The sequence below is a fragment of the Lolium rigidum genome, chromosome 4 (genome assembly GCF_022539505.1).
Source record: "Lolium rigidum isolate FL_2022 chromosome 4, APGP_CSIRO_Lrig_0.1, whole genome shotgun sequence".
Taxonomy (NCBI): Eukaryota; Viridiplantae; Streptophyta; class Magnoliopsida; order Poales; family Poaceae; genus Lolium; species Lolium rigidum.
In genome coordinates, this window is record NC_061511.1 from 99,996,419 (window position 1) to 100,063,503 (window position 67,085).

The following is a 67,085-nucleotide window of genomic DNA, read 5'->3' on the forward strand; positions in this document are numbered from 1 at the left end:
TCATTTGTTAGACACTTTTGACAATGAAGACTGGTCTTGCATTTTCTTTCGTCAACACAAACATGTGAAATGAGACTGATAAAAGAGTTTGACCACGGCATGGACATACCAGGAGCCTAGCAAAGGAGTCAATTGGTTTTATGTGTTAGGTCTTTAAGCGTATTGAAACGGATATGTACCTAACTAATTTGTCATCCTCTAATAAGTTTCCAACATTGTGATAAAACAACATTGATTTTGGACTCATGGAAATACATGGGTAAGATGTGGGAGGCTGCAGCCTCCGTGCAGGTGGAGGAAGCAGCGGCAACAGCGGCTGCCACTGTGGCGGTTCCCTGGCCCCGTTCAGCTTGTGCAGGAGGTGGCTGCAGTGACGCGGGAGGGGCTAGCCCAGACCCCTGGTCGGGCTACGGCGCTACCTTCGGCGGAGGCTACTGCAGACACGCCACGAGCTCCGGCGGGAGCAGTCGGTGCTTCCGTGATGGTAGGGGCTTCTACATCGACTACACCATCACCCCTGTCATCTATGGGGGCCCAACAGCTAGCGTTTTCAGACCGTGGTCGAGGGGGGTCTACATCGCCTATCCCCTCTTCGCCTCGGTCGTCGACGCTTTCGGTTCCTTCGGTGGAGTTGCCTCCCCAGGTCCTCAGCCTACGCATCCTCCTCCTACTTATCAGCCTGAGCTAAGGAGGAGTGGGCAATATGCGACGCCTGAGGATGGGGCTGGGGCTGGGGCTATGGACGAGGATATGATGCAGAGGGCGATGCGCCGTAAGGCGGCGAAGAACCTGGATGCGTCAGGTACGAAAAGTTCCTCCATGTCTTTTACTAGTTTTTCAGATTCTAAAATTTTTTCTACATTAGGTAGTGTAGGTGTTTCTTTGGGTCGCACTTCGGAGGATATTTCGGTTTTGGCCAACGTCTTGAGGCATTTGGAATATGACCGTATCACGGTAATTCCGAAGGCTTCAGCGGGGGCTAAACTATCTTCTCTAGAGGAGGAGGAAGTTGATGTCATCTTAGATGGTCGTCTTCTTTCTACTCTATTAGGTGGTATTTCGGAGGTGGACTTGAGCAGTCGGGGTTAGAGTCATTTTATGACCTAAAAGCCTCTCGGCGGTCTTCTAAGTCTTCTGCGGAAAAGAAGAAGAGGCATAAGTCAGGTTTAGCCACAAAATCTAAGTTAGTTTCTAAATGAATGGCATGTTTAGGAATAGCAGAGGTCGTCGTGACTTGGCTAAGCATTCTCATATTGCCGATTGTTGTAAGGACTATAATTTAGATTTTGTTGCTATTTCTGAGATGGGTAAGCGTGATTACTCTCAAAGTTTTTTAAACCGGTTATCCGGTGGAATAGACTTTGATTGGTTTTCTCGCCCACCTAGAGGAAGGTCTGGTGGCTTGATCATTGGACTCCGGACGATTCTATGTAAGTTTTGGCTAATTCTGATGGTGAGTATCATATCAAACTCACGATTTAGAATAGAGCCGATAATTTCATTTGGAGTCTGGTCTCCATTTATGGTGCGGCCCAGGACAACTTTAAGGCTGACTTTTTACGTGAGCTTGTGAATCTTGCAAAGGATGATCATACCCTATTCTTATAGGGGGTGATTTCAACTTGCCGAGTGACATGGGTATACCCTTCGGGTACCCATTATTGGTATACCTGGATCGGCTCGGCCCAATATGGAGAAGGCCCAACAAGGCAACCCGAAGAAGTAGTCAACTAGGACTCTTGTAAAACCCTAGGCTGGTTGCATATATAAAGCTAGCCAGGGCACCCGAAATAAGGGGGACAATAGATAGACAGAATATAGACAACACATCTCCGCCTACGGCGGCTCCCCTGTAAACATACATATGATCATATAGTGGATTGCTAGCAGCACGTAGGGATCCTCCACCGAGGGGACCCGAAGCTGGGTACGTCGTGTGCCTAATCTCGTCCCCGGAATCTCCATCGTCGCTCTCTCCCGAAACCCAAGTCTATAATACGTAGGCATTGCCGAGGTGATCCCTTGTCAATTGGCGCCGTCTGTGGGAAATTGCGACGACTGGATTTTATCATCCGGACGGGATCCTTCGTCGATATCTGCAACAAGATCTTCATCGGCTTCTTCACCCGCACCAACGTGTTCAACACTACCGTCACGGTGGATTTCCATTTGATCGATGTCCACGGCCAGATCGCATCTAATCGGCTACGTCAGCACCGGCAAGGGCGGCCGTTTTCTGGATGCTCCAGCCAAAACCGTCCGTATCAGTCAAATTTCTACATCAGCTTCGTCCGACAATCAAATCGCGTCAGGGCGCTGAGATCCATCTACATAGAGAGCACTACGCGCTGTTTCCATCCAGTACACGGAACGAGCAGGAGGCAACGAGGGAATTTGCAAAAAAGGAAAAAAAAATTGGAAGCATCGGGGTGCAGCGAGCTGGCACCTGATCCGTCGGGTTGCTAGCATGTGTGCTAGGACTCGTTTCAAGTGCCCAGGAGAAAACCTTGACAGGAGTGCACGATCCATGGCATGCAATCATGGCAGATAAGTTTCCTAATCAATTTTAAATTTCTTTCCCGTAGATAAATATATTACTGCATGGTTATTTGCAACATGCATGTTTGGTTGAAACCATGGGATTGTGCTAATCGATTAAACAAGAACAAACTAGATAAATCAAACGTCACGTGACATTGTCCCAATTGGAATCTTTTACTATTTAATATCTTTCTTTTAATCTATTGGTTGATCTACAACATTTGCTTGGTTCTAATTCCACATACACGTATACTTTTTTTTTATACGCATATGTTTAATCTGGAGCAACCGGATATAATACTTCGTGGAATACAGTTCAATCAGGTCGTATGGGCAGTAAGTTGCGCCCATCCGGCAATCGATCGTACATCCGAAGTATCATGACCCCGCCGCGTACCTGCCACAGGGAGACACTAATTTATCGCACGGCTCCGCTACATCGGTTATGTCCACTTCGTTGACTCCATCTGCCGGACGGCCTACTTCCACACCGACTCCATCGCATCCAATGATAAAGCTAAGTGTTTCTCTTTCAACAATCAATTATTATTTATTTTCGTCGCACTCGACAATCGGGGATGCGCCATTACATCGTTACTGTAAATACACTCGATTACTAGGTTACTGTGAATGGATTTTATTTTCTATGGTTATCTAGCACTGACCCGACGAAACTTTCGGGCCAAGGGATTCATTTATATGTGGATTCAGTTTCTAATGGTTGTCAGTGGATTCATTTCCTTCGGTTTAGTGGATTTCCCTTCTTCGGCTCTAGATATATTTTCTCCGGCTCAGTGGAATTATTTTCTTCGGCTTAAGTGAATTTATTTTCTTCGACGAGGTGGATTTCCGGGTCAGTGGATTTATGATCGATGATTATTACTGGATTTATTTTTTCGGGTCAGTGATTTTATTCGGATTCATCTATATGGATATTACTGGTTTGCTCTTATACAATACTACCCGATGAGTTTTCGGGTCAATGGATTCATCCTCTACGGTTATTACTGGATTTATTTTCTTCGGATCAATGGATTCATCCTCTATGATACTAGCAGATTCATCTTTTATGGTTATTACTGGAACTATTTTCTTCGGGTCAATGGATTCATCTTATATGGTCATCTTGGATTCATCTTCTACGGTTATGACTGGATTTACTTTCTTTGGGTCAATGGATTCATCCTTTATGATATCAGCGGATTCATCTTCAATATATGCTTCATGGTTAATGGCGTAATCTTCAACGCGGATTCATCTCAAGTACTTCATCTCGGACTTCATCTTCAGTATTTCATCCTTAATGGCCTTCTTTCGGTGACACAGATAATACATGGGGGCTCGACAACAACTTCGCCCCGAGTAACAACTGTGACACGGCGTCTAAGCAACAATCATGACATCACCCCAGCAGTGCTCGGGGACTCGGCTATCTCTTCATCAACAATTTGGTGGTATCCACTTTCGTTAATTCGGTGGTTTCTACTTCGGCTCGACTTTTTCTCCGCACTCGAAGACTTCATCGCGCCGACTCCGTCGTGCCCAATAAGCTAAGTGTGTTGGAGATATGCCCAAGAGGCAATAATAAATTAGTTATTGTTATATCTTAGTGTTCATGATAAATGTTTACATCCCATGCTATAATTGTATCAACCGAAACATTGGTACATGTGTGTTATGTAAACAACAAGGAGTCCCTAGTAAGCCTCTTGTATAACTAGCTTGTTGATTAATGGATGATCATGGTTTCGTGATCATGAACATTGGATGTTATTAATAACAAGGTTATGTCATTAGGTGAATGATATAATGGACACACACCCAAATGAGCGTAGCATAAGATCAAGTCATTAAGTTTCATTTGCTATAAGCTTTCGATACATAGTTGCCTAAGTCCTTCGACCATGAGATCATGTAAATCACTTACACCGGAAGGGTACTTTGATTACATCAAACGCCATTGCGTAAATGGGTGGTTATAAAGATGGGATTAAGTATTTGGAAAGTGTGAGTTGAGGCATATGGATCAATAGTGGGATTTGTCCATCCCGATGACGGATAGATATACTCGGGACCTCTCGGTGGAATGTCGTCCGATTAGCTTGCAAGCATATGATTGGATCATAAGAGATGACATACCACGGTACGAGTAAAGAGTACTTGTCGGTAACGAGGTTGAATAAGGTATGGAGATACCGATGATCGAACCTCGGACAAGTAAAATATCGCGAGACAAAGGGAATCGGCATCGTATGTAAATGGTTCAATCGATCACTAAGTCATCGTTGAATATGTGGGAGCCATTATGGATCTCCAGATCCCGCTATTGGTTATTGCTCGGAGAGGAGTCTCGACCATGTATGCATAGTTCGCGAACCGTAGGGTGACGCGCTTAAGGTTCGATGTCGCATAAGTAGATTCGGAATGTGAGATGGAGTACGAAGTTTGTTCGGAGTCTCGGATGAGATCCAGGACATCACGAGGAGGTCCGGAATGGTCCGGAGAATAAGATTCATATATGGGAAGTTATTTTCCGGGGTTCGGAAAAGTTTCGGTGTTTGACCGAAGCTTCTAGAAGGTTCTAGAGGGCCACCGGTGGGCCCACCACCCCGGGAGGGACCACATGGGCCAAGGGAGTGCAGCCTGGCCTAATGGGCCAGGGGCACCTAGCCCTCAAGGCCCAGCCGGCCAGCCCCCTAGGGATAAGATCAAATCCCGGAGGATAAGATCAAATCCCTAAAATCGAGGGAGCAATTTTGGAAGGGGAAGCAAACTTGGAAGGGGATGATTTCTGATCCCCCTTTCCTTCTGTGCGCTGGTGGGGCCCAAGGGGCTGCCTTGGCCGCCCCTCCCTCTATAAATAGAGGAGAGGGGTAGCTGGCCACTTGTCCCTACACACCAAAGTCTGCCGCCCCCCTCTCTCCTCCACCGCAAGTCTGCTCCGGCTTGGCGAAGCCCTGCAGCTTTTCTCCTCCACCACCACCACCACGCCGTCGTGCTGCTGGGATTCCGAGGGATCTACCACACCTCCGCTGCCCGCTGGAACGGGGAGAGGACGGGCTTCATCGACACCGTACGCACGACCGAGTACGGAAGTGCCGCCGGATTGCAAGCACGGAACGATCGTCTACACCAACAACGAGATTAATCTCGTAGGCTTTGGAATCTTCGAGGGTTAGTCTCATCTCCATCTCGTTGCTTCGATCTTGTAGATTAGATCTTGGGTGTTCCATAGATTAGATCTATTGGTTTTATTCGTCTTGCGGTAGGAAATTTTTTGTTTTCTATGCTACGAACCCCATCGATGGTATCGTAGCCATGTCTATGCATAGATCTCGTTGCACGAGTAGAACACAATGGTTTTGTGGGCGTTGATGCTTTTGTTGCTTTAGTTTGTGTACTTTGCATCTTGCGGGATGGTGGGATGAAGCGGCCCGGGCTAACTTTACATGACCGCGTCTCATGAGACTTGCTCCACGCTTGACATGCAACTTGTATTGCATAAGTGGCTTTGCGGGTGTCCTGTCTCTCCCACCATAGTGAAGATCCAATTTACTCTTTCTATTGACAACACTAGTATCACCGTTGTGGTTCATGTTCGTAGGTAGATTGGATCTTACTCGAAAACCCTAAACCACGTAAAATATGCAAACCAAATTAGAGGCGTCTAACTTGTTTTTGCAGGGTTTGGTGATGTGATAAGGCCATGATGTGATGATGATTATATTTGATGTATGAGATGTTCATTATTGTATTATGGCAACCGGCAGGAGCCTAATGGTTGTCTTTAAATTTGTTAAGACCTGCGTGTCTATTCATCATGTAATAGCTTTATTTCAAGTAGTTGTTATAGTAGCTACAAGTGATGGACAACCATGAAGCGGTGCCATGGACCTTGGTGCAATGCTGGTGATGATGGAGATCATGCTCGTGTGCTTTGGAGATGGAGATCAAAAGCACAAGAAGAAAGGCCATATCATATCACATATTATGAATTGCATGTGATGTTAATCCTTTATGCATCTTATCTTGCTTAGATCGCGACGGTAGCATTATAAGATGATCCCTCGCATTAATATCAAGATAATAAAGTGTTCTCCCCTCGTATGCACCGTTGCTGCAGTTCATCGTTTTGAAGCATCTCGTGATGATCGGATGTGATAGATTCTACGTTCACATACAACGGGTGTAAGCCATGTTTGCACACGCGGAATACTGGGTTTGCTTGACGAGCCTAGCATGTACAGACATGGCCTCGGGACACAGGAAACCGAAAGGTTGAACACGAGTCATATGGATGATATGATCAACATGTTGATGTTCACCATTGAAGCTACATCATCTCACGTGATGATCGGTTTTGGTGTAGTGGATTTGGATCGTGTACCACTTAACAACCATGAGGGATGTTGTATTAAGTGGGAGTTCATTAGTAATTAGATTAAAACATGAACTAATTATCATGAACATAGTCTGAATAGTATTTTGAATTAAAGTTTGTAGAATTGGCATCCGTTTTCTACCATGCGCTAGTCTTGTAATTGAGATAGAAATACTGTTAAGTCTGACAAGTAACTTTACGGACTGGTACCGTATTGTTAAAGAATCAAGATATGATTAAGTCCTAACGCAAACTTTTAGTAAACCTCACATTGATGATTCAAAGATCAATGGTTTCAATTAGTACAAAATCATCTTGTCTCCGTGAAACTTGAAGTTCAAATCCGTTTGAAAAGTAAGGAGCTGAAAATTTTGTTTTCGAAATAAGCGAGGTATGAGATATATGTGATATCTAAGACCTTATTGCAAGATGATAGAATATAATCTAGTGAGACTACATAAACTCATAAGTTTTATGGGAATGTACGAAGGTTGAAGACGCCAGAGCGCCCCAATCCTCCAACTAAGTTGGGCACTAACGATATTCGCATATCCATGAAGTGATCGTCCTCGCATGCACCGTTGCTAAGACTCGTCGTTTCGAAGCATCACGTGATGATCGGGTGTGATAGATTCTACGTATGCATACAACGGGTGCAAGCCAGATTTGCACATGCTAATACTGAGGTTAAACTTTACGAGCCTAGCATGTACATACATGGTCTCAGAAAGTCGTCATGATATGATGGATAAAATGATGAGTGAAATTGTTCATCATATTACAAAGTTGCTAATAGTGAAGTCTGGAACACTTGTCATATGATGATCAACTTCAAGGTAAGAACCTCAAGGTTATTGGTATTTGACCAATGGACCTAAAAGTTATTGAAGTTGAAGTGTTTTCTCGAGAATAGGGAAAGCTAAAAGAGAAACCACAAAGATATTTTTGCAGTAAAGAAAGAAAAAGACTAGAAAGTCTAGCTCGTGTGTATATAGATGATATACATGTTATGGATGTATTCCTTGTTTGGTCACATAATAAAATTCTTGGGTATTTGTACCGCATTGGTTGGTATGAGATGTCATACAATATAACGCAATACAAGAATACGATGGCCTAAGTGATCGATAAGGAATATGGTAATAATGCACGTCTGGAACATAATAAAGTGTTATTATGTCTGTCGTTGGCATTCTACCTAGCCCTTAGAGTTTATAATAAAGAACTTAATAAATTGTTATTTTGCTCGGTCAAATGAAAACAATGAGTTGTTCAAATTATGACATTGCTCCATGTACGATGGATAAGTTATTATAAATCTTAATGGTGAAACACACATACATAACACTGACGCTAAAATGACATAAGGCAAATGATTTGAATTCCACTCATTAGTGGAACCGCCATTTAGGTCATGTTAGAAAGGAACGCATGAAGGAACTCCATTTGAATGGAATTTTGGAGTCATATGATTTTTGAATCATTTGGCGCTTGCAAATCTCTTCTAAAAGGAAATGACTTAAATACCGTTCATAGGCCAAGAGTTGAACGAGCAACTAACTTAGTGGAAACATACATGATGATATATGTGGTTCACTGGGCATAGTTGTATGCGGAAGATTCTTCTACTTCATGAAAACTTCCAACAATGAATTGAGTATATATATGTGGATATATTCGATAAGGAAGAGGTTTGAAACATTTGAATGGATTCAAATAAATTTCAGCATGAAGTGGAAATCATCGTAATAGAAAAGTCAAATATCTATGATTGGATCATAGTGGAAATATTTGAATTACGAGTTTTAGCGAACATATAAGAGAGTTATGAAGTTGTTCTACAACTCACGTTTCTTGGAGTATCATAGTGATGATGAAGTATCCGAGATACGTATCCAAACCTTGTTGGATCAAAGATGAGATAAAATATTGATGCCATTATATTTTTATGGATTATGCTTTAGAGACTACCGCTTTTACACTAAATAGAGCATCATCATAATCCGTTGAAATGACACCATACGAGTTATGGCATGGGTATAAACCCTAATAGTCCTTTCTTAAATTTTGGTATGCATAGCATAAGTAAATAAGTTTACAACCAAAATCGGATGAATGTCTTTGTTGGTTTCAGAATTGATTGGGAATTCTTTCCACTATGGAGACAAAGATAAAAGTGTTTGTCGATGTTTCTTACTTATTTCCATGAAATTGTTTCTAGCGAAGTATTTGAGTGGGAGGACAATGGAACTTGATAAGGTTCATGAACCCGAGCATGATGATCGGAGTAGCACAAAGATCGGAAATGGTTTCGGAAGTAGCTACGAAGATCATGGCTCCCATGTCTACAAAGTGTTATAGTCATGGAGATCAAAGTACTTATTGAACCTTGTAGGTATGGTTTACTTTATGATCAAATAAATGATTTGTGGACAAAGGATTGATTTTGAACAATAATAAACCAACTACATACAAAGAAGTTATGATGGGCCCTGACTCCATTAAAATGGCTATGCGCCATGAAATCCAAGATAGGTGAATACTTTTGAAAGTAAATGGATCTATACCATAGATGGACTTGGATGGAATATCCTTAAAGAAGCTTGACTTATCGAAAAATTGTTTACGACAAAGTTCAAAGAGTTGACTACGATAAGATTAGATCTTCCGTGGCAATGCTTATAGTCTATGTGGATTATTCTAGTAATCGCTACATATTTCTTTTATGAGATATGATAGTAGGATGGCAGAAATACATTCCTTACCGTAAGTATGTATGAAGGATGTATACCAGATACAACCAAGAGTTTTGCTAGTCCGTGGAATACTAGATAGGTATACAAACTTCAATTGGATGAAGTGAGTATCACGGAGTTGGAATCTTCACCGGATGAAATAGTCAAAGAGTTTTTTATTTCATCAGAAACGATGAAGATGCTTGCATTTGCAAGAAATTAAGTGGGAGCGTTAAGACATATTTATAATACTTTATGTAGATGACATATCGTTGATTATAAATAATGTAATTATATAATTGATTAAAAAGGTTTCATTGAGAATTAACTTCAATGAAAGGATATGGAGTGAAATATATTTAGTGTCAAGATCTATGAAGATAGATTGAAACACATAATAAGTTTAAGTCAAACTACATAGAATGGATATTGAAGTAGTTCAATATAGAAATATTAAGAAAAATGTTCTTGTCATGTGAAGGTTTAACAACACTTGAGTGTATCTGACACTCAATGAGTAAAAACACATGAGTGACTTTAGATCACGTATAATATGTACAAAGTCGATGTCCTGTGCTCTAAAAGGGAGCATATACCAGAATGATTCATGTGATGATCATTGGACAACAGTAATAATATCCCTGAGTACTTTAGAAGAACCAAGGATATATATATATATAGTTTTTGTATGGGGTAATGACAAACAAATTGCTGTAAGGTGTTGCACCGATATTAGTTTGGTCACATATAAAAATATTTTTCAATCTCAATTAGGATAAGTGTTGATTAAAAGGTAGCGCAATGAGCTAGAAGAAGTCTTTGCTAGATTTAGAAGAGTTCTAAATAGTGTGACGGATTCTACAAACGAAGCAGAATATGTCATTGTTTTGACAATGACTAAGAGTGTTAAGTCGAGGAGTTCTTTGAGAACTTGGTGTAGTTCCGATAGTGTCAGAACTTTGAAGCTATATTGTGTGTGACAATATTAGTGACTTATTTCAGACCGCGGAATTAAGGTTCCACCAGAAGACTGAACATATACGATTAATGCCGACTCATTTGGAAAATGAGTGATGCGTTGAGACGCAAATGAATTGCAAAATACATACGGTTCTGAGCATGTCAGATTCGTTGACTAAAACCTCTCCCGTAAGCAAAACATGATAAGCACCGAAGGCCAAGGTGTTATATCTTTTCAAATGTAAACTAGATTATTGACTCTAGTGCAAGTGGGAGACTCGTTGGAGATATGCCCAAGAGGCAATAATAAATTAGTTATTGTTATATCTTAGTGTTCATGATAAATGTTTACATCCCATGCTATAATTGTATCAACCGAAACATTGGTACATGTGTGTTATGTAAACAACAAGGAGTCCCTAGTAAGCCTCTTGTATAACTAGCTTGTTGATTAATGGATGATCATGGTTTCGTGATCATGAACATTGGATGTTATTAATAACAAGGTTATGTCATTAGGTGAATGATATAATGGACACACACCCAAATGAGCGTAGCATAAGATCAAGTCATTAAGTTTCATTTGCTATAAGCTTTCGATACATAGTTGCCTAAGTCCTTCGACCATGAGATCATGTAAATCACTTACACCGGAAGGGTACTTTGATTACATCAAACGCCATTGCGTAAATGGGTGGTTATAAAGATGGGATTAAGTATTTGGAAAGTGTGAGTTGAGGCATATGGATCAATAGTGGGATTTGTCCATCCCGATGACGGATAGATATACTCTGGGCCCTCTCGGTGGAATGTCGTCTGATTAGCTTGCAAGCATATGATTGGATCATAAGAGATGACATACCACGGTACGAGTAAAGAGTACTTGTCGGTAACGAGGTTGAATAAGGTATGGAGATACCGATGATCGAACCTCGGACAAGTAAAATATCGCGAGACAAAGGGAATCGGCATCGTATGTAAATGGTTCAATCGATCACTAAGTCATCGTTGAATATGTGGGAGCCATTATGGATCTCCGTATCCCGCTATTGGTTATTGCTCGGAGAGGAGTCTCGACCATGTCTGCATAGTTCGCGAACCGTAGGGTGACGCGTTTAAGGTTCGATGTCGCATAAGTAGATTCGGAATGTGAGATGGAGTACGAAGTTTGTTCGGAGTCTCGGATGAGATCCAGGACATCACGAGGAGGTCCGGAATGGTCCGGAGAATAAGATTCATATATGGGAAGTTATTTTCCGGGGTTCGGAAAAGTTTCGGTGTTTGACCGAAGCTTCTAGAAGGTTCTAGAGGGCCACCGGTGGGCCCACCACCCCGGGAGGGACCACATGGGCCAAGGGAGTGCAGCCTGGCCTAATGGGCCAGGGGCACCTAGCCCTCAAGGCCCAGCCGGCCAGCCCCCTAGGGATAAGATCAAATCCCGGAGGATAAGATCAAATCCCTAAAATCGAGGGAGCAATTTTGGAAGGGGAAGCAAACTTGGAAGGGGATGATTTCTGATCCCCCCTTTCCTTCTGTGCGCTGGTGGGGCCCAAGGGGCTGCCTTGGCCGCCCCTCCCTCTATAAATAGAGGAGAGGGGTAGCTGGCCACTTGTCCCTACACACCAAAGTCTGCCGCCCCCCTCTCTCCTCCACCGCAAGTCTGCTCCGGCTTGGCGAAGCCCTGCAGCTTTTCTCCTCCACCACCACCACCACGCCGTCGTGCTGCTGGGATTCCGAGGGATCTACCACACCTCCGCTGCCCGCTGGAACGGGGAGAGGACGGGCTTCATCGACACCGTACGCACGACCGAGTACGGAAGTGCTGCCGGATTGCAAAGCACGGAACGATCGTCTACACCAACAACGAGATTAATCTCGTAGGCTTTGGAATCTTCGAGGGTTAGTCTCATCTCCATCTCGTTGCTTCGATCTTGTAGATTAGATCTTGGGTGTTCCATAGATTAGATCTATTGGTTTTATTCGTCTTGCGGTAGGAAATTTTTTGTTTTCTATGCTACGAACCCCATCAAAGTGTTCCTTTGATTTGCATAAAGTTGATTATCATTTACTTTCGCCGCACCCGACACTCGGGGGCTGCGCCATACTTCTTCACTATACATCTCAGGTTGACCAAAGAAGAACCGTGTCTACAAAAAAATCTTAAAGGACGAACCCGACGAAACTGTCTTCGAAGAGAACTCGACGAAATTTTCTTCAGAAGGAACTCGACAAAATCTTCTTCAGCGAGGAACCCGAAGAATTATCCTCAAGGAGAACCCGAAGAATTGTCCTCAGGGAGGACCCGAAGAATTGTCCTCAAGGAGGATCCGAAGAAATTTTCTTCAAGGAGGAACTCGACGAAATTTTCATCAAGGAGGAACCAAAAAAAAAAGGGGGGGGGGGAAAAGAAAAACAGAAGGGTGGACAAATCTTCGGGTCCATTGACTCGTCATATTGTTCGGAGCAAGAGCATCGGTGATGTACCCGATAATATAGAAGAACCCAATATATTCGGCTGTCTCATCATGCCCGAGAAAAATATAGAAGAACCCGCAAAATGGGTCATTGCATTAGCCGAACAAGGCAATTGACAAAATATTCTCAGAGCGCCAAAGTCGCGAATAATCTCTGAATGCCGCAAAACTCTACGAAGGTAAGACCCCGGGTCCGTCCTGTGTGGCGTGGCATCGCCAAAGACTGCGCTCTGCTACTTTTTTCCACATCAACAGATGTGAAGAAAAATCCTAACGGACGCGTTAGGTACCCGATAAAACATGACTGGGACTCGACAGAATGGTAAGATCTTAAGCGGCACCTGTCGAATTAACACCAGTATCCCGGGATCATGTCCAGGGACGTGATCTTGAAGTAGGTTTTTGCGGGTTGCCACTAGAGCAGTTAACTAGTACCTGATCCGTCAGATGAACTAGCCCCAATTACCATTATCCCTGTACAATATAGATATGGATGTCAAATAAAAATAGCAACGGCCCGGAGTCGATAAAAAGAGGGGCTGCGCCCAAAAATATAGTCAAGTTCTTTATCGAGTAGTACAACTTGAGCCTATGCCTAGGTGCAAGCACCTGCCTATAGGCTCGGGGGCTACTCTTATCGAGAGTATTGTTCACCCTCCCGATAAGATACAAGAAAGAGGAAAAATTGTGGTGTCGATTAAAAGCAAGTTGAGCCTACACCCAAGTGCAAACACTTGGCTGTAGCCTCGGGGGCTACTCCCATCGGGAGCGCTGGCCGCGCACCCGATAGAAAGATAACTTCGACAGCATCTACGGCAATTAAGGTTTATAGACTCAACTCGATTCTACGACTCGAGTGGAGCCTACTCCCATCGGGAGCACATGGATTTCATCAAGTCTTCCAGAAATATAGTTAAGTTCTTCATCGAGTAGTACAACTTGAGTCTATGCCTAAGTGCAAGCACTTCCCATAGACTCGGGGGCTACTCCCATCGGGAGCGCTGCCGCGCACCCGATAATTTCAAGAATCGTCGACATCATCTACGCTACACATGATCTACGACATGGACCTCGCCTTGTATTTCTTCGCCTTTGGAGATGATTATGCTTGGAGTCTCTACGCAAGTCTTCGACTTCCCTAGACACTCGGGGGCTACTGACATGGGTATACCCTTCGGGTACCCATTATTGGTATACCTGGATCGGCTCGGCCCAATATGGAGAAGGCCCAACAAGGCAACCCGAAGAAGTAGTCGACTAGGACTCTTGTAAAACCCTAGGCTGGTTGCATATATAAAGCTAGCCAGGGCACCCGAAATAAGGGGGACAATAGATAGACAGAATATAAACAACACATCTCCGCCTACGGCGGCACCCTGTAAACATACATATGATCATATAGTGGATTGCTAGCAGCACGTAGGGATCCTCCACCGAGGGGACCCGAAGCTGGGTACGTCGTGTGCCTAATCTCGTCCCCGGAATCTCCATCGTCGCTCTCTCCCGAAACCCAAGTCTACAATACGTAGGCATTGCCGAGGTGATCCCTCGTCACCGAGGTTCCGCCATGAGAAAAATAAAGGCCCTTTTAATGACCACTGGCCTTTCTTGTTTAACGCTGTCATTGATAGCTTAGACTTGAGAGAAGTTGAGATGGCTGACAAACATTTCACTTGGGCTAACAGTTTACCTGACCCAACATACGAAAAATTAGACCGTATTTTGATGGACACCAGGTGGGAGGATAAATATCAGATGGTGTCAATCCGCGCTCTTGAACGTATTGAAAAGCTGTCTGACCATGCTCACATACTTTTAACTACCGGGTTAACAAGACCGTTGTCTAAGAAACCATTTAAGTTTGAACTTGGATGGTTACAGCGGGAAGGTTTTCACGAGATGGTTAAAAGTGTGTGGAAAAGACCAGTGTATGCCAACAATCCGGTTATAAGGTGGAATAAAAAGATGCGACCTGTTCGCAAACACCTTTCTGGATGGGCGAGTCATACAGCTGAAATTCTTAAAAAGGAGAAGCTTCGCCATTCATTTATCATAGATTAGATAGAAGCTCTTGCCGAAGTGAGACCGCTAACGAGCATCGAATTGGATTTGAAAAATCAATGTAATACTCAATTAGCGGGTCTCCTTCGGGAAGAAGAGTTGAAATGGTACCAACGATTAAAAGCCCAATTCATTCTGGAAGGAGATTCAAATACGAGATATTTTCATGCGATTGCCAATGGCCGCCACAGGAAAGTGGCCACCATTAGACTGAATACAGTGGCTGATCATGTATTAAGGCCATCGCAAACTGCTTTTATGCAAGGACGTAATATCCTTGATGGGGTTGTGGTTCTACATGAGGCGGTTCATGAATTGCATACCAAAAATATGAATGGGGTAATCTTAAAACTTGATTTTGAGAAAGCTTATGACAAAGTCAACAGGTCTTTTCTCCATCAGACACTCAGGATGAAAGGTTTTTCACCAGAGTGGAGAGCGTTGATTGATAATTTTGTGTATGGAGGAAGTGTTTCTATTCGTGTCAATGATGATACGGTACGCTTCTTCTAGACACGAAAAGGTTTACACCAAGGTGACCATCTATCACCACTTTTATTCAACATTGTGGCAGATATGCTCGCCATATTGATCGAACGAGCTAAATCTGATGGTCAAATTGAAGGAGTGATCCCTCATCTGTAGATGGGGGTTTATCAATCCTTCAATATGCCGACGATACAATTCTATTTATGGAACACGATCTCGATAAAGCTCGAAATCTAAAGCTGATTTTGGCTGCTTTTGAGCATTTATCGGGTCTCAAAATAAACTTCCATAAAAGTAAATTGTTCTGTTTTGGCGACGCTCAGAACTCAGTCGCCGAATATTCAGAACTGTTTGGTTGTGGGCAAGGCCAGTTTCCTATCAACTATCTGGGTATCCCGATTCATTATCGGAGATTAACAATGGTTGAGTGGAAACGAGTCGAGGAAAGACTTCAAAAGAGACTTAGTAGTTGGAAAGGTAAAATTCTATCCCTCGGAGGAAGATTGGTTCTCATTAATTCAAGTACTAACCGAGTGTGGTGTTTTATATGATATCCTTCTTCATATTGCCAAAAGGTGTTTTACACGAGCTCGATTATTATAGATCGAGCTTTTTTTGGCAAGGGGATAGTGAAAAAAGGAAATATCGACTGGTCAAGTGGTCTGTCGTATGCCGACCTACAGATATGGGTGGGCTAGAAGTTCACGATCTTGAAGTCAAGAACCCAGCCTTATTAGGTAAGTGGCTTTTTAAGCTACTAACCGAAGATGACGTATGGCAGACCATGGTTAGAAGAAAGTACATCGGCGACAAAGCGCTATCCCAGAACCTTTGGAAACCAGGAGATTCGCATTTTTGGGCCGGCCTAATGGCAACAAAGAAATTTTTCTTCAGATATGATACTTTCATTATTAAGGATGGATCGCAGATACGGTTCCGGGAGGATACATGGCTAGGGAATATGCCTCTCTCTGAACAATATCCAGCGTTATACATCATTGTTCGTCGCAAAAGTGATACCATTGCATTAGTAATGGCAACCTCACCTCCGAATCTGACGTTCAGACGAGATTTAATCGGTTCGAGACTTCTTGCATGGAACGCCTTACTGTTGTGTTTGGAATCCATCCAGTTGTCTGAAGGAGATGAATTTCGTTGGAATTTACAATCCAATGGAAAATTCTCTGTAAGTTCTTTGTACAACGCAATTATCCAACCGGAAAGACCAGTTGATAAAAACAAGAAGATTTGGAAGATGAAGATACCGCTCAAAATTAATATTTTTGGCTGGTATTTGCGTCGAGGAGTAATCCTAACCAAAGATAATCTTGTGAAACACAATTGGCATGTGAGTACGCAATGTGTTTTTTGTCAACATGATGAGACGATTAAACACTTGTTCTTCCAATGTCGCTTTGCCAGATATATATGGTTATGCATCCAAATAGCTTATGATTTGTATCCCCCGACTAGTGTAGCCAACATCTTCGGTAATTGGCTTCACGGGATCGATCACAGATTTAGAACGTCTATGATACGGGGTGACCTTCGGTCTTCACCGCATCATGTGCTTCATCGCCAAGACGGCACGCAAAGGTGAATCTTCTCCTTTACGCGTGCCTCGAATCGCCTATTTGGGACGATATACTACTTCATACCCCGTCATATCTTGATGATAGGAACCCGACGACAAGTACGGGGAGAAGAGAGGATGCCATGGAGACCCGAGGATGCAAGGCCGATGTCACGGAAGCATGGAAGAGAAGGAGAAAGAGTAGCTGGACGCTCCAGGCCGGAACTTCCTCCCGACACAGCCGGAACTTCCGCCCAGACACTGTCAAGACCGAAGATGCTCGCACTGAAGAGCTGCGGCCGGAGCTTCCGCCCCTGATGGCCGGAACTTCCGCCCGACCGGAACTTCCGCCCCCAGGAGCGGGATCTTCCACCCGACCGAAACTTCCGCCCCTAGGAGCCGGAACTTCCGCCCTGTCGAACCTCAGCCAGATCTCAGCCCCTTTGGCTTGTAACTTACCCCTTCGGCCCCCTACCTATAAATAGGAACCTACCCCCACCTTCATGAGGGAGAGATGATGTTTAGATGAATTGGCTTATGCCTCTATTATCCCTTAGTGGATTTGGGAAGCCCCCACCTTAGATGATCCATCTATTGTATCCCTCCTTATCCGGATCTTTTCCATTCTAGTAATTCTATCAATTGAGAATCTCTTGCTTTGCAACTCTATTCTTAGTTGATCTTTTACTCTTTGGACTTCTATTTGGATTTGTCGATCTTTTGCAAGAGATTCTACCTTTGGTCTTTCTCTCGCACTTCTATCGAGTTGGTGGTTCGGGCCAACGAGGATAACCGATTGTGTGTGTGCGTGTGTTTTGTATCGTGTTCTTCGCGTTCATCCACTTCCCCGCGAATCCCCCTCCGCAATCACACTCACCCGGGTCAATTCCTGAGATTGGGCAACCCACACGGGCTCAGCCCGCATCATATGGTATCAGAGCAAAGGTTGCCACAGATTTGACCCTCCAATTTCACCAATTTCGCCCAAAAATTTCCCCAAAAATTTTGCCCCAAAAATAGCTCGAATTTGGATCTCAGGATTTGTTGCGTTTTTTGTGGTTTTGGTCCACATATCTGTTGTCTTTCGTGTTGATCTATCATTCCTCCAATTTTCACCGGTCAATTCCATCGTCTGCCCCTCCAAATCCACGAGTTTTGGCTCACTTTTCCGCCCGTGTTCGTGTTGTTCTTCGCCCAGATCCGAATCTGGCTTGAAAGGTTGCATTTCCGGAACTACCGGCCTCGGGCACCGGAACTTCCGCCTGGGCCAAATCAGGCCAAATCCACCGTCTTCCCCAGCCAAATCGCCCGCTCGTGCGTGCCCTGCCCAGGCCAACCACCACAGCCCGCCGCCGCTCCTCCCTGCAACCTCCTGGCCCACCTCACCCGCACGCGCACGCCACAGCGCCAGCAACCACCTCCGCGAACCGCGCATGCCTCCACCCGCGCGTTGACCGCGGCCTGGCTCGACCCCGCCTGGCCTCCACGCTGCGTGCGCCCACCATCTGCTCGCCAAGCAGCGCCGCCGCTCGCCTCGTACACGCACGCCCGCACGCATCCGCTCCACCCGCCCACGCATGCAAGGCCCACCAACACCCCGCGCGGCCCACCTCCTTCCGTCCCTGCCGCCCAGCACCTCGCAGGCGCACGCCCAAGCCGCGCGCTCCTGGCCCCGCTCGCAGTAGCCGCCAGCCACGTCGCCCGCGCGTCAAATCCTCCACCGCTAGCATCGCTCGTTTTCGCCCAGCTCGATTTCAGTCCAGCGCAGAAAAATCCCAGGACCGGAAGTTCCGGCCGTAGCCACCGGTACTTCCGGCCGAGCGGAACTTCCGCCCAACTTCCGAAAACAGCAATTTTCGTTGCAGTAACCCCTGGACACATATTCTGCATTTCCGGAACTTGGCCGGAACTTCCGCCCGGACCACTTTTTGACCCAAATTTCAGCAACTTTTGACCCCCAACTTTGACTTCAATTTGGACACTTTTCCCGAGCCCATTTGACTCCAAAATTTTGACCACTTCGATCGCTCGTTTTGACCCAACTTTTCGGGCATTGACTTTTGTGTTCGGATTTCCTTGTGGAGTGCATTGGTTGTCTATTCCGCTTCCGCGCCTACACCAACACCGCGAAGACACCTTTGGCACCCCGAATTCCAGCGCAACTTCGACATCGTTATCGACACCACCTCGATCAACGCAAGTTCGTGTGTTTGACACCGCCTAACATCAATAGGTATAACTTGCCCCACCCTTGTAGCCCCGTTTCTTTCTTTGTGTACCTATCCCATTGAGAGTGGCTTTCCGAGTGTTGCGAAGCATCGCACAAGTGTCACGACCGTGAGAGGGTGTGTGTGTGCATTGTGTTGAGCAAAGCTCCGAAGCAAGCTTGGTGAGAAAGATACACAAAAGAAGAAAAGTGTGACATATACATAGAGAAAAATAAAGCTTCTAAGCATAGAAAAAAAAGTGAAAAAAAAGAGAAAAGGAAAAAGAAATAGAAAAAGAGTGTTTGTCCACCGATACAAAGGAGTGCAAATCTTGTAAGCACTAAGAGAGAAAAGAGAAGAGTGGCATTTGTGCAAATCTGGTTGCTTCTCTCATATGCAACCAAGCTACGGTCTCTCTTGTGTTGGCGCGACACCGAGCCAATAGTCTTCGTTAGGACCATCCTTGTTACTTGCTCACTTCCTTGGTCGCGCTAACGCCATTGTTCTTCCTTGTGTGTGTTTCCGTGTTTCCTTGACATAGATCACCGCTTTTGACATTTGACTTTGGATCTTACCCACATTTGACAATAGACATTTTATTTGGTTCTTTTCGTTTGCTATCCAGTTCCTCACCTACCACCATATAGAGTTCTTAGCCTTTTGCGTGTGCTTTGAGTGTGTGTGTGAGTACATATCGGTTATTCTCTAACTTGAACCATTTTCTCGATTTTGTTGCTAGTTTTGACCTTTTGGTAGTTCTCTTTCCACCATATATACACCAATCCTAGAGACTAACATGTATAGTGAGGATGAGCCTACGGAGGTCGACATGGAGTACTATGAGGGTGATAGCTCCGCAAGCACCGAGGATATGGAGGACCATGTGGAGCTCGACACCGAAAATAGCTCAGCAAGCATCATCAACATGACCGACATCGAGCATCTCTACACCGACCATGGCTCGCCAAGCACGGACGACAACATGGTGGACCACCACTCCGAGTTCGACTACAACATCGACGACATGGTGGAGCACAACCTCGACTACGACTATGACTACGACGACATGGTGGAGCACTACCTCGACTACGACTATGACACCATGATGGAGCACCGCACCGAGCACTACCTCGAGCACGACATCGACACCATGGTGGAGCCTAGCTTCGACCCCACCTTGAACAAGACCGGTGCCTACAAGTTCCCCATCTTGGCCAATGGAACTACATATGAAGATAGATGACCTTCAAGACGGCGCAACCATGAGAGTGCTTATGCACATGATCATCTACACCGAGCTCATCCTATGGAAAACCAAGAGCGCCACCACCATGATCGCCATCGACACTCTCCTCCGAGATCAAGAAGGCGCCACAACCAAAGTGCCAAGCTACATGAACCATCATCTAGGCATGCCGAGGATCGTCATCGACACACGTCACCTCATGATCTTTGTCGACCATCACCACCTCATGACCACCATCGACATGCATCACCACATGACCGTCGCCGACACAAGTCACCTCATGTTCGCCATCGACCAACACCTCCCAAGGATCTTCGACGACACCCCTCAAGACATGGCGATGATACAAGAAGACAAGAGCCTCGACATGAAGCGGCCAAGGCTACAAAGATCAACAATACCAACCATATGGTGTCTACAAAGCCTAGCGCCACCACCACAATGGCATCTCCAAGACTGCCTACACATGAGAAGATCTCCAATGGTGCGAGACAAGACGCTACACAAACAAGCAAGTTGGTGCCAAGTGCAAAGAAGGAGGAACCACATCTCATGGTGCTTCCCTCCCCTACCGCCACCACCACAAGGGCGCCTACAAGAAGCTCAAGCCCCAAGATGAAGACCATGGAGTCTACACTTCAAGATGAAGGACGGTCTAACCAACTTTATGCCAACATGACAATGATTTGTCCACCAAGACCAAGTAGCTCCCAATGCTTTCGTTGCAAACAAGACGGTCATCTTTGGGAATGCCCCAATCTCCATTGTGATGTGTGCACATCCAACAAGCACATGACATGGGAATGCAACACACCAGAAGCCCACAAGCTCTACTTTGCCCAATTGGATGCCGAATTCACCAACAAGACACTTCAAGATACAATCGTGTTCAAAGAATGGTGCAAGGAAATGGCCAAGAGGACGACTATGAAGTCCACACTTCAAATGGAGCACGAGAAGGCCAAGTCAAGAGTGACGTTGATTCGAGCCTATCTCTCAACAACACTATAGCGCCATCAAATGGTGTCAACATGGGAGGCGATGGAGTTGAGAATGGTGAGCATGGGATGATCCCTTCACCAATGGAGGCGCATGGAGATGAGAAAATAGAGCCTACTCCTATATGCTTGAATGATGAGATGGTACCAATCCCATGTGAGCATGAGAACCACTTAGCCCACTTGAGTGAGAGTGATAGTGAGTTGAGTGACTGCCACCCCATATGTGAGTTTGAGTGCTTCCATTTGGAGGACATGAGTGATACACCGAGTGAGTTGAGAGAGGTAGTTGATAGGTCCATGGAGGCCATTTCACATTCTAACAACTTAACCTCTACCTCTAGTGTGTTTTCTCATGTTGCAATAGGTTCCATGGAGGACGAGTTCCCGATCATGGAGAAGATGTACATGGTGCATGAAGATGATGATATCACACAATGCTTACAAGAAGTCAAAGATGTCGACCACATGGCTCCTACTACTTCCACAACACCTACCTCAAATGAGTCGGACTACAAAGGTAACAACATAGGTGTTGATGATGCCATGATCCCACTAGTGGACATGATGATTTGTGAATGCATGCATTATGATGATGATGATATAATTGCTATGTCATATGCTTCGTTCATTCCTCCATGTGATGCTTTGCTTGATAACATTGTTGATCATGTGGAATTACTTGCTTGTGACAATATGATCATGCCATGCTATGAGTGTTTCAATATATCTCCCATTGCATGCAACTTGTCGAACAATTTCTCTTTCCCATGTGTTGCTTGCAATGATGATAATGATGATGCTACTGCTTGTGTTGTGACACCCTTGATGAACAATTGCTCTTTCCCTAGGTTTGTCAACAACAATGATAAAATCTTGAACATGTTTTGCTCTAAATGTTTGCAATACTCTCCCATTAATGCAACCAAAATGTTGACACTTTCTCTTTCCAATGCTTGGTTTGCCATAATGTTAATATGCTTGTAAATGAGATTGCCCCCATAGCTCTCTCAAATTTTGGAGACTTTGCATATATCCATGATGAGCATGTTCATGTTTTTACTCCGCATATTCACCACATATACTATGATAAATTGCTTAATGCTAATGGTGATGTGCAAAAGAGATGGACCATCATGATGGATGATGTGTTCATATACCATGCACACACGTTCTTTGCTTTGCCTAGTGTGTGTGTAGGTACAAGAATGCCAATGTCAATCTCGATTGAGCACGAGTTGACAAAGAGAGCTCTTGAGAGCATAATTCAAGTGAGTACAAGATCGAAACCGGCTCTAATACCTTTCCCATGCTTTGCATTGAACATGCCGAACAATTTCTCTTTCTTATGGTTCTTTTGCAAGCATGATGATGTCATTCTTACCGTTGGTGTTGCCTCAAACAAGTTGACCAATTCCTCTTTTATTTGGTTTGTTGGCACGCACGGTTGTGCAAATGTTTTCTTGGTGAACTTCTTGGATGATATGTTGTGTGTTGCACCAAATATGAGGACAAATTTCTCTTTCCAATGGTTTGTGTGCACACATGTTGATGATATTATGGACACTTCCACTAATGTATTTTGGCCAAATTCTCCACTTATTGCTTCAAGGATGTTGAACAATTTCTCTTTCCGATGCCTTGAGTGCAATAATGCACATGAGTTTATACATGAGATGGACATCATAGTCGTCTCACAATTTGGAGTTTTTGTGTTTCCACATTTGGAAGATGTTCATACGGAGTTCTTACACATTGACCTTGCACATGCATTATTCTTGATAAATTTGTGTTGTGCTAACGGTGTTGTGAACATGAAAGGACATGTCATCGATGATGTGCTCCAATATCACACACAAACATACTTTGCTTGGTCTTCGTTGTGTGAAGGTAAAAGTGACTTGTGGATGAGCGTCAACAAATGGGTTCAACCCCAAACTTCAACTACACAAGATCTCTCAATGAGAGCACACCGACATCTTGCTAAGGTGACCTCCTTCTACTTACGCTCTCTTGCTAAACCCGTGGAACATTGGCTATGCTTTGAATGTTTCTTGGCTTTTCTTGTCCTATTGATAGGGCTCTTGACAAGTGAAGCAACATTCAAGCATTTGTGTCATCTACCTCCTCTACACGTTCATGATGAGTTATCGTCGAGGACGACTCTTTTTCAAGTGGGGGGAGATGATACGGGGCGACCTTCGGTCTTCACCGCATCATGTGCTTCATCGCCAAGACGGCACGCAAAGGTGAATCTTATCCTTTACGCGTGCCTCGAATCGCCTATTTGGGACGATAAACTACTTCATACCCCGTCATATCTTGATGATAGGAACCCGACGACAAGTACGGGGAGAAGAGAGGATGCCATGGAGACCCGAGGACGCAAGGCCGATGTCACGGAAGCATGGAAGAGAAGGAGAAAGAGGAGCTGGACGCTCCAGACCGGAACTTCCGCCCAGACACTGTGAAGACCGAAGATGCTCGCACTGAAGAGCTGCGGCCGGAACTTCCGCCCCTGATGGCCGGAACTTATGCCCGACCGGAACTTCCGCCCCCAAGAGCCGAAACTTCCGCCCGACCGGAACTTCTGCCCCAGGAGCCGGAACTTCCGCCCTGTCGAACCTCAGCCAGATCTCAGCCCCTTTGGCTTGTAACTTACCCCTTCGGCCCCCTACCTATAAATAGGAACCTACCCCCACCTTCATGAGGGAGAGATGATGTTTAGATGAATTGGCTTATGCCTCTATTATCCCTTAGTGGATTTGGGAAACCCCCACCTTAGATGATCCATCTATTGTATTCCTCCTTATCCGGATCTTTTCCATTTTAGTAATTCTATCAATTGAGAATCTCTTGCTTTGCAACTCTATTCTTAGTTGGTTTTTTACTCTTTGGACTTCTATTTGGATTTTTCGATCTTTTGCAAGAGATTCTACCTTTGGTCTTTCTCTCGCACTTCTATCGAGTTGGTGGTTCGGGCCAACGAGGATAACCAATTGTGTGTGTGCATGTGTTTGTATCGTGTTCTTCGCGTTCATCCACTTCCCCGCGAATCCCCCTCCGCAATCACACTCACCCGGGTCAATTCGTGAGATCGGGCAACCCACACGGGCTCAGCCCGCATCAGTTTATTAGGGTGGGAGCGCTTGCCATTACATGGTCGCTATGGTTGTGTAGAAATAACAAAGTTTTTAATGATAAGAATTATTCTCTCTAGCAGGTTATCTACAGATGTACCGCTACTCTTCGTTCGTTGTCTGCGCTGCAGAAGGTGGAGAACCGCGACCTGTTTACGGAGGTTTGTACACGGTTGGAGGAGACGACGAGGGATACTTTTTCCCTACATGGGTGGCAGCATAATCTACGGATTGGGCCTCCGCCTTCACCTTAGGCGTTTTACATTTGCTTATGTCTGATATGTAATTCGCCTTTTTTAGCACTCCAGATTACTGAGACTCTTTGAACGGCTGTCTGCATCTTAACTATGTAGAGATCAGATGTAATTGCTTTTATGAGTAATAAAGCACTCATTATCTAAAAAAAAGATGAGGGAATTATCATGCTAACGAAGGGTACTTATTACGACCCTCCCTTATCAAACTTTCCCCTTTTGATAAAATGTCTTGTTTGATTAAGGAATGAAATTGTGACTTCCTACATGGGTATTAGCCTTCAAAACCCCTAATAAAAAGAGTCTGGTAGATGTGTCCACAAACTATAAATAGTGGCTACAAGAAAGTTTGCCTGAATGGTCAGAACATCGCAAGGGAAGATCACCCGTGTCAGATGGCACCAGAGTGATGGGTTAATGCTACGAATTATAAACAATAGGACAGAATCATGTGAATTTGTGGATAATGTTACTAAAAATTGTTTTTTAATGCACAATTTAAAATTTGCATGCCACTTTTGTGTGCATTTATATGATTAAAAAATGTAATAATTTTTTAATAAGTTTAGGAGTTTGAATTATTGTTGAATTTATATGTCTTCAATTATTTTTTACATATTATATGTGTCAAAGATATTGTCGAATAGAGAGGAAAATGAAAAAAAAATGATGAAATGAACAAATGACGAACAGCCTTGGGTACCATGGTAAAGTGTCCATCCTCATTAATTTGTCCACCTTCCTGAAATAGATAAAATATGATAAAATGGGGACAACATTTGATTCATTCCTTGAGAGAGGCCCTTGATGTTTGAGGGACTTTGTTTTGGTAGATAAATCAAAGAGAAGTGCTACAAAACTGAGGATTAGATGTGTCATCTTGTGGCTTTCAGAGTTTCAGTACATGTCTTAAATAAAACCAACTATAATAAAGACAGCTAATACATGCGAGAGATACACCTTTTTTCTAGCTTACGCATATATAGATCTACAGTTCTTCATAAACACAAAAAAACCCTGCATAATATCTTTTGTTATATCGCCAGAGAAAGCAGTCATACGTTTGATACCGATTTCTTGTTCTCGTCTCCACTTTGAAATTGCATTTGTTCCTTCAGGTTTTCTTCACCCAGAGGCACCGATTCTTTTCTTTTTCCCCATAGGAAAAGGTAGAGCCCAGCTAGAATCATAAACATGCCGAGGATACTGCATCCATACAAACAGATCAATGTATTATTTCCAAGGAAAATCGGCAAAAAAAATTTAGGGAAACATTTTAGGCATTGGCAAAGCACATCTTCGTGTATATATATTTCTATCTTTCCTAAAATCCAAATTTGATCCTAACAACGCCTATCCAGTATTGAAATTCATGAAAAGCGAATGGAGAACGGGCAAGAATACCTCCCAACAGACAGATCATGGCCGAGAAGCAGCGAGTCAAGAACTGTAGTGAAGAACACTGACACGGCACAAAACATGGATGGGTAGGTGGGACCGCGCTTCGTGACGACCCACGAAATCATCACAAACTTGGCAGCAGTATTGAGTATCGCCTGCAGCCAAAAAAACAAATCCTTCAACTGGGAGGTACAGACTGATTGACAGCAAGGGGTGTACTCCAGGTCCAGGCTAGGAAGCCCCGAGAGCTACAAACTGATGCGCATCAAAAGAAATAGGTTTACCGAGTACACAATGGTGAGCAAGCTCATGTTCCATTTGAGCTCCCATGTCGCCTTTTCTCTGTTCATGATAACCCCCACGACGGCCATTTGGATGCTCCCCACGAAGCACGTGCACACCGTCGACCAGTACTTGTATGGGAACACTTTTAGCATCTGAGCCTGTTCATAAAAGACACACATAAGCTGCATTGGCCACTGCTTAAGAATCAAAGAGAGTTAGTTAATATTAGTAAATTCACAGTTGTGATCGAGTTGATTTAGCTTATGTACACCTGCACTGTGTACCACACGGCAAGGCTGAGGCAGCTGGTGATGAGCAAGACGGTTCCACGGACATGGTGGTGCCCAATTTTGCTTCCGTCTGCCTTCGGGTAGTAGCCGATGATGTTGGTCGGCCAGAGGTGCAGCACCTTGCCCTTGTACAGGCTGATCACCAGTGTGCCTCCTACGCACACTAGGGTTCCGGCCACCTTAATGTTCCCCACCAGGGTCCTCATGTTCAATGGTTCCTTTCTGAAAAAAGTTAAAACACAGTCAGGACATATCTAACCCCTGCATCTCTCTTTTCGGTGTTTTCAACTGTATTTTCATCTTTTTTACCTGCAAAGGACCGCGAGGATGAATGTGGCGATCGGAATGATGTTATAGAAGTTAATTGCGTATCCTGGTGATGTGTCTCCAAGGCCAATGTAGTACAAACCAGGAATTGTGAATCTGGAAATAAGCAACAAGCAATATATAAAAAAGCTATTTTCATAGATATTTATGAAAACTATTGATGAACTGAGATCTGGTGAGCACTGTGATGAAATAATTCCACTCACCCAACAAGTGCACTGGTGAAAATCCATATGAATGCCTTCAATTTAAGCTCCTTCAACTTCCCTCTACATCAGGTGATAAGGGTAACCAAATAAATATTTGGGAAATGTTTCTCTACTGTAGGAAAATTTTACAAATAGTTGCAAAACGTTTCTTGTTATACTACAACAAGAGCAGAAAATTATGCTAACAAATAATAATAGTTAGAGCTAACTTCTCAAAGAACATATCCAAGATAGGTTGCCATTCAGCTTTGGTGAGTAGTCGTAGAGCTAGTTGAAGACCTAGATGCTTAATTAATCGGAAAACTGGTAATCTGGCATCGAAACAGCCTCTGTATCAGATTCTTGCCATGATCATCTCCTCTGAGCATACGCCGAGGACTTGCGACACTATACTTTAAGGCCGAAGTGTTCATAAATTTTTTGCAGAATTTCCTTCACCATCACAAAACCCTGAAATGTTGGCTTGACAAAGGGATTTACATAGTCAGCGTAGATGGATAATCTCTTAATAGCAGAGCAGCCATTATTCACAGAGAAGAGATTCTCCCCCGTTGCCTTGATAATAAGAACTGTCAGAACTTGCATTCGTAGGACAAATAACATACGCGAGGTTGGATCTCGCCGCTATCCTTGAATGTTTGTCACTCCGTTAACTGCCACTCAAAGTGCCTGTCGTGTAGAGCAGTGTGGCTAACTATGCATCGCAACCAAGATTCAGGGAAACTCAATTGCCTAAGGACTTCAATGAGAAAAGATCAGGAGAGGGAGCCAAAAGCGCGAGAAATATCCAATTTGAAAACAACGCCATTTTCCCTTCCAGAGTTGATCGTCCTCGCCATATGACGCACTAGGATGAAGTTTTCACACAAGCTATTTTACTTGATGAATGCAAACAGATTCGTGCTGACTAGGGAATCCATTATCGGATGGAGGCAAGATCTTGGAAAATAACTTAGCCAAGCTATGAATGATGCTAATTGGCCGAAAATCCCATCTTCTGCCGAATTATTGATATATAAATAAAGTAGTTTCATCATATTGTTTGATGTTATTATCAAAAATAAATTAATGCTAGGAGGAAGTAGACAATAAATGATATAGTAGAAGCGGGACCTCGGCGTGAGAATTCCAGAAATTCGTTCCTGAAAGGATTCAAACTCTGGTCGTTGGGGTGCGCCACTGCGACCCCAACAACTGGACTATACCCACGTCCTCTGTTTTATGTTATTATCAGAACCTACTTACATGGAGAAATACATTTTACTAATCTACTAAAGAATAAAGAAGCTAGAGCCAATACTCTAAGCAGCTTGTCACAATTCCTTCTCAGTTTTCTGTAAAATACTCATTTCGCGGAGGATTTAGAGAGCCACCTCTTTTTTTCGAAAAGGAGGATGAGGCCTCTACATCGAAATGAGATACACTCAGTAAAGGTCGGCACATAATATTAGCAAGTTCTCCTGTGCTCCCAGACATGTTGAGCTCCACACATTCCATGCATAAAACCGGATTGGTTACTTGGATGAGATCAACTCAGAAACAAGGAGAGGAAATAATTGAATATATCTGGTGCACGCGTCCCTCCCGTAAAAGAAAAATAGAGAGGGCGGCGGCTAGGGTGGAAACCCTAGCAGCCGCCGCCACCCATCTGCCTCGTCCTTGCCGTCTACGCCCCGGAATCGATGGATCCCCGCCTCCTCTACTAGCTGCTCTAGTGGTGGGACGGGGTGGGGACCTTGGACTTGCGCTCCGCGCAACAGAAGGTCCCTAAAATTAGAGTTTGGTCAATCTGCATCATTGCTATGGTGGCTATGGCGGCATTGTGCGGATCAAGAATAAGGTATTCCCGCCTCCTCGTCCATATCGTCGGCAGCGATCTCGTCGGTGGCGTTGAGGAGGGCAGGGATTCGTCTGGTCACCGCTTCCATGGAGTGGTGGATCTCGTCAATGTGTGGTAGAGGTTTAGTGTTAGAAGCTTCAGATCAATTCAAGGGTTCAATTGCAGCGACTTCATCTCTGGGGCGCTAGTCCTTAGGGGCACGTGCACGAAGACTTTCCAACTGTCATCAACATCGTCAGGCTAGGTCTCCGGTAAGGGAGTGGCGACATCGGCGGCTCGATCTGGCAGCAGTAGTGGTTGTTAGGTGGTCCAATAACCTCGATGTAATTTCTGTTATGTTTGGGTGATTTCTACTTCTTATGAACTCATGAAATAGATCCCGATCTTTCTCGCAAAAAAACTCAGAAACAAGGCACTATCCACCATGGAAGACCCTGGAGATCCTAGGCAATATGTGTGGCATATATAGCTAGCGTGGTTTTCCAATAAATGACCGTGTGCATCATCGTGATGCAGAAGCCGATGTATACCCTCATTTCGAAAAAAAAAGCTAGCGTGGTTGGATTTGATACTATGCTAGCAAAGTAACAATTTCTACCGCCAAACTCAGTGCCTGTGTCCATCAGGGAAGACTAGGAAGTTTGCGGCGCGGCGCACGCCGCGCCCGTGTTGTCTGCCGTGCGATATTCTTAAAAAAAATGTTTTTTAGGTTTAATAGTGCCAAATTCCTTTTCAAAAAAAAATCTGAATAAACATCTAGAACTGGACCGCGCATTTGGTATCAAGACCGTTGGTTACACTTTTGTAGAAATAATACAATATTTGGACTGCTGAAGTATCGCGGAAATGCCAGTGAAATTGGCGGCGAATGGTTCAGTGCTTTTGTTTCTAACTCGTTGGTTAAAATATTGTAGAAATAAAACAATATCAGGGGTTACTGAAGTACCGCAAAAGTGCCGGTGAAATAGGCGACGGATGTTGGAGTGATTTTGTTTTCGATGTTGCTACAAAAGGAAATGGTAGCATTTCTCCGGCCGAAAGAGGCAACGGGTGATAGAGTAAAAGAAGATCATCTCAGGTGAAATGTGACGGATGGTGAAGTAAGTGTATATTTTCGATGTTACCGTAGAAGAACACAACATTATTTTCCCCGAGTAAAAGTGGGGTCGGATGTTGTACTTTTATTGAATCACCATTGAAGAATTATGAACTACTAAAGGAATATCTGCGGGTAATCACTGTCCAGAACCACGGTTGAGGTTGAAGGTACGTGTAAAAATTACTACCCTTGTGCATCGTTGCAAAATGACCGGTGGACAAATATGCGGGCCTTCAAAAATTAATAGTAGGTATTTAACGGCGTGTTTCGTAGTTGACATCGGCAATGTTCAAGATGTATACTGAGAAATTGCTTTCTAGAAAAATATAGGTAGTTTCATCTCCTGGAAAATTACTGCCGAATCTAAACTTGAGGTTGAAATTACCACACTTTTACACTGTTGAGAAATTATCGTCGATGGAATATGCGCCCTTAAATAATTAAATATTAGGTACTTAATGATCTATTTCATAGTGGACACCGGAAAACTACTGTTGATGTTCAAGGATTGCATCGAGAAATTGATTTTTGGGAAATTATAGGTAGTTACTGCTTCGAGAAATTACCATGAGAGTCTTTAAATACTGCCAGCGTGGAAAATCATTTTTGTGAGGGCATACCATTTATTTTCCCAGCAAAAAGAGGCAGTGAAGTATTTTTTTGTTCGCAGATAGTATTTCTCCCGGCTAAAAGAGACGGAGGAGGGTGGAGGAATATATTTTTCCAAAGATACAATTTAAAAGGGTTGTAGTATTTCTCCGGCTAAGAGATGACAGTAGTATAAGTGACAGATATATATGTGAAGTTACTATATATTTTCAAGATAACGTAGAAGAAGGTAGTAGTATTTTGCTAGGTTAAAAAAGTTAAGAGATGATTTTATTTTTTCCAAAAGTAGTGTTCATGTAGCAATTTTCATATGGTACTATTCATGTGCATCAACAGTAACCAAGTGAATGAGGTTGAAGCAAAAGTGGTCAGCTTTTCGCCCTTAAATAATTAAATATTAGGTACTTAATGATCTATTTCATAGTGGACACCGGAAAACTACTGTTGATGTTCAAGGATTGCATCGAGAAATTGATTTTTGGGAAATTATAGGTAGTTACTGCTTCGAGAAATTACCATGAGAGTCTTTAAATACTGCCAGCGTGGAAAATCATTTTTGTGAGGGCATACCATTTATTTTCCCAGCAAAAAGAGGCAGTGAAGTGTTTTTTGTTCGCAGATAGTATTTCTCCCGGCTAAAAGAGACGGAGGAGGGTGGAGGAATATATTTTTCCAAAGATACAATTTAAAAGGGTTGTAGTATTTCTCCGGCTAAGAGATGACAGTAGTATAGGTGACAGATATATATGTGAAGTTACTATATATTTTCAAGATAACGTAGAAGAAGGTAGTAGTATTTTGCTAGGTTAAAATAGTTAAGAGATGGTTTTATTTTTTCCAAAAGTAGTGTTCATGTAGCAATTTTCATATGGTACTATTCATGTGCATCAACAGTAACCAAGTGAATGAGGTTGAAGCAAAAGTGGTCAGCTTTTATATATAGTAGTATTATGACAAAATGCATGGTTTGCACATACGTGTACGCTCTTGCATATGAGTATGTATAATAACGACACGTGAGCTATGAGTGAGAAAAAGAAAAAAAAAGCAGGAATGAGTGGAGAAGAAAAATATACTAGATCGCGGTATTGCTCGAGCAGGGAAGAACATATATAATGGTTCAAAACAGAACTCACATAGTAATTAAAATACTGACCGCTCGAAGATCATGGCCAAAGGGACGACCAGCGCGGCGCCGAGGAAGAAACGATAGGTGAGGAGGGCGAAGACGAAGAGGCCGGCGTCGACGACAACCTTGGTGAGCAGCATCTGCCCCGTCGTGAACAGCTCGATCAGCACCATGCAGATCGCCGGCCCCCACTCCAATTTGAACGACGACCCCATCGATCGATCGATCGATCTACTTCCTCCAACGAATCAGAATCTATCGGGATAACGAGAAGTTGGTTGATCAGCGAGCAGAATTAGATTATCTGCGAGGCTGCGAGTTTTGTGATGCGAGGTGGTCGAGTGAACTGGGAGAGACGGTTCATGGCGACGCAAGCAGGGAGTGAAGTAACGAACGACGGGAGAGATTCTCGTGGAATCGGGAGGCCGGATCCACACGCGGTCCCACCAGCTGTCACCTGTTTTGTTGAACTGTCCTGTCACTTGTTGAGAGGTGTGGGTTTAGCGAAGTCGAGCATGGCGCGTGTGACCGATTCTTCGCTCCTAGATTCATGCTCAACTGCTACGGTAAATTTAATATCTTGTGAAGTTCTTTTGCCGATTCGTATTAAAGTTTTTGTTCTAAAACTTGAAAATGATAATATATTTGGAGAAAGTTAGCTTTGTAATTCCATTACCGATTACAGATTTAAATTCGAGATAGGTCCATCTTACTCTCCTGAATCTTATCGAGTTTAAATCCCGAAACAATTTAGAACCCAGTCGTAACGAGGTAGTACTAAACAGTTGGACACATGCAACCATAACACACTATAAGAAACATATTTAAGAAACAAAAACAAAAATATTGAATTACACTTAAGAATACAGGTTTGGCTGAAACCGGAGACTCACACAATTTATCTATAGAATTGTATGAATTGAATAATATGTATCTAAATCCTAATAAATGTTGCACTACACTTCATAACCGAACTTTAAAAACAATAGATGTGAACATCATATGTGTGTCCGACATGGGCTGATTAATACTTTGATCTTCCTCACCTCCCAATAGCCGGTGAAGAGTATCACAGATTCCATATAAGCTTCTCTATAGGGAGCTCATTAGAGTTAAATTCTTCTCTTCATCTTTGTCGCTTAGCCATAGCGCGATGCCGTCTCTAAATCTAGAGTAAAATACATAGGAGGTCACTGAACTTGAGTCCCTAGTTCACTACGGTCACTTAACTATGAAATACGGAAATTACGGTGACTGAATACGCTAAGTGCTTCATCGAAGGTCACCCGAGCCTGTATAGCTCCGTATATGCTGATGTGGCACTGGTCAACCCCACATGCCAGGCCCAGCTGGTGTTAATATTGCCTGTTTTGCAAATAAAAGGTAAAAGAGCTAAATTGAAAACTTTGACAAGCGTCAAATTAAAAAAAGGCCATCTCCACGAGAGCTCCGGTGGGCGGCGCGCCCGTCCTTGCCGGCGAGTATGCCCCTCCTGCCGGCGCGGATCCCTTGTGTGCCCTTCGTCACGGTGGTGCTCGAGCTCGCGCCACATCTGGAGGAGAGAGGACGATGTAGCGGGCGAGGGAGCGGCGTCCATCCAGCCAGCGAACTCCGCGCGCCGCCGCCGGGAGGCCCCCCGCTCCGGCCTCCACCGCCATGGCACTCCACGCCGCCGCCTGGAAGGGCTCGAGGCCGGCCATGGCGCAAATGGGGAAGAGTCCCGTCCCGTACGGCGCAGCCCCCCTCCCCTGCACTTTCCTCGGCCGGCGGTGCCCCGCCCCTGCCTCGCGCTGGACGTGGCCGTCCCCGACGTCAAGGTCGGAGAGCGGCTCCCCTCCTAGTGGCGGCGGAAGGCCGGAGGCGGTGATGACTGATGACGATAAGGAAGGCCGGAGGTAGTGCTGCTCGGCCATGGGCCTTTTCTTTTTTTCTTTTTTTAGATCCTTATCCGATTCCTCAACTTTGCTATTTAACCCTTTTTTCTTTTTATCGGACGATAGTCCCTGCAGATGATAGGGGGCTGACAGGTGGGGTCTAACTCCGTGCCACACCAGCAAATACAAAGTTGTACATGCTTCGGTGACCTCCGATGAAACACTGTGCGTATTTAGTGACCGTAATTTGCGTATTTCACAGTACAGTGACCATAGTGAACTAGGAGTTCAAGTTTGATGATCTCCCATGTATTTTACTCCTAAATCTATCCATCTGTAGCCTCGACAGCGGCATTGACACCACGGTGGAGACCTTGCCATTCTCATTCGTGCACCTGACATGATCACTCCCTAACTAAGAAGTGAGGTCTCCGGCCAAAGGTATGCCGCCGCCGGCCAGCTCAGCCCACCTGAATTTCAGCACATTTACCGTCGTCCATACTTCATATACCTTGTCCATGGAGGAAGGCGACCACTCCCGCAGCGACGCCACCGTCTGCACCATCGACTCCAAGCGTTCCTTGGTCATATAGGGGATAGTTGCAGGATGTAGGGATTAGCACATCGCGACCTAAACCTAGGTAAAAATATATGTGTCTTTGTGTGATTATGATCTCCGATCACATCGTTGCAATCTGGTAATTAAAAAAACGGGAATCTAAAAAAAAACATGGTGGTTTTCATGAATTATTTGTAAAATATCCCCATTTCACCGATTTTCTCTAATAGTTGATATTATTCTTATTTATATTCTATAATTTTTACTACTATTTCTTTCCTTCTTAGCGTCTTCACATTCTATGCTATTTTTTCAAGATATTCCTCAAAAATTGTTTTTTTCAAAATGCTAGGGTTTCAAAATAAATTATTACATTTTAAACGTTGGATTTGCTAATAAGTATGCATCCAACACGAAAGGTACCACAGATGATGGGGACAAAAAGGTTATTGCAGAAGCTTCTTCGGGGCTTATGATTAATTACAAGCAACTAAGCATGTGAGCGTGTGGTAATAACGAACTTGCAGTCCGCACAGCAAATGTCCCCTCGTCAAAACACTGAGACAAGAAATGTTCATTATCTATTAAAAAAACAATAAATATTCATAAAAAACAAGAAACATGACGATGTTTATGAATTATTTATGAAATTCCTCTAATTTAGTGGTTTTGTTTATTACTAATTCCTATTTTCCTTCTATATTCTACATTGCTAGGAAATTCCTCGTTAATATTCCCATTTTTAATATCTTTTTGAGAATTCAACCAAACTATTATATTTTTCAACTTGATATTGTTTTTTTAATTTATAATTGAACTTTAAAGGTTGGGTTTAAGTCCAAAAACATTCAAATAAAACAAGAAACGGGTGATTTTTCATGAAATATTTGTGAAATTTCTCTAATTCACGGTTTTCTCTATTACTACTACTTCCGTCCTTCTAGATTCGCACTTATGTACACACGTTAACATGCATATAGATTCATGCAAAACTAGACAAATCGGGTTATTTATTTCAGAACGAAGGGATTACTTCTTATTTGTTTTCTACATTCTAGATTTACTAACAAATTCTTTGTTAACATTCCCGTTTTTTATATCTTTTCGAGAAACTCCTCCAAACTTTCACATTTTATTTTTTTAACATGCCTTTGTTTTCTTATGTATATAAATGAAATTTAAAGATTGGATTAATTCACGTGCAAGTATTATGCATCCTATTGGATCTCCGAGACGCGGCGTGCACCGAGCCACCGACGTATGTAAACCCAACGCTGCGCGAATTGGAAACAGTTTCGAACTCCTCCGTCCCGCGGCCTAACCATACCATAAGTCAATGCACAAAGAAGTTAGTAAGTTACAGACCAAAAACAGTCCATACACTGAAAATTACATGATGAAAATATAAACATACATCTATAGTTTAAACACATGCATATGATTGTGTTCAAATTAGTACTAACTTAACATGAAAAATACATGGAACTAGTACAACCAAGTTAAATTTCAGGGGATTTACACATCTATGAGACTATGACCCAACTGTCCCTTAGCAAACTAGTATGACACAAGATTCAACGTGGTAGTTAAAAAACACGAATGGCATGGACGAAGAACCAATCACGCAAAGCCTGTCTTGCTGCAAGTAGTTCTACTGCTAGTAGAATGCAAGACTGTGAAGCTCAAGTGTTGGGAGCTGGCTAGTTACCACGCCGATAGGAGGCAGTTGAGAAGAGTCATGTTGTATGGCACGCCAGAGAACACGCCAGAGAAGTCCTCCGTCGATTTCATCTTGACGATCCTCGAGAAGGTTACCCTGCAATGCAACACAACCCATGCGGAATTTCTAACCGGTCAGAAGAAACAACAGAGAAGAGCAGGAAAATGGAGTAGCGTTTCATAGAGGACGAAATTGGAAGCTTAAAAAATAATAATGATAATGGAGTGCGGCCACATCATATGCACATATAATTGCAGTGTTTCCAGTTCGGTAGTTCACCACACCATATATACATATTATTATATCACTGTCAACCCGGCCAAAAATTATATCACCATGAGCATTGTATTTGTAAATACAATCCTAATCATCCTACTGTTAAATACAAGATGATATTAGATGTGCCGACCTATATGTCTAGATGACCTTACTCTGCTTTTCCTTTGCTTCTTTCAGGTATCTGAATGCGATTTGGTGCAAGTATGCTCACAGTTTTACTTAGGAGAAGTACATGCCAACTGGCTTTTGTTAAAGAAAAATGACATCAGGAGATTAAACACCCCAAGGACAGATACCCAGTATCATTCTTTAAGGAAACCTACTATTTGTCACATCCAGATCTGGAGGAACCTACTATTTGTTACATCCAAAATCTTTGGGGAAACCTACTAATCAGATTCTAGATGTAGAAAAAGGAAAAAAAATACATCCACCGCTACAAATTTCAGATTTTCCATGTATTGCTGAACACTGCCATGTAAATTCCCAAGTTGGTCAGGTAAAAAGGAGAGGTTCAAGCAGCTGAACCGGGAACATTTGCCAGCATCCAACCGGCAAAAAAATACATGCTAAAAGCCTAAAACAGAGACACGGACCATGAAAAAACCACCATGACCACCACCGTACCTGCGCTGATAAATATACATCCTATAGTGTTGACCATCACTAGCTCATCCATGGAGAATGACAACGATGGAGAGCTACGAACTGCTGCGAGTAAACCTGCTAGAACACTAGTTTTGTTCTGAAAAATCAACGGAGAATTTGCCACGCATCTTCCAAAGTTAGCTGGGGCTGTGTCTCCGCAACTAGAATCAAACTGAATCAACCCCTAAGCAACAAAAATCAAATGGGCGTCGACCCTATATTACCACCGCGGAAAAGCAACAACCGGATGGGGAAAAGTTCGAGATTGAAGCACTCACCATCTCCAAAAAGAGACATAAGTACCCCACGGTCTGGACGCAACACCACGCCGCTGATGCCCCCTCGCCAACGCCTCCAAGCTCGCCCAGCCTGTCACGACCCGATCGACGAGCGATTGAATCGCAACAGGAAATACAGAATTGGAATTGGATGGGAAGAGCAAGCAGGGGGGGGTGAGACGAACAGAGATAGAGGATGAGAGCTCAGCACCACATATTCATTCATTCGATAGTTGTTTCGTTACAGCAGCTGGTATTTAACTCCTTCGCACACACACTTGTCCTGGCTCATATGGCCCAACACCACACCCACGGCCCTTGGCCCACATAGCTTGCTCTCGTATGACACAAGCTGAGCTGTCGATGATCTCGGTCGGGTTCGGGTGTGACATTTGCTCCCTCTTGAGTTGAAGCTCCCTCCCGGATGCGAGCGAGATGGATAGCGAAGTCGCGGTACCTCAGCGTCCTCCCGGGTAGCTTGTTGTGCCGAGTGTCTAGACCATTGGATCAACGGTTGTACCATCGGCTCGGTGCCCTTCTTCTTGAGACGGCGATCCAAAACTGCAATTGGTTCTAACTCACCCGTAGTCAAGTCACGGAGGACGAGGCAGTTCGAGCAAACACTCGGAGAGTAACTTGGTGTGAATGGCTTGAGCTGGGAGACATGGAAGAGCTGGATGTACTCGAGCCTCGCGGTGGCGGTGTCAGTCTGTAGGCGAGTGAACCAACCTTTTTTTCCACCGCAAAGGGACCGAAGAACTTGTAAGCCAATTTTCGACACGGTCGATTAGCAACTGTAGACTGAGCATATGGTTGCAATTTGAGTAACACCTTCTCGCCCACCTCAAAGGAACGCTCTGTGCGATTCTTATCAGCCTTTTTCTTGAAGCGATCCTGGGCACGAGTTATACGAGCGCGAAGCGGGTCGGTGTGAGTTACCCGGTCGAAATCTTCGGGGTTCGGCGCGGTGACGCCCCAGTGCACCATCATTCCCAAATTGGGCTCATGTCCATACAATGCTTTGAAGGGAGAACATGACAAAGAGGAATGGTGACTTGAATTATACCAGAATTCTGCAGCCGGCAGCCAACGACGCCATTGACGAGGACTATCTTGAACAGCAGAGCGCAAGTACATTTCCAAGCACTGATTTACTCGCTCTGTCTGACCATCCGTTTGCGGATGGTAAGTCGTAGAATACAGCGAGTTTGGTACCAGCAGTAGACAACAGCTCTCTCCAAATAGCACTGGTGAAAATGGAGTCCCGGTCGGATATAATCGTCATTGGTATGCCATGCGGTTTAATGACATTATCCCATAAGGCTGTTGCTACTTGCATCTGCTGTGTAGGGATGTTTCGGAGGCACAAAGTGTGCTACTTTGGTTAGACGGTCTACCACCACCATAATAGAATTGTATCCATCTGATTTGGGCAGGCCATCCACAAAATCCATTGAAATGTCATGCCAAGGTCCGGTTGGCACGAGCGAGAGGCTGCAAGGTACCGGCGGGTCGAATATTCTCGTGTTTAGACTGTTGACATACCTGGCATTGGCGCACGAAATCTTCCACAGCTGCTTTTAAGCCAGTCCAAGCAAAAAGCTTCTTCACGCGCTGGAAGGTATTCATAATGCCTGAGTGGCCTCCCACGGCACTGTTATGCAAGGCACTGATCAATTTTGTTTGTAGTGCAGTGTTAGCACCAATCCAGATTCTACCATTGACACGAATGACTCCCTGATGCAAGGCATAACCCTCCTCGTCCGGGCTTATCACTGCTAAACGAGTTAACAGTTGTTGAGCTTCGGAATCAGTCTCATAAGAATTTGCTACTTCTTGCATCCACTTAGGTGACGAGATGGACATTGTGTTGGCGAGTGAGCAAATGGCCCACCCGAGACGGTGCATCAGCTGCACCATTATCGGCACCTCTTTTATATTGGAACTTAAACTGCATACCCACCAGTTTGGACATGGCTCTGCGCTGAAGATCCGTTTCTAGTTGTTGATCCTCCAAATTACAGAGGCTCTTATGATCAGTAACAATAGTGAATGGGCCACGCTGCAAGTAAGCACGCCATTTGTCAACTGCCATCATGACTGCCAAGAATTCCTTTTCATAAGTAGATAGTTGCTGATTCTTGACCCCGAGAGCTTTGCTGAAATAAGCAATGGGATGAGCGTCTTGGACCAAGACTGCTCCAATGCCTGTATCGCAAGCGTCCGTTTCAATAGAAAATGGACGATCAAAATTTGGTAATGCCAAGACTGGTGTATTCACCATAGCATGCTTAAGCTGGTCAAATGCTTGTTGTGCTTGTTCAGACCACTGAAATCCTTTTTTTGTGAGTAGCTGAGTCAGTGGTTTTGCAATAATTCCATACCTTGCAACGAATTTCCGATAGTACCCTGTAAGGCCCAAAAACCCCCTAAGCTCAGTAGCACTGATAGGTACTGGCCAGTCTTTCATAGCTTGCGTCTTTGAGCTGTCAGTGGCCACCCCTGCTGCAGAGATGACATGGCCCAAATACTCGATTTGACGCTGAGAAAATGAGCACTTGGAGAGTTTGGCATACAACTGGTTCTTCCTCAATAATTCAAACACCAGTCGAAGATGGTGTTCATGTTCTTGCAATGAAGAACTGTAAACGAGAATATCATCAAGAAAGACAATGACAAACTTACGAGTGTACTCTCCAAAGATCTGATTCATGAGACACTGAAATGTTGCTGGCGCGTTGGTTAAGCCAAAAGGCATCACACGGAAGTGAAAGTGCCCATGATGCGTTTTAAATGCAGTTTTTTCTTCATCCTCCTCGCGCATTCTGATTTGATGATATCCAGCGCGTAAATCCAACTTGGAAAAGAAAGTTGCCCCTGCCAATTCATCAAGTAGTTCATCGACGATAGGCAGTGGAAATTTATTCTTGATAGTGATCAAGTTCAGTCTGCGGAAGTCAATGCAAAACCGCCAACTTCCATCCTTCTTTTTAACCAAAAGCAACTGGGGCTGCATATGGACTCATGCTATGGGTAATAACTCCAGTGCGCAACATCTCCTGCACTTGTCTCTCGATCTCATCTTTTTGCATTGGTGAATAACGGTAGGGTTTAACATTGGGTGGGGAAGCTCCTTCTTCCAATGTTACTGCATGATCATACTGACGGTGGGGAGGCAACCCTTCAGGCTCGGCAAAGACATCACTGAAATCTGTCAAAATAGCTTGAATTTGACTTGGTAAAGTTTCTGAATCTGCAGCAATCTCAGCCCAATTCTCAAGCACTGCCATGGACCAAATTTCATTATCTGCATGTAACTGCTGCAAGGTTTCAAAGTCCAATTGCTCTGCACTGGAAATCTGCATCGGTAACAAGCCTTGTAAGACCATCTGTTTTGCCCTCATGGTCAAAAGTAATTTTGTTGTCATTCCGGTGACATGTCATTGGACTAAAGGAGTCGAGCCGGTCTTTTCCTAGTACTCCATCATACGCCCCTAATGCCAACACACGCAAGTCGGTTTTGAATACAGCTCCACGACATTTCCACTCCAAGGCAGGGACCATTGTATCACTGGCAATGTATTGCCCATTCGCTACCTTAACAGCCACTGGCGCTATTGGTACAGTTTGCAGTCCAGCACTGTCAGCAAAGTTCTTGTTTATAAAACTATGAGAACTACCTGAGTCCAAGAGTAGCAGCATCGTTTTGTTTCCAACCTGCACTGGTAAACGAAAGGCAGACACTGGAGTGTCAGAACTAGATAAGGCATGTGCTGAAAGCATACAACACATAGCTGGTGCTGGAGGATCTACTGGTTCATCAAGAAATTCTAGGGCCTCAACAGCTGCATCATCCAAGAGTTCACCAAATTCTCCCACTTGGATTGTTAACAGTTGTGCTCCTTGACGTTTGCACTGATGTCCTCTAGTATAAGGTTCCCCACACTTGAAACATTGATTGTTTGCGCGCCGAAAATCACGAAGCTGCCTTTCTCGGGCATACTCATCGGGTGCAAGGCGTGGGCGAGGTGGAACAGGGAGCTGCGAGCTGGTGGCGGACGACCTGCTGGAGGTGGTCGATGCCTTGGTCGCACTGCTTCTAACTCCTCTTCCTGAATTCGGGCAAACACTGTGGCTCGAGTAATGCTAGTTGGTGCCTGGATGCGGACTGCAGCTCGTAACTCATCTTTCAGACCCAAGACAAACTGTGTCACAAAAAATTTTGTGCTCAGGGAAGGATCGAGTGCCAACAAGTGGTACATATACACCTCAAACTGCACCCGATATTCTGTGACCGAACCAGTCTGTCGTAACTGCAGCAATTTATGCATCTGATCCTCAAATTCATTTGGTCCGAATTCTTCGACCACAGCCTGAGAGAAATGAGCCCAACTGACTTGAGGATACTGCTGGCGGTAGGCTTGCAACCACAGCGCGGCATGTCCATCAACATACATTGCCGCCGTAGTCACCCAATTCCGAGGACGAACTCGGTACATGTCGAAATATGCCTCACAGCGATCGAGCCACAGATTAGGGAGCATACCATCAAAACGGGGAAAGTCGTGCTTCGGCGGCTTGACGAACCCGTTGTCGCCCTCGTTCTCCCGCTGCGGGCGCTGCTCGACAATCGTCGAACAGGTTGCGGGCGCATGAGCGGAGCCTCCTGAGTTGGCGGAAGCAGAGGAGCTCCGTCGTTGGCGAGGCGCGGGTACCCCGGCACACCGAGTCCCGACGCCACGAACGCGGCCGCCGCGGCGCGGTGGTCCTGTCGAGCAGGTTGCGGGCGCATGAGCGGAGCCTCCTGAGTTGGCGGAAGCGAGAGGAGCTCCGTCGTTGGCGAGGCGCGGGTACCCCGGCACACCGAGTCCCGACGCCACGAACGCGGCCGCCGCGGCGCGGTGGTCCACCGTAGGTGCTGGAGGTGCCGCAGATGCGACCACCGTGGACACCACTTGGCGCGCTTCGTCGACATCAGCCTGTGTAAGGTCGAGCTGCTTGCGCATGACTTGTAGATCATGCGCGACGGTGGCGTTGAAGGCAACCTGCTCGTCGTAGCGCTTGCTGGTGAGCGCGGCGCCATCATCAAGTCGCTTGAGGATTTGATCCAGCAACGCCTTCGTCTCCACTCCGCTCGCCTCCAAAGCCATCAACACTTGCTGCGTCTGCGCGGAATTCTTCGCGGGCGCCGTTGCTGCTCTCGCCAAACGGATCGAACCGAGCTTGGGATTTTGCGGGATTCACCGAAGTGATTCCCACCCTTCGCTTGGATTTACGGATCAACGCCGAGCGGAAACGAGCGCAAACAGCGGAGAAGAAAAAATTCGTGGTGGATTTGCTGGCTCTGGATACCAAATTGTCACGACCCGATCGACGAGCGATTGAATCGCAACAGGAAATACAGAATTGGAATTGGATGGGAAGAGCAAGCAGGGGGGTGAGACGAACAGAGATAGAGGATGAGAGCTCAGCACCACATATTCATTCATTCGATAGTTGTTTCGTTACAGCAGCTGGTATTTAACTCCTTCGCACACACACTTGTCCTGGCTCATATGGCCCAACACCACACCCACGGCCCTTGGCCCACATAGCTTGCTCTCGTATGACACAACTGAACTGTCGATGATCTCAGTCAGGTTCAGGTGTGACACAGCCCAACTCGAATGCGTCAAATTACATGGCCCCATCGAACGCGTCGATCCCCGCGTCCGTGACGGCGGGGCTGCTCCACGGATCCCACCCACCAGGAGGAACGCCCCACGGCTTCATGGCGGTCCGCACGCCGCCGATGAGGTTGATTTAGTGGGGGGATTGACGAGGGGTTGAGAGGAAGTGGGTGTGGGTGAAGAGGTGAAGGGTGGAGGACGAAGTTGACTTTGAACAGGGGAACGGGGAAGAGGTGGTTGCCTTTTTTTTTCCTCGCTTGCGCCGGTTCGTCCGAGCCACTCGATTGCGATCCAACGACTATGAGAGGGGAGCACCCTGTAAGACTAGAGCGTGCCCAGGCAAGAATTAGAAATTGGGCTAAAATAACTATGGGAGCGGTTTATGCGAGCAGAAAAGTTGTACCATGTTTTATCTTACTCTCTCTAATTCCTTTTAGTTGACTCGAATTTAGTACAATCTGAGTCAATTAAAATGAACTGAAGAGAGTAATACATTTTGAAATCAGTTCTTGCCAATCGACTGTCTTTGGTGGCTCCCAAAACGCATGCACACAGCTGCCTCCATGCTAGAAACCACAAATGCACCGCACCAGCCACCCTATGCAACAATGCCAAACAGGCGCGGCTTACAAGATGTATATCTATGCGGTGGTAACGATCTACATGCGTTCCTGCAGGACACGACATATGGGTTAACTTTAGACTGCGCTATGCTTCGGCCCAAACCTACTGGCGACGGGTCTCGCTCTGCTCGTCAGAAGTTAGCCTTCCTTTAATATATAAATTTGGATCACGCTATCACAAACTCCATCTTGAGAAAATTCCATCTTGTAGCATGAACTTTAACAATCTTCTGAACGACAAAGAAAATACTTGCTGGCGCCAATAACCACTTGGGCTAAAAATTATATCAACCAATCTCGAGCAAAGCTCAAACTTGGCAACATGAACTGGCTTTGTCATCATATCAGCAAGATTAGCATGAGTACTTATCTTGCATACGTTCAGTTTACCTTCAGTAACAATGTCGCGAATATAATGGTACTTGGCATCAATGTGCTTTGTCCTCTCATGGAACATTTGATCTTTAGTAATGTATAATGCACTTTGACTGTCACAAAACAAGTTAATGCAAGAAAATCATCTCCATAAAGCTCAACATACAAACATTTCAACCAAACAGAATCTTTGCAAGCTTCAGCAATAGCCATATATTCTTCTTCGGTTGTAGATTCGGCAATAATAGGTTGTAACGTTGCCTCCCAACTCACAGCACATCCACCAACAGTGAACACATAACCTGTGAGGGATCTTCTCTTATCTAAGTCGGCAGCAAAATCTGAATCCACATAGCCTGTGAGTCCCTCACCGGTCTTGCCAAAAAGCAAGCTTTGAATGTGCCACGAAGGTACCTAAAAATCCACTGAATAACTTTCCAATTTTCTTTACCAGGATTAGCCATGTATCGACTGAACAAACTCATAGCATATGAAAAATCAGGGCGAGAACAAACCATGACATACATCATTGAACCAACAACACTAGAATATGGAACTCGTTACATGTACTCAATATCTCCATCAGTACCAGGACATTGCAATGCTGATAATCTGAAGTGAGGAGCAATATGTGTACTAACAGACTTTGCATCATGCATATTAAAACATTGATGGACTTTTTTAATGTAACTTTGCTGACTAAGAAACAACACACTAGACTCTCTTTCTCTTGTAATTTCCATACCTTGGATTTTCTTAGTAGCACCAATATCCTTCATACCAAACTCACTACTTAATTGTGCTTTCAAAGTAGTGATCTCTTTCTTGCTCTTGGCAGCGATCAACATATAACAACAAGTATATATAGGTGATCCATTAACAAACGTGATGTAAACACAACTATCATACTGAGATCCCTTAAAATCATGTGCAAGCACAAATGAATCAAACCTTTTGTACCACTGTCTTGGAGACTGTTTCAGACCATAAATGAACCTCTTTAACTTGCAAATAAGATCCTCCTTACTAGGCACAACAAAACCTTCAGGCTGGTCCATGTATATCTCCTCCTCAAGTTCTCCATGCAGAAAAGCAGTCTTCACATCTAACTGCTCGAGCTCAAGATCATGCATAGCCACAATTCCAAAGAATGCATGAATATGCTTCACAACCGGAGAGAATACATCATTATAATCAATACCTGGAATTTGGTTGATACCTTTTGCTACTAACCTTGCCTTAAACCTTTGAGGCTCATTAGGAGACAAACCTTTCTTTCTTTTAAATATCCACTTACAGCGGACAACATTCTTTTGTTTAGGCAAGGGCACAACATCCCATGTGCCATTCTTGTCAAGCGATTGCATCTCCTCTTGCATAGCAGAAATCCACTTCTCGCGGTCAACGGATGCAACAGCCTCAACATATGGAGTAGGTTCGATATCATACTCCACCTGTTCAAGCACAACTCAAAGCATAATGTACAAGATTACACTCTTCAATTAAACGAGGACGTGGACTTTTTTACGCCTCGGTCTATCAACGAATGAGTGGAACTATTTGTTTGTTGCAAAACAAGTGGTGAGTGTTGAACAACGGTGTTCTCATTCTCAGCAACATCATTTTCATTCTCCTCCACGTGCCCCACCCGCACGCAAATCCTCTGTTGCTCCATCATCGAAACATCGGGAAAAATCAATAGCATCGAAACATCCGTAGATGAACTGTTATAAAACATGGCAGCCTCATTAAAGACAACATTCCTGTTATCCAAAACTTTCTTAGTTTCAAGATTCCGTAACTTGTATGCCTTAATTCCTGAACCATAACCAAGGAACACACACTTAACAGCCATGGGCTCTAGCTTTCCATTATCTACATGTGCATCAGAAGTGCAACCAAAAACTCTCAGCTGTTAATAATCAACAGGTGAACTAGACCATACCTCAATAGGAGTTTTCTTATCAAGCGGAATGCAAGGTGACATGTTTATCAAGTAACAAGCGGTGGAGGCTGCTTCAGCCCAAAAACGTCTATGCATACCATCATTGTACAACATGCGCGAGCCTTGGAGATGATGGTTCTGTTCATCCTCTCCACCACACCATTCTATTGAGGAGTGTATGGGATGGTGTGGTGATTGAAAATGCCTTCGTCGCTGCGAGTAATCATTAAAAACGAGTAGAACAAAAGTCCATGCCATTGTCGATACGAAGCAATTTAACTTTCTTTTTCGTTTGCTTCTCTACCATAACTTTTCACTTTCTAAAAGCATCAAATACATCAGATTTATGTTTTAGAAACAAAGGCCACACTTTTCCGGAGTAATTGTCACAACCCACTTTTCAAACCTTGCATGGTTTCTAGTCTTGAAAATTTTGAGCCAACAAAAACTTTTCATTTATGTTACTTTGTGTGTGCATAGGATAGAATGTTGCTTATGGTAGTGCTTAGACACATATTATTTGAGAGTAGCCTCCCACCTAAAACCCTAAGTACCAATTTTGGAGACCATCTTGAACCATTAGGGTTTCCCTCCTACTTGATACCCCTCTCTCCCTAAATTCTTCATCACTTGAACTAAACCCTAGAGGGCCCTATCTCTTGTTGCCAACAATTCCCAAAGTTGAGGGGGAACACTTCCCTCTTTTCTTTATGGTGGATACACCACCACTTAAGGTGGCATCATCACCACCACCATCACACCACCCCTCCCTTCTCTTTTTCTCTAAATTTTGTGCTACGGCCTCTTCCAAAATTTTGGCACATGCAACTCCCTTGCATGCACCCTCTCTCTTTCATCGCTGCCTCTCTCCTTCTCTCTTTCTTTCTCTCTCTTTTTCCAGGGTGAAAACCCTAAGAGGGGACACTTCCCCCTCTCATCTCTTTTCTCTTTTTCCCTCTCTCATTTTCCCTCTCTAGTTGGGCCGAGCCAACCCTCCCCTCCCATCCCCACCACTCTGGACCAACCCCAAGACCCTAGCTACCCCTTCCCTCTCCCTCTCACCAGCCCAACACGGCCAGATCACCCCCTCCCGCAAAAACCCTAGCCCAGGACGTCGCACACGCGCACGCCTGGTTGGCTCCCGCGCGACTTAAACGCGCCTGGCGCCTCGATCCCTCCCCAACGCCTCGACTTCACGCGCCCCTGCCTCGATCACCTCCCTCGCTGCTTCGTCGCCCGTGCGTCGCCTTGTTTGCCGCGGGTGGACGCCGCCGCGTCGCCCATTGGTCGCGAGAGATCCTCCTGTCTCCCTCTCCGCCCATAAAAACCACCCCGCAGCCACCACCTCCCCTTTTCACCACTCTCTCCCACCCCACCCACCTGCCAGACCACGCCGTAGCGCTGCTCGAGCTACTGCTGTGCGACGCCGACGCCGCCCGTGCTCATCGCAAGGGTGACGCGCAGGTGGAGCTCGCCACGACGCTGCCCCACCCCTCCTTTCTTTTCCTTCGCCCTCCCCAGCCTCTGCAATGCCTAACCTACCCATCACCGTGGCCAGGTTCGCCGGGGAACGCCGCCACCGCGCTCGGGCCGACGGGTGCTGAGAAGAAGGCGACGACAGGAGCGGAGGACGAGAAGGATCTGGGCGTCGCCAAGCCGCCCCTACACGCCACCGCCACTCCACCACCCGCCAGGACGTCGCCGAGCCCCTGCATCCCAGCGGTAAGCCCTGGCCGCCCCTCTTTTCTTCTCCGTCGGCGTGCACGGCGTGGACATGGAGGAGACGACGACCTGGAGCCATCAGATCCCCATCCAACGGTTGCATGACCCATGCCGGCCTAGCCCGCCACGTGCCCCGGCCCTTTTCTTTTTTGTTTTCCTTTTTCCTCTCCCGCGCCACCTGGAAACTCCCCTGGGCCGGCCCATCTTTGCACATTGGCGTGACCCAATCCCTTCCTGCCCTTTTTAATTTGTTTAAAAATTAGAAACTCTGTTAAAATTTGAATATGTATAAGTGATCCTTTTTGCTAATAAATTTAGTTTGGCATATCCAATTTGAGTGAAACAAGTTGCGTTAGAACCAAATTTTCATTATCTTTCATATGCCACTGGCCTTGTATTTTTAGGAATTTTGTACGATTTTTGGCATATTAAACTTGTTCTATGTGTACTGCAGACTCTAGCTAATTCCTAAAATTGTAGAATTAATGTTTTAGAGTGAATCCAATTTTGTTAGTCTTGTTTTAGTAGTGGCCTTTTTGATTAATTAGTGATAGTCTCTGTTAATGTTATTTTGTTACTGTTAGTGATAGTGGTGTGTCACATGAAATGTTGAACCCAAAACCCTTTGATTTACTCAAATCTTTGTCACCTTTTAAATGGCCAACTCATGTTTTGAACTTTCCAAGCAAATACCCCTGCATATTTAGACTTGTTTTATTAAACCTTGGTTTTTGAGTTATGTGTTGATTGTATGTTGTTCGTTTATTTTTGCGACGCTAGATTCGAACGTGGGTGAAGTTGAAGGAGAGGAAGTGTGTGAAGGATTTGAAGAAGACCAGGGACTATCCAACCAAGGAAAGCCATCTTTTGATCTCTTTATGTTGTGTTACTTGTTGTTGTTATGTTCTTGCTATCATTGTCTCTTGGTTCATCTTGAGTTGATCCCCCTTATGTTGACACTATGCATGCTTACTCTAAGTATGTATGACCCCCTTGACACCTGATGATGCGTGAAGCACACGTCCGTTGGGAACCCCAAGAGGAAGGTGTGATGCGTACAGCAGCAAGTTTTCCCTCAGTAAGAAACCAAGGTTATCGAACCAGTAGGAGATGAAGGCCACGTGAAGGTTGTTGGTGAAGGAGTGTAGTGCGGCGCAGCACCAGGGATTCCGGCGCCAACGTGGAACCTGCACAACACAATCAAAATACTTTGCCCCAACTTAATAGTGAGGTTGTCAATCTCACCGGCTTGCTGTAAACAAAGGATTAAACGTATGGTGTGGAGAATGATGTTTGCATGCAAAGAACAACAAAGAACAATGATTGCAGTAGGTTGTATTTCATATGTAAAAGAATGGACCGGGGTCCATAGTTCACTAGTGGTGTCTCTCCAATAAGATAAATAACATGTTGGGTGAACAAATTACAGTTGGGCAATTGACAAATAGAGAGGGCATACCAATGCACATACATATCATGATGGCTACTATGAGATTTACTTAGGGCATTACGACAAAGAATATAGACCGCTATCCATCATGCATCTATGCCTAAAAAGTCCACCTTCGGGTTAGCATCTGCACCCCTTCCAGTATTAAGTTGCAAACAACAGACAATTGCATTAAGTACGTGCGTAATGTAAACAATACAAATATCCTTAGACAAAGCATTGATGTTTTATCCCTAGTGGCAACAACACATCCACAACCTTAGGGGTTGCTGTCACTCCCCCAGATTCAATGGAGACATGAACCCACTATCAAGCATAAATACTCCCTCTTGGAGTTACAAGTATCAACTTGGCCAGAGCCTCTACTAGCAACGGAGAGCAAGCAAGATCATAAACAACACATATATGATAGATCGATAATCAACTTGACATAGTATTCCATATTCATCGGATCCCAACAAACACAACATGTAGCATTACAAATAGATGATCTTGATCATGATAGGCAGCTCACAAGATCTAAACATGATGGCACAATAGGAGAAGACAACCATCTAGCTATCGCTATGGACCCATAGTCCAAGGATGAACTACTCACGCATCAGTCCGGAGGCGGGCATGGTGATGTAGAGCCCTCCGGTGATGATTCCCCTGTCCGGCGGGGTGCGGAGGCGATCTTCAGAACCCCCCGAGATGGGGTTGACAGCGGCGGCGTCTCAGTAACTTTTCTCGTATCGTGGCTCTCTGTACTAGGGTTTTTGCGACGAAAGGATTATATAGGCGAAGGGGCAGAGTCGGGGGACGCCCGAGGGGCCCACCCCATATGGCGGCGCGGCCAGGGGTGGGGCCGCGCCCCCTATGGTGTGGCCGCCTCGTGTCCCCTCTTCGTCTCCTCTTCGGTGTTCTGGAAGACTCCGTGGAAAATAAGACCGTGGGCTTTTGTTTCGTCCAATTCCGAGAATATTTCTGTGTAGGATTTACGAAACCAAAAACAGCGAAAACGAGAACTGGCGCTTCGGCATCTTGTTAATAGGTTAGTGCCGGAAAATGCATAAAAATGATATGAAGTGTATATAAAACATGTGAGTATTGTCATAAAACTAGCATGGAACATAAGAAATTATAGATACGTTTGAGACGTATCAAGCATCCCCAAGCTTAGTTCCTACTCGCCCTCGAGTAGGTAAACGATAAAAAGGAAAATTTCTGAAGTGACATGCTACTATCGATACTATTGTAAAGCATATGAGATGAATGAAGTGATTCAAAGCAATGGTCTATAGTTTGTTAACAAATAGATAATGACTAAACAACTGAATCATATAGCAAAGACTTTTCATGAATAGTACTTTCAAGACAAGCATCAACAAGTCTTGCATAAGAGTTAACTCATAAAGCAATAGATTCTTAATAGAAGGTTTTGAAGCAACACAAAGGAAGATTTAAGTTTCAGCGAGTTGCTTTCAACTTTCAACATGTATATCTCATGGATAATTGTCAACACAAAGTAATATGATGAGTGCAAACAAGCAAGTATGTAAGAATCAATGCACACAGTTGACACAAGTGTTTGCTTCTAAGATAGAAAGAAGTAGGTAAACTGACTCAACATAAAGTAAAAGAAAGGCCCTTCGCAGGGGGAAACAGGGATTACTCATGTGCTAGAGCTTTTTTTTTTGAAAACATGGAAACAATTTTTTCAACGGTAGTAATAATTCATATGTGTTATGCATAAAACCTCCTATAAGTTGCAAGCCTCATGCATCGAATACTAATAGTGCCCGCTCATTGTCCTAATTAGCTCGGATTTCCATGGATTATCATTGCATTACATATGTTTCAACCAAGTGTCACAAAGGGGTACCTCTATGCCACCTGTACAAAGGTCCAAGGAGATAGATCGCATTTGGTCTCTCAATTTTGATAGATCTCAACTTGAGGACATCCATACCGGGACAGCATAGAAAACAGATAATGGACTCCTCTTTTATGCTTTAAGCATTCAACAACAGATAATATTCTCATAAGAGATTTGAGGATTAATGTCCAAGCTAAAACTTCCACCATGATACATGGCTTTGGTTGGCGGCCCAATGTTCTTCTCTAACAATATGCATACTCAAACCATTTAACTCATGGCAAATCTCCCTTACTTCAGACAAGACGAACATGCATAGCAACTCACATGATATTCAACAAAGGTGTGACAGGTTGATGGCGTCCCCAGAAACATGGTTACCGCTCAACAAGCAACTTATAAGAACTAAGATACATAAGCGACATATTCATTACCACAATAGTTTTTAGGCTACTTTCCCATGAGCTATGTATTGCAAAGACAAGGAATGAATTTTTTTAAAGGTAGCACGTAAGCAATTTACTTTGGAATGGCAGAAAAATACCACATAGTAGGTAGTTATGGTGGACACAAATGGCATAGGTTTTGGCTCAAGGTTTTGGATGCACGAGAAGCATTCCCTCTCAGTACAAGGCTTTGGCTAGCAAGGTTGTTTGAAGCAAACACAAGTATGAACCGGTACAAAAAAACTTACATAAGAACATGTTGCAAGCATTATAAGACTCTACACTGTCTTCCTTGTTGCTCAAACACTTTTACCAGAAAATATCTAGACTTTAGAGAGACCAATCATGCAAACCAAATTTCAACAAGCTCTACGGTAGTTCTCCACTAATAGGTTTAAACCACATGATGCAAGAGCTTAAACATGATCTACTTGAGAGCTCAAAACAATTGCCAAGTATCAAATTATTCAAGACAATATACCAATTACCACATGAAGCATTTTCTGTTTCCAACCAAATAGCAATAAATGAAGCGGCTTTCAGCTTTCGCCATGAACATTAAAAGTAAAACTAAGAACACCAGTGTTCAATATGAAAAAGCGGAGCATGTTTCTCTCCCACACAAGGAATGCTAGGATCCGAATTTATTCAAACACAAACAAAAATAAAAGCACACAGACGCTCCAAGTAAAGCACATAAGATGTGACGGAATAAAAATATAGTTTCACTAGAGGTGACCTGATAAGTTGTTGATGAAGAAGGGAATGCCTTGGGCATCCCCAAGCTTAGATGCTTGATTCTTCTTGAAATATGCAGGGATGAACCACGGGGGCATCCCCAAGCTTAGGCTTTTCACTCCTCTTGATCATATTATATCATCCTCCTCTCTTGATCCTTGAAAACTTCCTCCACACCAAATTCAAAACAATCTCATTATAGGGTTAGTGCATAATAAAAAATTCACATGTTCAGCAAAGACACAATCATTCCCAACACTTCTGGACATTACCCAAGGCTACTGAAATTTAATGGAGCAAAGAAATCCACTCAAACACAGTAAAGGAGGCAATGTGAAATAAAAGGCAGAATCTGTCAAAACAGAACAGTCCGTAAAGATGAATTTATTCGAGGCACTTAACATGCTCAGATGAAGAAGCTCAAATTGAATGAAAGTTGCGTACATATCTGAGGATTACTCATGAATTTTTACAGAATTTTTAGATTCTCCTACAGAGAGAACAGCTCAAATTCGTGACAGCTAAAAATCTGTTTCTGCGCAGAAATCCAAATCTAGTATCAACCTTCTATCAAAGACTTTACTTGGCACAAAAATGCAATAAAGTAAAGATACAAAGGTATTGCTACAGTATTAACAAGCACCTTGACTCAAATATAAAACAAAAATTGCAAAAAAAAAATAATGGGTTGTCTCCCATAAGCGCTTTTCTTTAACGCCTTTCAGCTAGGCGCATAAAGTGTAAATCAAGTATCATCAAGAGAAGAAGCATTAACATTATTACCAGGGGCTTTGCGCCTACCCTTCTTACTCTTATTCTTACTCTTTGGTCTAGGGAATACATGACCGCATCCGGGTGTAGAGGTAAAATTTAGAGTGCCTTTTCCCACATCTACGATTGCTCCCAAGAGTTTCAGCAGGGATCTTCCAAGTGTGATTTGTCCTGTCCCTACACATTCAATAACGAGATAATCAGTGGATACCGTTCTTCCAAGAAAGGTTGTGAACACACCTTCAGCTATCCCCTTAGGAATTATAACAGAATTATCAGTAAGAGTTATTCCTTCTCCACCTTCAGTAAGTCCCCAAAGTGTCAAAGATTCATAAATACTTTTAGGCATAAGGCAATACCCAGACATAATATCACAACGGGCATAAAAAGTTTCACCAAAAATAGCAACCTTAATAGTAGGGACCCACATTGAAGGTTCAAAGCTTACTGGAACATAATCATAATATTCACGAATCTGGTTGTACCCTTCTTTTAAACAAGATATATTTGTTTCAAGAGTGTTTAATCTATTATGAATGCTAGCAAGAGATGAATCAAAATTATTAGCGGAGCTAGATGATGTAACCAATTTTTATGGCATTAAAAGCTTGATCCCCATCGCAGTGAAGGAAATCTCCTCCCACTACAGCATCCAAAGCATATCTATAGCGAACAATAAGCCCAAAATAAAAGTTACTAAGAAGCAAACTTAGAGTCATTTTAGGTTCGGTTTTACCATAAGAATCAAAAATTCTAGACCAAGCTTCTTTAAAACTCTCCTCATCCCTTTGTTTAAAAGTAAAGATCAATTCCTCAGGTGACAGAGTAACAAGTAAAGGACTAGACATGATAACAAAATAAATTAAATGCAAGTAACTAATTTTTGTGTGTTTGTGATATAAAGAAAGTAAACAAGACAGAAAAATAAAATAAAGCAAGACAATAAACAAAGTGAGATTGGATGTGAGAGACTCCCCTTGCAGCGTGTCTCGATCTCCCCGGCAACGGCGCCAGAAAAATAGCTTGATGACGCGTGAAGCACACGTTCGTTGGGAACCCCAAGAGGAATGTGTGATGCGTACAGCAGAAAGTTTTCCCTCAGTAAGAAACCAAGGTTATCGAACCAGTAGGAGATGAAGGCCACGTGAAGGTTGTTGGTGAAGGAGTGTAGTGCGGCGAAACACCAGGGATTCCGGCGCCAACGTGGAACCTGCACAACACAATCAAAATACTTTGCCCCAACTTAACAGTGAGGTTGTCAATCTCACCAGCTTGCTGTAAACAAAGGATTAAATGTATGGTGTGGAGAATGATGTTTGCTTGCAAAGAACAACGAGAGAACAATGATTGCGAGTAGGTTGTATTTCATATGCAAAAGAATGGACCGGGGTCCACAGTTCACTAGTGGTGTCTCTCCAATAAGATAAATAACATGTTGGGTGAACAAATTACAGTTGGGCAATTGACAAATAGAGAGGGCATAAGAATGCACATACATATCATGATGACTACTATGAGATTTACTTAGGGCATTACGACAAAGAACATAGACCGCTATCCGAGCATGCATCTATGCCTAAAAAGTCCACCTTCGGGTTAGCATCCGCACCCCTTCCAAGTATTAAGTTGCAAACAATAGACAATTGCATTAAGTAGCGTGCGTAATGTAAACAATACAAATATCCTTAGACAAAGCATTGATGTTTTATCCCTAGTGGCAACAACACATCCACAACCTTAGAACTTCTACGTCACCTGTCCCGGATTCAATGGAGGCATGAACCCACTATCGAGCATAAATACTCCCTCTTGGAGTTACAAGTATCAACTTGGCCAGAGCCTCTACTAGCAACGGAGAGCATGCAAGATCATAAACAACACATATATGATAGATCGATAATCAACTTGACATAGTATTCCATATTCATCGGATCCCAACAAACACAACATGTAGTATTACAAATAGATGATCTTGATCATGATAGGCAGCTCACAAGATATAAACATGATGGCACAATAGGAGAAGACAACCATCTAGCTACTGCTATGGACCCATAGTCCAAGGATGAACTACTCACGCATCAGTCCGGAGGCGGGCATGGTGATGTAGAGCCCTCCGGTGATGATTCCCCTCTCCGGCAGGGTGCCGGAGGCGATCTTCAGAACCCCCCGAGATGGGGTTGACGGCGGCGGCGTCTCAGTAACTTTTCTCGTATCGTGGCTCTCTGTACTAGGGTTTTCGCGACGGAAGGATTATATAGGCGAAGGGGCAGAGTCGGGGGACGCCCAAGGGTCCCACCCCATATGGCGGCGCGGCCAGGGGTGGGGCCGCGCCCCCCTATGGTGTGGCCGCCTCGTGGACCCTCTTCGTCTCCTCTTCGGTGTTCTGGAAGACTCCGTGGAAAATAAGGCCGTGGGCTTTTGTTTCGTCCAATTCCGAGAATATTTCCTGTGTAGGATTTCTGAAACCAAAAATAGCAGAAAACAGTAACTGGCACTTCGGCATCTTGTTAATAGGTTAGTGCCGGAAAATGCATAAATATGATATAAAGTGTATATAAAACATGTGAGTATTGTCATAAAACTAGCATGGAACATAAGAAATTATAGATACGTTTGAGACGTATCAACACCTCAATTATCATCTCCTTAGATGTATGATGGCTAGCATCATGCCCTTGTTGTAAGCTTAGTTCATCACAATAAAACCTTAGGTTTAGAAACCCTGATGGTTTATGTTTTGTAAAGACTTTGAAAACTTTGGGGAAGATGTGGTCTTGTCCAAGTGTTGTTTCAAGAGAAAGAGCTTGATGTTTCAGAAAGTGGTATATGGTTGGTTGTTGACAAACAAAGGAAGTGTGGGTATAATATTTTTAAAAGAGCACTGAGTATAAGTGTTCGCCATCCCAACTTTTTATCGCGCAACCACACTACCCTGAGGTGGGACGGGGCTTAGCCCGTAGTTTGTTCTTCTTAACATGGGACACCGCACAACTATATAAGGGTAAGGTTACCCCTGAATCCGGGTTGCCGTTGGTGGAGGAAATAGTATAACAGGATGCCTTCGGTGCTACCCATCCGGACGACACTATGGGTCTCCCGACATGGCAATGGAGTCACGCTCAAAGTGAGGTCAGCTGCCATGGTTTGCCGGGGAGGTACATACTCCATAGGGTAGGATCCCGTGCTAAGACGAATAGGCGAAAGGTTATGTCGGAGTTTTTTCATGGCATATTTGATATGCGGGGATGATGCCCACATGATAGGCTCACGGATCTTGTGGGGAAAGTGCGCAAACTTTGCAGAGTATCAATCTATTCGAATAGCCGCGTCCGCGGTCATGGACGAGTTGTAATGGCCATACTTAACGAGGGATAGATTTCGTTTTAGAAATGCTTTACAAAGAAAAAGAGAAAGTTGTTCTCGGAGTATCGGAAGGGTATGGAAGAAGTTGATGACCATATGGACATGGTCGGAAAGGAAATAAAAAGGGTTACCCCATCGATGTTGTCCCTATGCATGTCTTACCCCAAGCATGTATGGTCCCTTTGACACGTCAATCATCATATCCTTAGTGGTATGTTGGTTAGCATCATGCCCTTGTTGATAGCTTAGTCCTCCACAATAAAACCTTAGGTTGAGAAAACCTCTGATGTTTTATGTTTTGGAAAGACTTTGAAAACTTTGGGAAGATGTTGTCCTAAACCTCTTTTAGTATCTTCTTCAACAAAGATATAGAGATGTCGTAGAACCTCTTTTGAAGTATCTTCTTCAACAAAGATATAGGGATGCCATATCCACAAGAGAAACGAGTTCTCTCCCAAAATGCCATATCCACAAGAGAAACGGTTTCTCTCCCAAAATTCTATATCCACAAAAGAAACTAGTTCTTTCCCTCTTATCATCTTAGTTTAGCACTTGTTATCTTGCATCTAGCAAAAATACCTTCATGATGGTTTGCGAGTACAATTCCAAATTTACTCACGGCTTTGTCCCTGGCTATATACTTGGCCAGACTTGAAGGATTTCGACAAATGAAGAAGGATTGGATGACGTCTATGCGTGTCACATCCCGAAATTTTCCAGATTTCGAAATGTAAAATAAAAATGAATTTAATACTTGATTGTTTGAACTTGATTGAAAATCCACAAAGAATTAATTTTTTTGGAGTTATTTAAACGTATTTTCCAAACTATTGGTTTACAAACACTTTTGGTTTCAAGTATTTTCAAAGTCAAACATATAGGCCAAATGTATATAATAATTATTTTGATTTCACAAAGGGATATTAAAAGGGTTTTGCAAAATATAGAGTTTTTATAAAACTTGGTTTTCAAAAGATTTTTCCAACAATGCTCTAGGTTTTGAAACTTATAAAAATATTTTATTTGAGAAAAACATTAAACCCTAAAAAGGCACTATAGCCACGTAGACATGTATGTCAAAATTTGATTTTATAAATTTTATATTTTTGTTCCAAATTTAGTCTAATATTAAAGTATTTTTCATAACGATTCCAACGGTATCTTATTTGCATTTTTCTGTTTTTATTTGAAGCTTCAAAGTGAATTTCAAATTTCTGTTAAAAAAAAGCGCGCCGGCCACTCCGGCCCAGCGGCCCAGCGCCCGCCCGCGCGCCCCGCACGGCGCCACGGCCCACTCGGCCGGTCGCCCCCGCCCAGGCCACTCCGTGCCCCGCGGCCCAGCACGCCGCCCTGGCCCAGCTCGTCCCCTGCCTTCCTTTTTTTTCCTTTTCAGCCCACTTCAGCCCAGCTCCCCAGCCCACCACACGCCCAGCTATCAGCACACAAGCGCTTAGCCCCGCGCACGCTCGCCGCCGCCCCCTTTTCCTGTTCCTTTTCTTTTAGTACCACCGCGCCTCTTTAAACAATTTTGCTCCAACTCTCAGCCTATATAAAGATTGCAATGGGCAGTCCCAATCACACCCAACGCCCGACGTCTTCTCTTTCCCGCGTGCAGCACACGCCCGCGCAACGCCTGCTTTTCTGGGCTGGGCGACGCAGCTATTTGCGATGCACACGCGCGACACAACATCCGTAACGCTGTTTTCTCTATTTAGAAAACGCCGCGACCCGACGCATCCCTCACCCGGTAAATAATCTATTCCCGCTCTTTTTACGTAAATTGTCTTTAGTAACTTCGCAATTTTATTTCTTTAGATCTACAACTCCGTGTAGAATAGTGGTTCTTCCGTTAAGTTTGTAATTAGATCCTCTACAATTTTCATGTAGGAAGCTTTTCCATCCGAGCAACTTGTTTGGACAACTTTTCGTACACCATTAGAACTGTAACCACGGTCTAGATTTGTAAAATTCATATCTTAAGTTTTATCCGTCGGATTTCGACAAACCCTATACCGTCGGAATCGGCAAATCACGTAGATCATGTTAGACATGTTGCGTGGCAGTTTCGCCCACCTTATCTTCGCGGTACCCCTTTGTTCCGCAACATCGTCTATACAATAAATACTACCAACTTTTTCCGAGAGATTCTTTTGGCGATACGCTTGTAATGAAATTCTCTACAACTTCCGTGTAGAAAGTTCTTTCATCCGGAAAACTTCTTCTAGTAACTTTTCATGAGAAGTGCAGTACTATAACTGGTTTCGACATAGTTCCTTTAGCCAAAATGATCTTTATGATCATACCCATCTTCCAGGACCAGTTATAATTCTTTATCATGTTCACAGACAATGCATAGCTTACCCATGATTGTCTAGTTCATATTATTCAAATAACAATTGAGTTATTTGAGTAAAGTGTGATATGACCTAGTTTAGATTTTTACCTTGCTTTAGTAGGGTGGAGATACTCTACCTCATACCACATGTGTTTAACTCTTGTTATACATGAGGCTCCGCGAACCAAATCCCAATATCATTCCTATCCAACCTCATGCCATTCATTCCTTCCACTTAGTTCGAACTATTCAATTTTCAAATGAGTTACTTGAATAGTTCAATATATCATTAGTTCATATCCAATGCTATGTGTGACCTTGTGCTACTCTGATAAGTGTTGTCACACTATGTCAATTGCATAAGCCTTGCTTTACAGTACTTCATCCAATAGCACCACCGTACAAAATATTTGAATCGCTTTGCAAATATTCAAATTCAAATATGAGAATTTGAGTATATATCCATTATCGATTTCTATAAGCTTTTCTCAACATGATTCTTTAGTGAAGGTGAAACTTATGATCGCATCCACACACCAATACCACTAGACACTTTACATTGAACCAATATCGTGTCTATCCAAATTAGTTTAAAACTATTCAACTTACAAATGAGTAAATTGAGTATTTTCATATGTCATTTGTCCACACCCAAGCCTATGTGTAATTCATACTATTTTGAGTAATTGTTGTCACACTTATTCAATAGTATTGTTGTTGCACTATTTGTCACTTATGTGATTCAATTCACATAAGTCGTTCCAAATTCTTTCCATGCTCTTGTAAAGCATAAAGATTCTTGAATTATGTCTTGGATAATCCATCTCTTTCTAATCATATGACTTAGCCATTCCAACACCTCAATGCCATGCCTTGCAAGCCAAACCTCATGCCACACCTTAGTACCATAGAGCGATTTCCAATTGTTGTCTTGTTTGATTATGATGTTGTTGTGATGTTGAATGGTGTGTTTATATTGTGCTATATTCTATGTTATAGTTTGTACGGAGAGGCACGTATTTTGATTAAGAGAAGTGAACGCGCTTCAACTACCAAAAGGCAAGTGACATTCAAATCCTACTTATATTTTATATATGCATTAGTGTTTTTCAAACTAGTATGCATGGTAGGATTTTGATTTCGAAAGTTATGCTATTCTTATCAATCCCGATAGTGTGTAGCTACCATGAACCCTTGCTAGGATTTTAGTTTGCCTAGCAATAACAAATTGCCACTGCTGTTTTGATCAATTTGGATTGTGAGTATTGAGAATTAAAATTAACAACCTTAATGAATCACCTGGGTGGATTGGTTGATTGGTGGGCGGCTGCTCAGGCTCACGCGCCCTAGGGACTAAAGTGACTCCTCACGCGCCCTAGGGACTAAAGTGATGAATCCACGAGAGTGCGCAAATGTTGAGTGGCTACTCAGGGCCACATTGTGGTTGTCATCGCCTGAGGGTGCACTTGTGGATGGCCACTCAGGATTAAAGAGATTAATATGTCGTCCATGTTTAGTTAGCTTCCAGTGCAGCCTTATGGTATTATGGGCTCTGCCGGGATTAAGTAAGTTGTGAGGTCAAACTTGTTGCTAGACATGATGATGTGGCTTGCAACCAAACGGGAACGGGTCTAGCTGGTTATGGTTGAAGCCTCCTTCCGAAAGATCTTGTCTCATTTCTTCTCTTGGGAAGGGTGGGTCGTAAGGTGAAAGTGCACAACCTCTCGAGAGTAAACCTAAGATCTTAGCCGTGTCCCCGGTTATGGACAATTTGAGCTTTCTAGGCAGGGAATGTACGGAAGAATCTCATCACCTTTTATTGAATGAATTAAAATTTGAGTAGCAACTGTCGGATAGTACATGGGAGATGTAACCATGATATTGTTTATGACATCATTACAAGTTTTGTAAAAATGTTTTGTTTTGAAATAAAATGTAGGATAAAATTGGCTTTATGCAAATTTGCCTAAACTCCACTTGCCAAATATCATGTAGATAGTCATGCCCAAAACTGCCACCATATAAGTGTCATTTGCCGAGTACATCATTGTACTTGACCTCCATTCGTGGGGCTGCATATTCAAACGTGCGGGATTTTCCGAGGAGAAGTACGTGGTAGGATCTCGAGTCTACATTCCAACATGATCTGCTCGTGGCTACATGAAGATGATGAAGGCTCATTGCTTGATTTACTTTCCGCTGTGTTTATTCCGAGCTAGTCCATGTGACTATGCAAATTGTAAGGTTTTACTTTACCCTCTCGGATCAACGATGTAGTAATTTGATACTATTGCAATGATTACTATATTTTGTAATGTGTGTGCTATCGGTGATCCGGGAATAGCACTATACACGGGTATCTTGCCTTTATTAAAAGGTAGGGTGCTACGAGAATGGTATCGAGCATAGTGTTGCTCGTAGAATCGAGACCCTAGGTTTGGATTAGAAATAGGAAGACCCTAGGATGAAAATTAAAATTTGTCTAATCCTATTTCAATTAAAAATATATTTGGATTTGCGAACCTCTTGTATTCTTATCTACTCCATCTTCAAATATGTTTTCCTCTCGCCTTAGATGACCTAACTATATGAAAACCATCAAGGAAGTAGAGATGATGACCTTGTACCCGAAGTGAGGAACTAATGCTTCATGTGATATTCTTCGACTCTGCAAGAAGTGTTTCATGGAAGATCAATGAAGAAATTTGAAGGACTTCGATGCAGACTGCACAACACACGAAGATACACCGAAGGAGTAGAATAGAAACTTGATGCATCCAATATAGAAATATACTAGACCACCATTAGTTCTCTTTTAGCGAACCAACGATAAAGTAGCAAAGTATTGATCATACCAAATTGAGGTATGACCATGCTAGTTTGTTTGTGTTTAACCATATTGCTTGATGCTTGTTAGATGTTGTTTGTAAAATGTTTTGCCTTGATCTGATGTGTTTGGGTAGGAAATCTTCTTTAGATCTCTCCATCTATTCTCGTCTATACCCAATCCAGAGAATGTTTTCTCGGCAACTTGCCCTGAAGAAAACAGTAGTGAAATCAACCTAGATGTTTCCTATCAGATGAAGAAGCATAGGATGTGAGATATGCAAAACCTTAGTTAAGGATCGATAGAAGTGTTTTCAAAACAATTCAATAATGGGGATTGAAACATTGATTCAATTCTCCATGGAGGTTTTTTGTCAAAACTTGTGAGGTTGACCAAGAGTTAGAATACGAGATATACCAAACTAAAAACAAGGAAATGATTGGGTGCGACATGGATTGGCCCCCATGACGACTACTCATATTGTTCGCCCTTGTTATGAGGAATGGTTAATCTAGAGAGACGTACCTACAAGAGAGACGTCGCTGTTAAGCCTGAACCTTAGGGTGGAGAAATATTATACCCTTATAGTAGGCAAGTGCTGCCAAACGTAGGACTACGTTTAGTTTGAAGATCTAGCCACTAGTTTAGAGTTGTGGAAGGATGTCGAAGACACCAAGAAGGAAAATATGAAGGATGTCATGAAGTTTACACCTCTGTGTCTCTTGATTGACCCAAAGAGCAACCCATCAGTATCAAAATTAGTTCAACCAACCATTTGGATTAGAAGCCGTACTATGAAGGAACCTTATTTGACTCACCTTGGAGATATATGTTGTTCACTATATGTGAATAAACATTCGCCTGTTGGATTTTAACTCAGAAGCCCTAAGCCATAGATGTTTTCCAAATATGACCTATTGTCAAGTCATATCCTCGGATGTGCCAAATCATATCCAAGATAAGCCTAGCCTAAACCCAAGACCTAAGACTACCTACAAAAGTTTCTTTTAAGGGTGGTAGAAGCCTTACCCTTGGATTATGATTTTACATCAGATGCCGCATGAGGTAGTATTTGGAAGAGGTATCACAAGGAGTTCCGCCTAAGTATACTCAAGTAAAATAGAATACTCATGGGATGAGCACCCTCATATGAATGGATACAGTGGATGGCATGACCGCATATGATTTAGTGTAACGATTTCAAAGTCCAAGGTTAACTTTCAAAATCTCCTCGGAGATGTTTGAAAAGGAAGCAGTAGTGAGTATGAACCTACTAGAAGACATGAGCCCAAAACCTTTTCTTTCTAGCCTTTCTCAAATCTCGAGGACGAGATTTCTTTTAAGGGTGGTAGTCTGTCACATCCCGAAATTTTCCAGATTTCGAAATGTAAAATAAAAATGAATTTAATGCTTGATTGTTTGAACTTGATTGAAAATCCACAAAGAATTAATTTTTTTTTGGAGTTATTTAAACGTATTTTCCAAACTATTGGTTTACAAACACTTTTGGTTTCAAGTATTTTCAAAGTCAAACATATAGGCCAAATGTATATAATAATTATTTTGATTTCACAAAGGGATATTAAAAGGGTTTTGCAAAATATAGAGTTTTTATAAAACTTGGTTTTCAAAAGATTTTTCCAACAATGCTCTAGGTTTTGAAACTTATAAAAATATTTTATTTGAGAAAAACATTAAACCCTAAAAAGGCACTATAGCCACGTAGACATGTATGTCAAAATTTGATTTTATAAATTTTATATTTTTGTTCCAAATTTAGTCTAATATTAAAGTATTTTTCATAACGATTCCAACGGTATCTTATTTGCATTTTTCTGTTTTTATTTGAAGCTTCAAAGTGAATTTCAAATTTCTGTTAAAAAAAAAAGCGCGCGGGCCACTCCGGCCCAGCGGCCCAGCGCCCGCCCGCGCGCCCCGCACGGGGCCACGGCCCACTCGGCCGGTCGCCCCCGCCCAGGCCACTCCGTGCCCCGCGGCCCAGCACGCCGCCCTGGCCCAGCTCGTCCCCTGCCTTCCTTTTTTTTCCTTTTCAGCCCACTTCAGCCCAGCTCCCCAGCCCACCACACGCCCAGCTATCAGCACACAAGCGCTTAGCCCCGCGCACGCTCGCCGCCGCCCCCTTTTCCTGTTCCTTTTCTTTTAGTACCACCGCGCCTCTTTAAACAATTTTGCTCCAACTCTCAGCCTATATAAAGATTGCAATGGGCAGTCCCAATCACACCCAACGCCCGACGTCTTCTCTTTCCCGCGTGCAGCACACGCCCGCGCAACGCCTGCTTTTCTGGGCTGGGCGACGCAGCTATTTGCGATGCACACATGCGACGCAACATCCGTTAGCGTTACGCATCCCTCACCCGGTAAATAATCTATTCCCGCTCTTTTTACGTAGATTGTCTTTAGTAACTTTGCAATTTTATTTCTTTAGATCTACAACTCCGTGTAGAATAGTGGTTCTTCCGTTAAGTTTGTAATTAGATCATCTACAATTTTCATATAGGAAGCTTTTCCATCCGAGCAACTTGTTTGACAACTTTTCGTACACCATTAGAACTGTAACCACGGTCTAGATTTGTAAAATTCATATCTTAAGTTTTATCCGTCGGATTTCGACAAACCCTATACCGTCGGAATCGGCAAATCACGTAGATCATGTTAGACATGTTGCGTGGCAGTTTCGCCCACCTTATCTTCGCGGTACCCCTTTGTTCCGCAACATCGTCTATACAATAAATACTACCAACTTTTTCCGAGAGATTCTTTTGGCGATACGCTTGTAATGAAATTCTCTACAACTCCGTGTAGAAAGTTCTTTCATCCGGAAAACTTCTTCTAGTAACTTTTCATGAGAAGTGCAGTACTATAACTGGTTTCGACATAGTTCCTTTAGCCAAAATGATCTTTATGATCATACCCATCTTCCAGGACCAGTTATAATTCTTTATCATGTTCACAGACAATGCATAGCTTACCCATGATTGTCTAGTTCATATTATTCAAATAACAATTGAGTTATTTGAGTAAAGTGTGATATGACCTAGTTTAGATTTTTACCTTGCTTTAGTAGGGTGGAGATACTCTACCCCATACCACATGTGTTTAACTCTTGTTATACATGAGGCTCCGCGAACCAAATCCCAATATCATTCCTATCCAACCTCATGCCATTCATTCCTTCCACTTAGTTCGAACTATTCAATTTTCAAATGAGTTACTTGAATAGTTCAATATATCATTAGTTCATATCCAATGCTATGTGTGACCTTGTGCTACTCTGATAAGTGTTGTCACACTATGTCAATTGCATAAGTCTTGTTATGCAGTACTCCATCCAATAGCACCATATATTGTCCAAAATATTTGAATCACCTTGCAAATATTCAAATTCAAATATGTGGAGATTTGAGTATATGATTCCATTACGTCGATTTCTACAATAAGCTTTTCTCAACATGCAATTCTTTAGTATGAAGGTGAAACTTATCAGATCTGTCATCCACACACTCAATACCACTAGACACTTTACATTGAACCAATATCGTGTCTATCCAAATTAGCTTTAAAACTATTCAACTTACAAATGAGTAAATTGAGTATTTTCATATGTCATTTGTCCACACCCAAGCTCTATGTGTAATTCATACTATTTTGAGTAATTGTTGTCACACTTATTCAATAGTATTGTTGTTGCACTATTTGTCACTTATGTGATTCAATTCACATAAGTCGTTCCAAATTCTTTCCATGCTCTTGTAAAGCATAAAGATTCTTGAATTATGTCTTGGATAATCCATCTCTTTCTAATCATATGACTTAGCCATTCCAACACCTCAATGCCATGCCTTGCAAGCCAAACCTCATGCCACACCTTAGTACCATAGAGCGATTTCCAATTGTTGTCTTGTTTGATTATGATGTTGTTGTTGATGTTGAATGGTGTGTTTATATTGTGCTATATTCTATGTTATAGTTGTACGGAGAGGCACGTATTTTGATTAAGAGAAGTGAACGCGCTTCAACTACCAAAAGGCAAGTGACATTCAAATCCTACTTATTTTTATATATGCATTAGTGTTTTTCAAACTAGTATGCATGGTAGGATTTTGATTTCGAAAGTTATGCTAAGCTTATCAATCCCAGTAGTGTGTAGCTACCATGAACCCTTGCTAGGATTTTAGTTTGCCTAGCAATAACAAATTGCCACTGTTGTTTTGATCAATTTGGATTGTGAGTATTGAGAATTAAAATTAACAACCTTAATGAATCACCTGGGTGGATTGGTTGATTGGTGGGCGGCTGCTCAGGCTCACGCGCCCTAGGGACTAAAGTGACTCCTCACGCGCCCTAGGGACTAAAGTGATGAATCCCTGAGAGTGCGCAAATGTTGAGTGGCTACTCAGGGCCACATTGTGGTTGTCATCGCCTGAGGGTGCACTTGTGGATGGCCACTCAGGATTAAAGAGATTAATATGTCGTCCATGTTTAGTTAGCTTCCGAGTGCAGCCTTATGGTATTATGGGCTCTGCTTGGGATTAAGTAAGTTGTGAGGTCAAACTTGTTGCTAGACATGATGATGTGGCTTGCAACCAAACGGGAACGAGTCTAGCTGGTTATGGTTGAAGCCTCCTTCTGAAAGATCTTGTCTCATTTCTTCTCTTGGGAAGGGTGGGTCGTAAGGTGAAAGTGCACAACCTCTCGAGAGTAAACCTAAGATCTTAGTCGTGTCCCCGGTTATGGACAATTTGAGCTTTCTAGGCAGGGAATGTACGGAAGAATCTCATCACCTTTTCTGAATGAATTAAAATTTGAGTAGCAACTGTCGGATAGTACATGGGAGATGTAACCATGATATTGTTTATGACATCATTACAAGTTTTGTAAAAATGTTTTGTTTTGAAATAAAATGTAGGATAAAATTGGCTTTATGCAAATTTGCCTAAACTCCACTTGCCAAATATCATGTAGATAGTCATGCCCAAAGCTGCCACCATATAAGTGTCATTTGCCGGTACATCATTGTGTCGACCTCCATTCGTGGGGCTGCATATTCAAACGTGCGGGATTTTACGAGGAGAAGTACGTGGTAGGATCTCGAGTCTACATTCCAACATGATCTGCTGTGGCTACATGAAGATGATGAAGGCTCATTGCTGATTTACTTTCCGTTGTGTTTATTCGAGCTAGTCCATGTGACTATGCAAATTGTAAGGTTTTACTTTACCCTACTGGATCAACGATGTAGTAATTTGATACTATTGCAATGATTACTATATTTTGTAATGTGTGTGCTATCGGTGATCCGGGAATAGCACTATACACGAGTATCTTGCCTTTAT

At 43.4% G+C, this 67,085-nt stretch overlaps 1 protein-coding gene and 1 pseudogene across 1 annotated transcript; both read right to left on the bottom strand.

The window, feature by feature from the left end:
• Window positions 1–26,114: 26,114 nt before the first annotated feature.
• LOC124647386 (WAT1-related protein At1g44800-like) lies at window positions 26,115–32,463 on the bottom strand. The gene is made up of 5 exons (XM_047187341.1): window positions 32,276–32,463; window positions 27,345–27,458; window positions 27,017–27,257; window positions 26,464–26,615; window positions 26,115–26,265 (listed from the first exon to the last, which is right to left on the bottom strand). Exons 1-5 carry the CDS (start codon window positions 32,461–32,463, stop codon window positions 26,115–26,117), a joined length of 846 nt encoding a protein of 281 aa, XP_047043297.1.
• A 3,875-nt stretch (window positions 32,464–36,338) lies between these two features.
• On the bottom strand, window positions 36,339–42,756 carry LOC124647387 (annotated as a pseudogene).
• Between the last annotated feature and the right edge of the window lie 24,329 nt (window positions 42,757–67,085).

Excerpts from the sequence above, each read along its gene's own strand:
- LOC124647386 (XM_047187341.1), bottom strand. The coding sequence starts at position 32,463 with ATGGGGTCGTCGTTCAAATTGGAGTGGGGGCCGGCGATCTGCATGGTG. Across the intron at positions 27,459-32,275 it reads TTGGCCATGATCTTCGAGCG|ATTCACAATTCCTGGTTTGT; the intron begins GTCAGTATTTTA and ends GCTTATTTCCAG. Across the intron at positions 26,266-26,463 it reads CATGATCTGTCTGTTGGGAG|TATCCTCGGCATGTTTATGA; the intron begins GTATTCTTGCCC and ends GTATGGATGCAG.